Here is a 70,319-nt window from a genome sequence, read left to right as displayed (position 1 = left end):
CCTTTAATCCCAGCATTTAGGGAGGCAGTAGCAGGTGGATCGCTGTGAGTTCGAGGCCAGCCTCGTCTACAAAGTGAGTCCAGGACAGCCAAGGCTACACAGAGAAATCCTATCTTGAAAAAAAAAAAAATTTTTTTTTACATTTTTAATAAAAAATATTAAGAATCTCAGGGCAGCAGACTTCACCCCTCTGAGCCACAGTATGTAGCCTAAGCTGCCCTGTGGGACTGTGAAGTAAACCAAGAGACTCCACTGGTGAGAAAATGTACCTCTTTCAATGGCTACCCTCTTGCGTTCACCTTTTGTGATTTGGGACCTTTAACCAGTTGGCCTCTGAGGAGGGAGGAATATACAAATAAAGAAGATACAAATAAGCCGGGTGTGGTGACGCATGCCTGTAATCCTAGTACTTGGGAGGCAGAGGCAGGTGGATTGCTGTGAGTTCAAGGCCAACCTGGTGTACAAAGTGAGTCCAGGACAGCCAAGGCCATACAGAGAAACCTTGTCTCGAAAAACCAAAAAGAAGAAGAAGAAAAAGAAGAAGAAGAAAATAAAGTCGAGTCTGGAGGGAAAAAATAAAGAATCCATTGACAGCAGAGGAAGGATGATCCAAAACTGAGGAATTTTATGCAGAAATTAGAATAATTAATAGACTCTTAACCTGAATCATAAGGGGGACAAATACGCATAGAACAATGACATATAGAATATGTAGGAAACACCCAGGCAGAAGATGGTTTGGTGGCTGTTCTACAGAGGACCCAGGTTCAAACCCTAGTACCCCCATGGTAGCTCACAACCATCTATAACTCCAGTTCCAGGGGATTCAACGCCCTTTTCTGGCCTTCTTGGCAATGTAGTCATGTGGTGCTCAGATAAACAGGTAAAACACTTGTACACATAGGAAAAAACTAAAAAGAAGAAAAGCATAAATCTCGCCATGGCATGTGCTGACTTAGTTCCTCATAGGACTTCAGTTGATCCCAACATTGATTTTTGCCACATCTCTGATGTTTTTCCATCACCATAGCTTTTCTCTGTCTAGCAATTCGATGATATAACAAATTAAGGTTTCTCATTTGGTAAAATTGTACGTTAAAGAACTATGAATAATTAAAACAAGGTAATTTAGCGGGGCATGGTGGAGTACACCTTCAGTTCCAGCACTTGGGAGGCAGAGGCAGGTGGATCCATGTAAGCTCGAGGCCAGCCTGGTCTACAAAATGAGGCCAGAACAGGCAGGGCTACACAGAGAAACCCTGTCTTGAAAAAAAGAAAACAAGGTAATTTGCTAAATCACGGATAGTTAGAGGGGCAGCACCAGATGCACTGGTCAGGGAGACTTCTCCAAAGAAGTAGCTTTTGAGCTCAGACCTAGTGACAAAAGGAATAAGACCGTTTGAACGTTTTTAAAAATTTATGTGTGTAAGTGTATGTGTGCTAAAGTCACCACACACCTAGGGACTGACCTCAGGTCACTGGGCTTTCTAGTAAGTTCCTTCACCTGCTGAGCCACTTCAGCAGCCCTATTTTTGTGTGAAGATATCTCCAGGTAGTTGGAAAGGCAGAAATGCCTGGGTACTTGTGCCATGGTAGGCATGTAGAGGCCAGAGGGCTCCTTGGAGAAGTCGGTTCTCTCCTTCTGACACATGGGATCGGAGAATAAAACTCTGGTTGTGGGTGTGGTGCCTTTGCCTGCTGAACTTTGAGGTTGCAAACTGGGCATAGTAACACAGCATTTGACAAATTCAACTGGGAAGATCTCACGTCCCAAGGCAGCCTGTGTGAGCCTTCTCTTCAAACACAATGTCCGTGTTCATTTTCTTGTCATCTTCCTAATTTTCAGAATAATAGCAGTGCCCTGTCATTGAGTGTGGCCTTTGTCTTCACACAGCAGCATTTTGTTAGAAGGCAAACTAAATGGTCACTTATCTATCTCATTGCCCTTCCTGGCCCCTCTCTGCTTTTCTGCACTTTACTCATTCTTTCCAGCGGAAAGGTCATTTTTCTTAAGAAGGTAAATAATGCTCCTTTTCTTTTGTCTCTCTTAATATTGGGTAAACACAATTTAAGCCGGGAGCTCTGTCCTTATCTCTGGGAGCCCCAGTAAGGCAAGGCCTGCGGCTACTTTAGAATGTGGCTTCTATCATTAGTGTTGACCTGTTAGTCTTTGGGGAGATAGGTGGGGCAAAAGTCACCACCTGCTCCTGATGGCACAGAGGTCGAGCATGAGAGACCCTGAGGAATGCTGTGCAGGCATGTTCTCCACCGTGGGAATGGGTCAGTCTTTTCCTGGGGCTGGTGTGTTTCTTTGTATTAACTGCAGATGTCAGGATCAAAGAGTCACCAAGAGACAAGAAAATAGCTGTGCTCCCAGCATACCTGGGAGAGCCAGGTCCTGCTGGAGATTAAAGGGTGAAGGGGAGATAGAAATTCTTTACAGTGGTATTCAGAAAACTAGGTAGGGCTTTTCAAATGCTTTCAATTTTCCAAATTCCAACTGTGTTCCTACCCAAAATCTAGTGGGGAGAAAAGAGTCTCACCCCAGCATCTTTAACCATATAGGCAGAGAGAAAGCTTCCAAAAATTTGGAAATTTCAAGTATGTGTTTAGAAGAATAAGTGAGGAGCTGGAGAGATGGCTCAGGCCTTAAGAGCACTGGCTGGGGCTGGAAAGATGGCTCAGAGGTTAAGAGCACTGACTGCTCTTCCAGAGGTCCTGAGTTCGATTCCCAGGAACCACATGGTGGCTCACAACCATCTATAATGTGATTTGATGCCCTCTTCTGGCATGCTGGCAGAGCAATGTATACATAATAATAAATAAATAAATCTTAAAAAAAAAGATAAAAGGGAAAGAAACACTGGCTGTTCTAGTGGACCCAGGTTCAATTCCCAGCAACCACATGGCAGCTCACAACTTTCTGTAACACTACTTCCAGTGGGTCTGACACCCTCACATATTTTTTAAAAAAAATATTTAAAAAAAAGTGCCAGCCAGGTGTGGTGCGCAGGCCTTTAATCCCAGCACTTGGGAGGCAGAGGCAGGTGGATCACTGTGAGTTTGAGGAGCCGCCACTGTCTGGCAATGTATAGAATATGAAGTGAAACAATGAAGTTGGGGTTCAGGGTGTTGGGGTCAAGGGAAGCAATGGGGAGACAGAGAAAAAACATGGAGGCTGGGCACACTGAATATGCACAAGACCTTGGGTTCCATACACACACACACACACATACACACACAGGGGTGGGGGGGGCAGGGACGGCTCCCCTTTTTAAAAAAAATTCAGGTGAGATTTTACTATGTTGTCCTGGCCTGGAACGAGCTATGTAGACCAAGCTAGCCTCTAACTCACAGAGATCCACCTGCATCTAACTTCTGAGGACTGTGATTAAAGGTGTGTGCCCCGCAGAAGACATTTTAATGAGCAAAGCACAGCGATGAAGTGACACGGTTAACAGAAGAGTGTTACGTGGCTGCTCTGAGGAAGAGGAGAAATGGACCTGAGTGTGTTACTAGATTAAGCAACACTCCACTCCAACTAGAGTTGGGGATGAGGGTGGCTCAGGGGACAGAGCCATGAAAAAGAGAATGTGACAGATGTCCGGATGTAGAACGTGGACATGGGGGGAGGGGAACCAAGAAAGAGAACCAGCCTCGAGGGATCTGAGACTCAGACCCTGAAGAGAAAAGAATGGAGTCTGAGTGCTTGCCCGGCATGCATGAAGCCTGGCTTCATCCCCAGGATCGCCAAAAAGAACTGACATTGACAGAGAGTGTATGTCCTGTCACTCTTGTTATCCCACCACTCAGAGGCCGAGGCAGGCAAACCACTGTGGATTCAAGGCTGGCCTGGTCTATAGAGAGAGTTCCAGAGTGATACCCTGTCGTAGGACACAAGGGTGTGCCTAAGGGAAATAAATGTTCTTAGCCTTCCATTGTTTTAGGGAGGTTTCCTTGTGTGTGTGTGTGTGTGTGTGTGTGTGTGTGTGTAAAGGCCAGAGGCTAGAAAGGGGAAGTGGAAGCTGATACAGAAATGAAGGCGAGCATCTCCAACCGCCCACCCACTGCACTTTCCTTGGAAATAGGCAGCGCTCGGGAGGGAGATTTGGACAGAGACACACTTGGTAGGAACTGACAGAAAACGGTGGGATCCAGCTCTTCTTCGGCTGACTGTGTCCCCCGCACACTCTGAGTGCAGCCGGCTGTCATCTCAGTGGCTCTGCTCCGTTCTCACTATGGGCAAAGTCTTTACCCAGTTGTTTAAGTTAATTTGTTGTAACACCTTGTCACTGTAAGCGGTTCTCCCGAGGTTTTACCTCGCATCCATATCCCAGCCCATTTCTGCCATAGTCTTTTACTCCCTGTTCTCTTTCCCATTTGGCTTCTGTCACTGTTTTCCTCCACCAGCTGGTTTACTGTGACGACACTATCCCCATGGCAACTCCTCTCTCGGGAGTGGGCTAGAATAAATGGACAGAGAGAAGCTGGGCTGGTGACGGTCATTTGGATCGAGTCCCGGAACAGAATTAAAACCAAGTCTGTTGATTATAGCCAAACTACATAAAACCCAGGGGACACAAATACATGCCCTACTCAAAACCCATGCAGCCAACCATGTTTCCTTCTTTTCAATTTCTAGGGATTTTGTTCTTTTTCTGTTCTTAGCATCTACTGATTGTATGTGTAAGCATGTGTGCATGTGTGTACCCCTGTGGTTTGAATGTGAAGGCTGAGGAGTTGTTCTTCCACTGTGTGTGCCACTGGATGCTGCACTGGCATCTTCAGGCTCGGCAGCAAGTACATTGACCTGTTGAACCATTTCTGCTATACCTTAAAGTGCATGATTATATCTTAAGGGTTTTTAGTGGGGTTTTGTTTGTTTGTTTGTTTGTTTTTTAGAGACAGTGTTTCTCTGTGTAGCCTTGGCTGTCTTGGACCAGGCTGGCCTGAAACTCACATCCATCCACCTGCCTCTGCCTCCTGGGTGCTGGGATTAAAGGCTTGCGCCACGAGGCCCATCCTATTTTAAAATTTTTAAGATTTTCCTTTTGCTTTATTTTCCCTCTAATAGTTTTAGGCACCATAATTTAAGCCGTACATGAAGTACATTTGTTTCTTCTTGCTGTTGGTTTTTGTTTTGTTTTGTTTTTTCAAGATGGCATTTCTCTGTGTAGCCTTGGCTGTCCTGAACTCGCTTAGTAGACCAGGCTGGCCTCGAACTCACAAGGATCTGCCTGCCTCTGCCTCCCTGAGTGCTGGGATTAAAGGCACGTGCCACCATGCCCAGTCTGCCTAGAGATCTTATCTTTGTGCCCCCCAACCCCCCAGGCCCCCCCCCACTCACAGGCAGGGTTTCTCTGTGTAGCCCAGGCTGTTCTGGAACCCGGTAGCACAGTTTAGTCCTAGAACTCAACGATCCACCTGCCTCCACTGGGATTAATGGCATAACCACTGTGCCCAGCTTCTGCTGAGAGGGATTTATAAAGTTTTGCAAGGACTGCGTTTCTGTAAGGGAAAATGGCCAAGTTATTTGTCCTCAGACTTGAGCTGTTTTCCCAATGCCTTTCACCCGGCCTGGTGAGATTGTCACAAATCACCAAATTCCATTGAATTTGATTATTTAATTCTGGAAACCTGGTACTTACATTTACATTTCTAATAGGCTCCCAAGCGAGGCTAGTCCCTAGAGTGGGATTTGAGTAGCAGTAGTAGGCTAGTTGACAATGGATCTCTGAGTGCTGTCCTTACTGACGAAGGCATAAATGTGTAGGTAACAGCTCTAGCTGTCCTGGAACTCGCTCTGTAGACCAGGCTGGCCTCCAACTCACAGTCATCCACTTGTCTCTGCCACCCAAGTGCTGGGCAATTTTTTTTTTTTTTTTTACTTTAATATCTTTTTTGTTGGGAATGAAGGAGTACAAATGGGCCAAAACCAGCTAAATCTTCCTGTTTGTTGTTGTTTGTTCTTGTTTTTCGAGATAGGGTTTCTCTGTGTAGCTTTGGCTGTCCTGGACTCTTTGTAGACCAAGCTGGCCTTGAAGTCACAGGGATCCACCTGCCTCAGCCTCCCAGAGTGCTGAGATTGCAGGTGTGCACCACCATGCCCAGCTTATTTTGTTTTGTTTTAAGACAAAAATTTGACCTAGTAACTAGGCTGTCCTCAAACACGTCCATGGTCCTCAGCCTTTTTATAGGCAAGTCTTGCACCCCCTTGGTCTCTGTCCCTGTGTGGAGTGACCAACCATCCAGTTTTGCCCAGTGTGTTTCAGCATTAAAATAGCATAGCCCTGGGCAAAGCAGGTTCCATGGCCTGGCCATTGACAACAGGCTGGTGAGACAGAATAGATCATGGGCTGGGCACACCTTTAATCCCAGGACTCAGGAGACAGAGGGAGACGAATCTCTGTGAGTTCGAGGTCAGCCTTGTCTACAAAGCAGTCTAGGACAGGCAAAGGTACAAGAAAAACCAGTTAGGTCCTGCTGCAGGGTGTGGCTGGCGTGGCCTGCCATCTACCTAGGGCGGGCTTCCCTTCCCCCAGAGACTCACTATGTTCAGACATTTTGGTTTCACTGGCCTTTTTGCCCCTCCCCCATTGCAGAAATAAATAATAAAGATCGTGGTGTATCACTAAGAGAATTGACAAACTTAGGCATGTGCTTGAGTAGGGCACTAGGATCTATAAGGTCTAAGACACTGAATATAAAATTCAAAGACACAGATTCAATGAAAGACTTTCTAGCACTTAGTAGTGTGAACACGCATATTTGAGACTGGATCATGGGTGCATGGGCCCATAATCAGCAGGTTAGAGCTTGGACTGCTGCTGAGGCAGGGGGTTTTGAGACTAAGCATAGGAAGTTACAGACTCTATGAGCTACAAAACAAGACCTTATCTAAAATATAAACAAAGAAACAAAAGAGGGAGAGAGGGAGGGAGGAAGGAGAGAGGGAACTGGCACAGGAACCTGGGGGGTAGGGGTGGGCGTTTGGAATGTTCCAGAATTCAGCTCTTGACCTTAGCAGTGGGTCTGCAGGGAACCGCCCGAGAAGGTCATCCATCCGTGCGCTGGGAGCTTGAAGTGAGTGCATTGTCACTTGCATTATTGCCCGTGGGTTTCAGTAATCACCAGCAAAGTATTTGTCCTGAAATTTTTCACTCCAACAGACCCAACGCTATTCAAGACTTTCGCTTTGCGGCTGGCTGTCTCAGGAGGCACTCTACATGTCTCTCGTTCTGAGGGTGATGGGCTAGCTCCACCTCTTGAGCAATGAGGTCAGTAAGAGGAAGTGGAAACCCTTTGTCACAGGTTCAGGAAAAGGGCCAGCTTTGCAATAAAATTGCAACAAGGCTGGTGCGCTGTTTTTCTTCTCTCTCAATCTTACTGTAAAACTATGGCTGCCCGGATACTCATGCGAAACTTAACACAGACTAGGCTGGCCTTGAACCCTTAGCAATGGTGTACCTCTGCTTCCCAGGAGCTGAGAGGCATATACCCCGCTATGCCCTTCCCATGGGTCATCGCTGTGTCCTTCTCTTGGGCTGTTTTTCCCTGCACACACGCTCCGACACACAGCACATCCTTTGAGTTAGGGCAGATCTATTATTCTCACTAGCCTAATTCTCACTTTCCCATCTTTCATTAAGCTCAATGGGCCGAGCTGACATTTTATGAGTCTGTTGCAGGAATTCACATCCTGTCCTCCCTGTCCAAAGGCAATCCTTCTATGGCTTTACAGCCACACCATCAGACTTAGAGTCCCCGGTTTTTGAAACAGGATCTGTAACGTTCCCACCGTTTTCACCCTCATCTCTTCCCTCTGAGGCCTGCGGGAAAAACGCTTCGTTCCCACCTGGCTTTTCCCTCAGCTGCAATTGAGTCTTAAGTGTTTCTTTTCTCTGCAGCTTTCCTCAGGAAGAAAAAAAAAAAAAAAAAAAAAAAGAGAGAGAGAGAGAGAGAGAGAAAGAAAACAATTACCACTTAGGAAGGATTAGTCAGTGGACCTAGTGTCTAAGGAGCTGAAAAGGGTGTAGGGGGAGGGGAGCATCTACTGTGCCGAGATAGAAAACAAGTCTTGGTCTTATTTCAAATGATTTGTACCTGGTTCACCTTTTTGTTTTAACCATGTTTGGCTCGTAAGAAATAACTTAGAATTTGCTAATATCTCGGCGGGGGGGGGGGGGGGGAAGGGGAGGATGGAGAAAAAGTGCCACAGGAAGACAGATTTTTAAACCTGTTTGTTTTTCTTCCCCCCCCCCCCGCTCCAATTTTTCAATAAATACCTCTAGCTGCTCTGTAATTCACGACATAGACCAACCTGACCTATAACTCACAGAGATTGTCCTGCCTCTGTCTCCGGGGTGTTGAAATTAAATGCTTGCATCACTACGCCCAGCTACCTGATACTAATTTTAAACGGAAATGGATTAATGTACGGTTTGTCCAAAACAGGGACCGATGCCTAGTTTTTCTGCGCTATTTCTGTAACAGGTGTAAAATTTTATAGAAATGATGAAACAAAAAACCAGGAAATAGGGTGTGATAAAGCTGTCAGAGCCCTGTGAAATCTTTCCTGGTAGGCAAGTCCCGCGTCCCAACCCCCCACTCAACCCCCGTCCCTCACCCTCCGCACCAGGGCATCAGCACCCCACCTCCACCCTCAGCAGTTTGAGAACTCTGAGGAAATTTTAATTCTTTGGTCCATTGTTTTAGGACGCTGATAGCGGAGGGGAGGAGCTCGTGTCTCCCCCGGATTATCTCTTCCTGCTGGGTTCATTACAAAAGCCTAGCATCGCTCCAATGCCACCGAACAATGACCCGGTAACTGCAGCTAGCACCAGGCTTTAGGAGAGCATTCGGGGGAGCAAATCTGCACGTTGGTGCGAAGGAATGGGGGTGAGGAGTGGGAGAATGGGGGCTGAGGATACCGGCATCAAAAATAAGTCCTCTACCCCAACACTAGAAATGAGCGGATACTATTGCACATACTGAATATGTAAAGCTGACTGGGGGGGGGAGGCGGGGGAGCAGGCCGCGTGGAAACGTGAGCGCTGTGGTGTGCACACACTGATGGACAGGTGGGGAGACCGCCCTGCCCGCAGCTGATAATGAGCAGGTGGGGAATTCGCCACCGCCCTAGAGGCAGACCCTGGAGTAACCTTTTGTGGCTCCCCAGAGATTCCTCGGATTCCTGACAACTGCACTTTCTCAGCCCCAACCGGTGGGCTCTGGTCGACCCGGCTCCGCGGAGCCGACGTGTGTGCTGGCACGGCGCCCGGCAGCCCCGGCGGTCCCTGAGTCACCTGGACCTGCCTCCCTGGCTAGCTGACTCACGCGCGCATCATGCGTTGTTTTGCTTCTGCCCTTGGTCCCCACCTTCAAGCATTTTTGATTAAATTTTCCGAGGGTGGGGAGCGAGTAGGAGTTGGGAGTAGAGCGAGGGGGGTAAAAAAAAAAAAAGACAGAACCGCAGAAATGGACCGGGAAAGGCGAAAAGCGAATTCAGAAGTAAAAAGCCGGGGTGGGGTGCAGACCATCAAGAAGAGTGAGAAGCTGCAGAGGCGTGTGAGCATGCGCAGAGCGTCAGGTTCCCCTCCTGCACCATCTGCAGTGGGCAAGGCAGCCAGGAAAAGCTGTTTCCTGCAAATCGTTGGCATTGCGTGCCACTCGCTATACAGGCGTGCGTTGGGGGTCGAAATAATCTGAAGAAAGTAAAACAGGGGCTCCCCGGCGCCGCCTTCGCCGTCTAACCACGAACCATAAATGCAATACTCTATTGCGTTTGCCTTTCTTCTACTGTGCCTTAAACCAGGGGAGCATGAGCTCCGCCTGCGTGTATTTAGCCCTTAGTACCATTTTCGGACTTTGGGCAGAAAGGTTCAGCATAACACCAGCCGTAGGACATAATCTGACATGTTGTAAATTGGCATTAGAAAATCTGAGCATGTTATACCTTAAACACATCTGGGCTGGGATGTAGCTCAGTCGGTAGAATACAAGAGGCTCTGCGTTTAGTTCCCAGCACCACATCCAACCCGGAGGAGTGGCACACACCTGTAACCCCAGCGCTTGGAAAGTGAAGGCAGGAGGATCAGGATGTAACCAGCGTTGGCTGCATGAGACCTTATCAACAGAAACAACAAGAAAAAAGGGCCTGGCCGTGGTAACACACATGCCTTTAATCCCAGCACTAGGGGGGGGGGGCAGAGGCAGACGGATCCTTGTGAGTTCGAGGCCAGCCTGGTCTACAAAGCGAGTTTAGGACAGCCAAGGCTACCCAGAGAAACCCTGTCTTGAAAACAGGTTACTAATGTAATTTCCCTAGGTCTTTATCGATTCGCTAAAGGTGCATGTCTCGTTTACATCACTGAACTTTCATGAAGGCTGGTGGTGATAACCTAGGGGTTCAGTTTTTACCAGCCTGAAAGGGGATTATTACCCATTAGAAAATGAGGAACTCCAGCACTTGGAGGGCTGAGGCAGGTGGATCTCTGTGAGTTCAAGACCAGTCTGGTCTACAAAGGCCAGGACAGCCAGGACTGTTACACAGAGAAACCCTGTCTTGAAAAGGACAACCCCACCCACCTCTCCTTCCGCCACTCTCTTCCTTTTTCTCTTGTTCTGCTCTCTCACTCTCTCCCTGTCTTCCTATCTCTACATCTCTCTTCCCCTCTGGCTATCTCTATCTCTCTGCCTCTCACTTCCCTGCTCTCCCATGCTCATAGAATAAAACGTCCCCATATCATATCTGTTTTTTTTTTTTAATATAAGGTCTGTCTGTGTAGCCTTGGCTGTCCTGGACTCTCTTTGTAGACCAGGCTGGCCTCCAACACACAGTGATCGCCTGCCTCTGCCTCCCCGAGTGCTGGGATTAAAGGTGTGTGCCACCATGCCCTGCAACTTTTGCTTTTCTTAACAGGAACTTGCCAGGCTTGGTGTCACAAGTCTTTAATCCCAGCCCTTGGGAGGTAGAGGCAGGCGGATCACTGGGAGTTTGAGGCAGAGTTAGTCTGGGACAGCTAAGGCTACACAGAGAGACCCTGTCTCGAACACCCCTCCCCCCAAAAAATCAAAAAACAAAACAGGAAGTTCTCAAAGAGTTTCACACCCAGATGCATAATTCTTTGCCTCAACCCTCTGCCACCACAGGCAGTGCCACCTTCCTTCCTCTGACCCTGGGCTTTGGCCCTATCCTCTCACTACGTTAAGACTCCTTTTTCTTTGACTCATCTACTGTCAAACTTGGGAGTTGGGAACTTTCACTGCAAAGGGTCAGATTGTGTGTAAGCGTTGTAGGCTTTCTGGACCACAGTGCCCTAAGAGCCCTCTTGCCGTACCCACCTCACTTTCTGCCATTTCCATCTTTCCTCTCCTGGGAGGGAGGCTCTTCAAATAGCCTGGAAATGAGACCCTTTTCGAGCCACAGGAAGGAGAGCTCCCTTCCTAGAATCCTGCATCAGCTGTTTATCTCCAGCCTCCAGCTTCCTTGCACCCCGTGGGAGGGGGAGAGGGACAAGAAAGGGTAATGGCCAGTGAATGTGATCAAACTACATTCTATACCTAGATGAAACGTCATGGTAAAACCTGCACAAACAGTAACTGCCACTAATAATCTATACTTAGCACACACCTGTAATCTCAGCACTCAGGAGGCAGAGGCAGGTGAATCTCTATGAGTTCGAAGTCTACAGAGCAGAGTTCCAGGACAGCCAAGGTTATATAGTGAAACCCTGTCCCAAAAAACATAATAATAATATAGACTTAAAACAATTAAGCTGGGCAGTGGTGACACACGCCTTTTAATCCCAGCACTCAGGAGGCAGAGGCAGGCAAACCTCTGTGAGTTCAAGGCCAGCCTGGTCTACAAAGCGAGTCCAGGACAGCCAAGGCTACACAGAGAAACCCTGTCTCGAGAAACAAAAACAACAAAAACCCAACAATTATTACTTATGTATTTAATAAATAACACACATGCACACATGAGCACGCGCACACATACACTAGAATGCCATGCTAAAGGTGGGATGAGCTGCAGTCAATGCCCATGCCTCACATGGTAGAAGAGGACACACTCCTGAAATTTGTCCTCTGACCTCCATACGCAGGCTGTGACATGGGGTGGGTGGGAAGTTCTTTCTCTTAAAATAAAACAAAATTTTAGAGCTGGGCGTGGTGGCACACACTTTTAATCCAAGCACTCGGGTGACAGAGGCAGAGGCAGTCATATCTCTGTGGACTATATATCTGTAAAAGTAATTTTAATTCTCCTGGCTCAATTGTTGTCTCAGAGGATTTGTCTGTCTGGTACCCTAGACCTAGTCCTGGAAGCTTCTACCCTCCCTGAAATCTAACCTAGGCCTAGAGCGTTTTCAGCCTCTGAGACTTACTGCTTAATAAGCTCACCCTTACTTGTTCTTTCTGAGCTCTGGGCTGGCTGGTTCAACTCAGCTTCTCTGGCTCAAACTTTTCTCCCAGCTGATTTACTTAGTCTGGCTCTTCTCCTTGCCTGGCATTGCTCTGCTTGGCCTCAGACTAACTCAGCAATCTGCTTGAATCTTCTGGCTTCTTCTCATTTTCTGGCTCAATCCATCTTCACCTAAGTTCTCTCTCTGCAACGCACCTCTCTATTTGCTGTCCCGGTAAAACCTGCCTCCTCTCTCTGTAAAACTACCTGTTAAGCAGCTTCCCTTTCCTCTCTCTTCTTAGGAGGCTTCAGTGTATCCTATTTTGTCAAATCTTCTCTGATTCGTCACCTTTTCTTTTTCTAATAATTTTTATTTAGTTTTATTTTATGTGCATTGGCATGTAGGTGTGAGATGCCTTGGACCTAGAGTTACAGACAGTTGTGAGCTGCCATGTGGGTGCTGAGAATTGAACCCAGGTCCCTTGGAAGAGCAGACAGTGCTCTTAACCATTGAGCCATCTCTCCAGCCCATTGTCCCCTTTTCTACCACTCAGGCATCATTTTCAAACATGGGTGCTTCCTTTTACAAACTAACTTTGCCTTTGTTTGGGATTAAAGGCATGTATCACCATGCCTGAGGCTAAGCTTTTCTTTACCTGAAACTTCCTCTTTACCAGGCTGGTCTTGAACTCAGATCTGTTTGTTTCTGTCTCCCGTGTTATATATAAAAATTAAGGCAGTAAGGTATAAGGTGATAAGATATAAGAAGGTACCAGGCAGCAGATATTATGTTGTAGAGCTTATTAAATGATCATGGAGGGAAAAGGAAAAGGAGGAGGAGTACCCCAGAGAGAAAAGAAGAGGAAGAGAAAGTAAGAGGGTAGAACAGGTAGATAGGGGGGCGGCAGGGAGACAAAAAGAGAGAAAGGGGGAGGGAGGGAGGGAGGGAGGAAGGAAGGAAGAGGGAGGGAGAGGTGGAGGGGGGAAGGGGGTAAAGGGGGAGAGGGGGAGAGAGAAAGAGGGAGAGAGAGAACATGGAGGGTCTGTCCTTTTATATGGTCCTGGGCAGGGTCACGCGATGACATCACAAGTAGGCAGACCGAAGCAGAATGCTGACTTCCTGGATTAAAGGCATACTTGTATCCCAGCTGGATTACACAGACCTAGAAGATCTTTGGATGTGATCTCTTGCCAGAACAGCTGTGTTCTGAATTAACATTCTTCTACAAATATATTTATTGATATAATTATATATACACATATATACATATATGCATATATGCACACACACATATATACCCCTGGGCTAGTGAGCAGGAACCCCCCCCCACACACACACACACATACCATGGCCTCTTGCTTCTGCCTCCTGCCTGGACCCTCCTGTGTTTGAGTTCCTGCCTTGATTTCCTTCAGTGATGAACAGTGTATTGTTGTTATTGTTGTTTTGGTTTGGTTTTTGGTTTTTCGAGAAAAGGTTTCTCTATGTAGCCTTGGCTGTCCTGGACTCACTCTTAGACCAGGCTGGCGTTGAACTCACAGAGATCCTCCTGCCTCTGCCTCCCGAGTGTGCCACTACGCCTGGCCCCAAGTTGCCTTTGGTTGTAGTGTTTTATCACAACAATAGTAACCCTAACTAAGACCCTCATCTCCCTCTTGCTGTCGTCTGTTAGTAAATAGTATTACCCAGCAGTCAGGGAGGCAGAGGCAGGGGGATCACCGTGAGTTTGAGGACAGCCAGAACTTTATGTTGAGACCCTTGTCTCAACTAAACAGTAACAACAAAGAAAATGGGTCATTCTTCTCCAGCTAGGAATTACCACGGATTTAAAAGTCATCCAAGATATAAAGAGACTGAGGCACAATTGTAGTTCAAAGCCTGTCTGGGCAACACAGTGAGATTCCAGTGTCAAAAATAAAAGACAAAAAGAAGTCTGGGAGTTTGGCATGGTTGTCATCACAGCATTCAGGAGGCTGAGACAGGAGGATTATGATGTTGTCATGAGTTTGGGGCTAGCTTTGGCTACCTAGTGAGTTCAAGGTCACTCTGACCTACAGGAGACCTTGTCTTTAAAAAAAGGTTGGGCAGGGTGTACTAGTCCTTTACCCATGTGCCTTAGAACCTAGTACCTGGGAGGCAGAATCAGGTGGATCTTTGTGAGTTCCAGGCCACCCAGGGCTGCATAGTGAGACCTTGTCTCTCACACACACAAATACAAAAGAAAAAAGATCTTAGGAGACATGGTGCCGTGGGAGAAGGTTTCCCAACTGCGTGCAAGACCTGGGTTCAAGCCCTTTACTAGGGAGGGAAATCTGCCTGAAAACTAATTTAAACCGTGGTTGTAGGCAAAGGGAACATTTAAAGGATTATGGGAACAGGCCATCCAAGTCAGGGACTGATTACTCCACACATTTCTTTTCACACACATTTCTAAAATCGCTTCACAGTCATTTGACATAAAGCATTCGATAAATACTCAGGATCTTTTTACACCCGTGAAATTTGGCAGATTTTTGGCAGATTTGTGTCAAAAACCGGCAGAGAAACAGGATGAAGGAAACCAGGACAACCCGGAGAGGATGGTTGCAAGGCTTGGCAACTTAACAAGAAAACAAATTCCTTAGGAGGGCAGACAGGAAGAGAGGATGGAGCTAGTCACTCTGAGATTCAGGGGACCAGCTGAACGGTCCTCATCACACGTCTGCAGCCCCCCCCCCCCCAAAAAAAGAGCCATAAGCAGGCAGCAGGCGGGGCTTAACCTGATGGAAAGACAAGGAGAGAAGAGATACTTTGGTTTCTGAGCCCGCCTCATCCAAATATTTCTGTGGCTGGCTGGTTCCACTGGAGGCAATAGCTTGGGTACCTTGTGAGAAAGATGTGTCATTTGTAACACAGATTTTATGGCACTTGTAAATGGAGTATATTTAGCAGGAATGACATCAAAGCCGGTCCTATTACAGTGGCTGCCGTCCTGTGTGGCACACAATCCATAAACACTTGTGGAGGGTTTTCTCTTTGGTTCATGTGGTTTTGTTTGTTTGTTAAACCAGCTTGTTTGAGAATTTAGAGAGATCCACCTCCCTCTGCCGAGATTAAAGGCACGTAACCACCACACCCATTTCAAAGTTATTAAAACCAGGCGTGGTGGTGCACGCCTTTAATCCCAGCACTTGGGAGGCAGAGACAGGTGTATCACTGTGAGTTTGAGGCCAGCCTGGTCTACAAAGTAAGTCCAGGGCGGGAAGCAGAGGCAGGCGGATCGTTGTGAGTTCGAGGCCAGCCTGGTCGACAAAGGGAGTACAGGACAGCCAAGGCTAACATGGAAAAACCCTGTCTCGAAAAAACAAAAACAAAAACAAAACAAACTTGTTCAGGCACACAGGTTTTGATGAGAAAACCAAAGTGGTTTTGCTTAAGAGAATCTTGCCTCTGCTGTTGAGTGGCTAAAGGAGACTGCTACAGGCAGCACTCACTGGGACGATTAAAACTCTCAGTCCCTCCAGCCTGCGCTGTCCCTACGTTGTGTACTACTGCTATTACTTCTTCTTCTTCTTCTTCTTTGTATTTATTACTTATTAACTTATTTATTCATTTATTTTTTAATGTACATCTGGTGTTTGGCCTACATGTATGTCTGTGTGAGTGATCTGATCCACTGGAACTTGAGTTACAGACAGTTGTGAGCTGCCATGTGAGTTCTGAGAATTGAACCCGGGTCCTCTGGAAGAGCTGCCACTGAGCCAACTCTCCAGCCCCTATTTTTGTTTGTTTTATTTTGTTTTATTTTTGGTGGTGGTGGTGGAGGGGGTTGGTTTTGTTTTTTTTGAGGAAGGGTTTCTCTGTGTAGCCTTGGCTATCCTAGACTTTGTAGACTAGGCTGGCCTCCAACTCACAGTGATCCACTTGTCTCTGCCTCCTCAGTGCTGAGATAAAAGTGTGTGCCACCACGCCCAGCTCTTTTTTTTTTTTTTACACATTTATATTATTACACATATATACAATAAACTACAACAAAAAGAACCATGAAACAACCAGGAATTATATAAATGTTACATTCTTAGTGTTTTGGCTATTTGTATTTGGCAACCTTGAAGAAAACATCTTTCCTATCTTGGTGCATCTAAATTCTGAATGTAAATCAGTGTCTATCACATCACAACTACTTTTAACGGCTCAGCCATCTCTCTAGCCTGTTGTGTATCAGAGAAGATACTCTCTCTCAGTGCCTTAAATAAAATCCAATGCTTTGAACATGCTAGGCACTCTGACATTTGTGGACCCTATGAACTCTGTCTGGAATACTCTTGTCAAAAGTGGCCATGGACAATACATACATGAATGAAATTTGAGTATTGTGGTACAAGCCTTTAATCCTAGTACTCAGGAAGCAGATGCAGAGGCAGATGGATCTCTGTCAGTTTGAGACCAGCCTGCTCTACATAAAGAGACCCTGTCTTAATTTTTTGTTTGTTTGTTTGTTTTGAGACAAGGGTTTCTTTGAGTAGCCTGGGCTGTCCTGGAACTAGCTCTGTAGACCAGGCTTACCTGGAACTTACAGAAATCCACCTGCCTCTGCCCCCCTGAGTGCTGGAATTAAAGGTGTGTGCCACCATCACCCACAAATGTCAGTTGCTTTTTAAATTTTAGAAATATAAAAATAATATATACAGGCTGGGCATGGTGGCACATGCCTTTAATCCCAACACCTGGGAGGCAGAAGCAGGTGGATCTCCGTGACATGGAGAGCAGTCAGGGCTATTACATAGAGAAATCCTGTCTCTAGCAACCAAATAAAATAAAATAATATATACATATGTAGCCGCCCGGCATAAATTTTTATTTGTAGAAGTAGTTGGTATAATGAATGAAGCAGTATATGTAGTCCAGAGTGTGCTCAAATTCCAAAGGTGCCAACGTAGGAATAGATGTGCACCACCAACCAGCAGGACAGAACGGTTCCTCTGAGTTTCCCCATAGCAGGAAGGGATTGGATGGAGCATCTGGTTTGCTCAGGGCTTCTTCTTTGAGATTTCAGCAAAAGCAGACAATGACTTCTGCTTCTCTACTGAGGCTCCTGTGGACTCAGGGAGAGGGCCTTCCCTCAGTTCCCACAAACTCTCACCAATCCTTCTGGCTATGCTGTGCCTTCATTTGAGACTGCGACCCTCTCCCCTCTGAGAATATTCCCAAGTACAACATTTCATTTCCTTTCTGGCAGATCCTAGAACTCCTAAACAGGACCTCGGGGCATCGAGTGGTTCGTCTTCCTCTCTGAGAAGTTAGACTCTGCCAGGTTGTAAGGGCCACCAAAGTTAGGGAAGAGTCTTGCTCCAGAACACAGCTCTTTGCTTATGACACATCTCATTGAAAAGTGACCACAGACTGGCATGTGGTTATGTTATTTGAAAGGGGGATGTGAGTCAGCGTGAGTTATGATGTTGTTGCTTTCCTGTAGCCAAGGCAGGCAGGGATGCCCTAGTGATAACGCCACCTAACAGCTAAAGAGAGAACCAAAGGCGTTTATGTGGAGCCAGTAGTGCAGAGTGCGCTCGTAGAACTCATAGGCTCCTCTTACGTCATTCAAGTAATAGTCTGTGGTCCTTACTGGCATTTGTGCAGCAGTTTGCAGACAAAACACAGTCAAGGGGCCTGGTGGTGAGCACCTTTAATCCAGGCAGAACTCTGTGAGTTCTAGGCTACCCTGTTCTTCAGAGTTCCAAACCAGCCAGAGCTTCAGAGTGAGACCTCATTTTCAAAAATAAAAAAGGGGGTGGAGGGTGTGTGTTGGGGTGGGGTGGAGAGGCAATGAAAAGATGGATCAGGAGGTAAGATCACCAGCTGCTCTTTCAGAGGGCTGTTCTGAGTCCCAGCACCCAAGTGGCAACTCAAAACTCCCTGTAACATCAAGGCATTGGACACTCTCTTCTGGCCTCCTGGGAACCAGGCATACATAGTGCAGGCAACACTCACCCACAGAAAAACAAACAAAAACATGGCCGGGGCATATCCCAGTTGGTAGAGTACATGAGGAAGCCTTGAGCTTGATTCCTAGTATAAACCCAATACGTTCCTGGGAGTTGGAGATGGAAGGTAAGAAGTTCAAAGTCAACCTTGATTACATAGGGATAGAGGCCAGCCTGGCCAGAGAGCTTGTCTCAAGTAAAAATATTAATTAACCAATTACACACAAAAACATGTTCACAAATGCTCATAGCAATTCACTTATAATTTCTTGGAGGCAACCAAGGTGTCCTAAGGAGGCAAATGAGTAAACTGAGGTACACTGATATACTGTGATACACTTCAGCCATAAGATGAACTGAATGCTTGATCCAGCAGCTTATACAAAGATTAGTTTAGGCCCTGATCTGCAACAAGGCAGAAATTCACAGTCTTTTCAGTGTCTGGTTCCAAGAAGCAAAAGAAAGAGACAGGGGATCAGCTGGGCTGTGGTGGGACACACCTTTAATCCCAGCACTTGGGAGGCAGAGGCAGGCAGATCTCTTGTGAGTTCGAGCCCAGGCTGGTCTACAGAGCAAGTTCCAGGATAGCCAGGGCTACCCAGAGAAACCCTGTCTTGAAAATCCAAAAAAGAAAAAAAAGCCGGGCGTGGTGGTACACACCTTTAATCCCAGCACTCCAGAGGCAGGCGGATCGCTGTGAGTTCGAGGCCAGCCTGGTCTACAAAGTGAGTCCAGGATGGCCAAGGCTACACAGAGAAACCCTGTCTCGAAAAACCAAAAACAAAAAAAAAAAACCCTGTCTCAGAAAAACAAAAATAAACAAACAAACAAAAGAGACAGGGGTTAAGGGGTTAGAGAGAGGGAAAATGGGGAGATGGCTCTGTGACTAAAGCACTTGCAGTACAAAAGTGAAGACCTGAGTTCAAAATCCTAGGTTCTATTAAAAAACCAGATGCAGCTGGGCTGTGGTGGCTCATGCCTTTAATCCCAGCACTGGGGAGGCAGAGGCAGGTGGATCTCTTTGAGTTTGAGGCCAGCCTGGTCTACAGAGTGAGTTCAGGGCAGCCAAGGCTACACAGAGAAACCCTGTCTCGGAAAACAAAACAAAACCAGATGCATAGGGTGTAGGACGTGTGTAATCAGTGTTCCTATGGTGAGAAGGGGGTAGAGACAGAAGAAATCTTGGAAGCTTTTGGGCCAGCTGGGCCATACTCAATAGAAAACAACAACAGTGGAGGTTGCCCATATGTGCTGTGGCAAATGTTGGACACACACACTGCACACAGGCATACTGGGGCTGGAAAGTTTGCGGGTTACTAAGCCACAAAAAGATAAGAAGGAAACTTAAACAGAATATCCAGTGTTCTAAAGCTGCCACCTGAGTGCAACTACACGCCATGCTGCAGAGGGAAATACAGGAAGACCGTGAAAAGGAAGAGGCTGCCAGGGATAAAGGAGGACAGGGCACGGGCAGCATTTTAGTGCAGAGAAAGTGTTTTGTGTGACACTGTAGCGGCAAGTGTGAAAGCCTACAGAACGTACAGCAGCTAGAATGAACCCTAATATAAACTGTGGGCTTTAGTTAATAAGTTGTCAATAGGGGCTGGAGAGATGGCTCAGCGGTTAAGAACACTGGCTGCTCTTCCAGAGGACCTGGGTTCAGTTCCCGGCACCCACATGACACCCTATACCTGTCTGTAGCTCCACTTCCGGTGACACCCTCACATGGACATATATGCAGGCAAAGCACCAATGCACATAAATAATTTAAAAGAGGCCGGGCGTGCTGGCGCACACCTTTAATCCCAGCACTTGGGAGGCAGAGGCAGGTGGATCGCTGTGAGTTCGAGGCCAGCCTGGTCTACAAAGTGAGTCTAGGACAGCCAAAGCTATCACAGAGAAACCTTATCTTGAAAAACCAAACAAATAAAATAAAATAAAGTAATTAATTAATTAAAAGAAAAACCAATGTCAGTATTAGCTTATCAGTTGTATCCAAAGTGCTACATCAATGTATGTTGTTGAAAACAAATGGAGTGGGACCGGAGAGATGGCTGCTCTTTCCAAGGACCTAAGTTATGTTTCCAGAACCCACATGGCAGCTCACAACCATCCTTAACCCCAGTCCCAGAGGATGTCATGCCCTTTTCTAGTCTCTGACTAGCACCAGACGCACATGCAGTATAGACAACAATGCTTTTGTAAGAAGTAAAAAGTAAAATGTAAAAAGTACAATTCTATTGTAAGCATACATATTTACCTTTAAAGAAAAAAGCAAATGTGCACACTAATGAGATGGATGAGTTTTTAGATTTACGTGAATTACGTGGCTGACTTTTTTGTTTTGTTTTGTTTGGTTTGGTTTTCTTTTTGGTTTTTGAAGACAGGGTTTCTCTGTAGCCTTGGCTGTCCTGGTCTAGCTTTGTAGATCAGGCTAGCCTTGAACTCATAGAGCTGCCTGCCTTTGTGTTCCATTGCTGGGATCAAAGGCGTGTACTATCACCGCGCAGCTTATTTTTTATTTATTTATTTATTTATTTATTTATTTATTTATTTATTTTTCCAAGACAGGGTTTCTCTGTGTAGCCTTGGCTGTCCTGGACTAACTTTGTAGACCTGGTTGGCTACAGAGAGACCCTGTTTCAAAAAACCAAAAAATAAAACATTCTACCTCAACCCAACTCAAAGATTTGACTTGATATGCACTAAGAAATGAAGGCAGGAAAGCCTTTGTTTGGTGTAATTAAACCATTATGACACCAGGAAACTTTGTGTGTGGAGTAAAAACACCACACTTGGTATCACAGCCGTCTCAAAGCTGAGATGTTTCAGGTGGCATCTGTTGACACTGAATGTTGCAATGACAATGCACAGGGCAAAGCAGGCATGTTGTGAAAAGCCTGGGCTACAGAAGCCCCTGTCTGGGAAAACAAACAATCACAGGGAAGCCTCGATGTAGTGGTGGAGCGTGCTCAGCAAGGCCTCAGGTCCATTACACCGTGGATTTGATTTTGAATTAATTTTTGATCGTTGAATATTTAGAAACCTTTTATGATTGCCAAAATTTTCACAACACCCACACTCACTTATGTAACACCATGCTGAATTGTGACCTATAGTTTTTGAAGCTGGGCCCAGGCTGCGTAGTGGTCTGTACCTACGATCCCAACACTGGGAGGCCTACGAAGGAGCATCATAGTGAGGTTGGAGGCCAGTGTGGGATACAGGGTAAGACCCTGTCTCACTGTATATACATGGTAACTACTCTATGCTGCTAAGCACAGCATACGACTGTGCCTCGGGTCCAGAGACATCAGAGCCATGCTCCTGTGGCTGAAGCCTGTGAAAGCTTAGGTCAAAATGAAACTCTCTCCTTTGCAGGATGATTATCTTAGGCTGTTTGTCAGTGGCACTAAGTTGACTCATGAAACAAATTGATCACTTTAAGTTCAACCGTCTTAAGTGTGTTTATGCTGTTATAAAACAGATCTCTAAAAGCTTTTTTTTTTTTAATGGGTGTGGTTTTCAAGACAGGGTTTCTCTGTGTAGTCCTGGCTGTTCTGGAACACACTCTGTAGCAAGCAACCTTGAACTCACAGAGATCCACCCACCTCTGCCTCTGCTTCCAGAGTACAGGGACTAAAGGCCTGTGCCACCATGGCCAGCAGTTTATGAGTGTTTGGCTCACATGTGTGTATGTGCAGGCTGTGCATGCCTGGTGCTCTGGAAGCCAGATGAAAGTGTCAGAGAACCCTGGAACCCCTGGAGTTACAGACAGTTGTGAGCTGCCATGGTCTTCTGTAAGAGCTTAACTGCTGAGCCATACTCTGGCACCATCCCCTAACTTCCTTCTTCTTCTTCTTCTTCTTCTTCTTCTTCTTCTTCTTCTTCTTCTTCTTCTTCTTCTTCTTCTTCTTTTTATGAGACAGTCTTTTGTACCCCAAACTTGTACTACGTAGCTCAGGCTGTCTTCAAATTCCTGCATCCATCTCACCAGGGCTGGGAATATTGGTGTTGGTTAACATGCATACTTTGAACTTAGGTTTTTGTTTTGTTTTTATTTTTCCAGACAGAGTTTCTCTGTGTAGCCTTGGCTGTCCTACACTCACTTTGTAGACCAGGCTGGCCTCAAACTCACAGCAATCCACCTGCCTCTGCCTCCCGAGTACTGGGCTTAAAGGCGTGTGCCACCACTGCTCAGCTACATTCTGGATTTTTAACCATTTATTAGATCTATGACTTACAAATATTTTCTTCCATTTTGTAAACTTACTCTGCTGATTTTGTCTGTGTCTTTGAGTTTGCTGTAGGCCTGTTTACTTTTTTATTTAGTTGCCTGTGCTTTTGATGGTAGAGACAAGAAATTAATGTTCTTTTAAAGTAAAGGGTCCAGATAAGGCTGGGGGGTAGGTTGGTGGTAGATGATTTGACCTCTATGAGGACTTGTGTTCAATCCCAGGCACCCTCAAAGAAAGAAGCAACAAACCAAAAGGAAGTCAGCCTTTTCTGCAGATGCTTTGCCTCCCAGGGCAGTGGCTGTGTCCTCTTGGTGCTCTGTGGTGGTTGGGGTCCTGCTGGACAGCACTGGCCCACTGCACCTGGCAAGACAGCATTGCCCCGTGGACCTGTAAGCCAGCCAGGGCCTGTGGTAAGGCTGATTGCACAACGCTTTCGGGGTCATTATTCTCTTTCACTAAAGGATACTGCCTGTCTGTGGGCGTTATTGTCCTATTCTGTAGAATTCCAGACACTTGATGTTAATCCTGAGATACCCGAGAAAGACCAGGTCTACAATTTTCAGCAGAATTTAAAGTAAGCTTTAATTAAACACTGGCCAGGAAGATGGACTCTGGCCAGGTTTACTCCCAGGCTCCTGGGGGAATGGCTACCAATCATGCTTCACAGAGGATTAAGAAGACAAAACCAGCCAGGCAGTGGTGGCGCACGCCTTTGATCCCAGCACTTGGGAGGCAGAGGCAGGTGGATCGCTGTGAGTTTGAGGACAGCCTGGTCTACAAAGTGTGTCTAGGACAGCCAGGACTACAAGAGAAACCATGTCTCACAAAAACAAAACAAAACAAAAAGAAGACAAAAGCAGCTGGGCGTGGTGGCGCACGCCTTTGATCCCAGCACTCGGAAGGCAGAGGCAGGTGGATCACTGTGAGTTCAAGGCCAGCTTGGTCTACAAAGTGAGTCCAGGGCAGCCAAGGCTACACAGAGAAACCCTGTCTCGAGAAAAAAAAAAATCCTCCTGACCTCAAGCCACCACCAGCCCGTTCCCCTCCAAGTCCTGAGATTACAAGTGTCTGCTAACACACTTAGTAATTATTTTAACAGAATGACTGACAAGGGAAAAACTGCCAGTTTCAAGAAGAGTCATAAGAGAATATGATGACCCAAGAAAGAATCGACCAAAAAGAGAATGAAGCTTCCCAAGCACTTGGAGGATTCCTATCCCCGACCCCAAGGCATGGCCCAATGTAAAGGGTGAGCCACCTGCAAGGTGGATACAGCCACCAGCTGCTGGACCCAGGCACTCTGTGCTGATGCTACTGTCCTGGGGGGGCGGGGCTCTGAGGGACCAAATGCACTGCCCAGTTGTCAAGCTCGTCCTGGAATATTAAAGTGTCTTGTTCATATAATTAGTGAAAATAAAACATAGCCAAAGGGAAAAAGGAAAGAAAGAGCTGGGCATGGTGGAGCATGCCTGTAATCCTAGCACTCGGGAGGCAGAGGTCTACAAAGTGAGTCCAGGACAGCCAGGGTTGTTACACAGAAACTCTGTCTCAAAAACCCAATAAAAACAAAACGCAAACAACAAGAACAAAAATTATCTGTAATCTATTTGGGTTGTTTTTTTTTTTTTTTTTCTGAGACAGGGTTTCTCTGTGGAGCCTTGGCCATCCTGGACTCACTTTGTAGACCAGCCTGGCCTCGAACTCACAGCAATCCGCCTGCCTCTGCCTCCCGAGTGCTGGGATTAAAGGCGTGCGCCACCATGCCTGGCTATTTGGGTATTTTTGTATCAGGCCTTCAGACTCCAATGCACCTCAGCTGCAACACTTAATTTACAGATATCAAAATGAAATATGCGTTTTCTTTTCATTTCTATTTTTCCCCCAATGGTGGGTACTGAACACAGGTCCTTGCACATATATACTAAGCAAGTACTCTATTACTAAGCCGTATTCCCAGCCTGAAGTGCCCTTTTAAAATAAAACAGCCCTGCCTGGTGGTGGTGGCACATACCTTTAATCCCAACACCCGGGACATAGAGGCAGGTGGATCTCTGTAAGTTCGAGGCCAGCCTGGTCTACAAAGGGAGTCCAGGTCAGCCAAGACTACACAGAGAAACTCTGTCTCGAAAAACCAACCAAACAAAACAAAACAAAAAAACAGCCTGGCGTGGCTTGAACCCAGTGCTCTGAGTTTGAAACACCACACACTTTGGCATGGCATGAGTGCGCCACCTTATAGGTAAATAAGTAAATGTGAATGTAATGATAATAGTAACAACTGTGCTACAAAAATGTTTTACATTACTGGAGACCTTTTTTTCCCCTCCAAGGCAGAGTCTCCCTACATAACCTTGGCTAGCCTGGAACTCACAGCTCTTCTTCCTTGCTGCTAGGATTAAATGTGGGCACCACTCTGCCCAACCACTTCTTCTCTCTATGCTGCTTTGTTTCTCCAGCCACAGGGCTTCAGGGTTTTTGTTTGTTTGTTTGCTTGGTTGGTTTGGTTTTTTGTTTGTTTGTTTGTTTTGTTCTCAAGACAGGGTTTCTCTGTGTAGCCTTGGCTGTCCTGGACTCACTTTGTAGACATGGCTGACCTCGAACTCAAATCACTCCGTCTGCTTCTGCCTCTGGAGTGCTGGGATTAAAGGTGTGCACCATCATGCCTGGCACTGCTTCAGTTTTTAAAGAATGAACTTAGATTAAAATTAAAGGAATTTAGGAAGTCACTCAGTTGCAAACTTTTGATGACCATGTCAGAGGCTGGTCCATTGGACAGATCAGATCTTGACTCACTGGCATGTGTGTAAGGTGGTGTCTCTAGAATGTAGAATACTATACTCAAAGAAAAACATCCTTTCAGACTTCCTGAGTAACAGGGACTGCAGGTGTGTGCCTGCACACAGGGCTAGAATAGCCCCATGTTTGTGCTGAAATGTCACCTCCTCTAGGAAGCCTATTTCTCCATCTGTTCCCTTCCTTGTCTCCCTAGTGCACACTTTCAAAGCAGGGGACTTGGGGCCTTTTATCTGTCCTCAGGCGCTTTACACAGTACTAGGCATATGTGGATGCACCGCAGACAAAATGAACAAACAAGTTTATATAGCAGCAACTCAAGAAACTCTGCTCAAGCATTTGGCTTGGCAAAGTGATGTGGCCATGCTTCTGGGTCATGTAAATAGGGCAAGGCTGGCTGAGAAGGGAATTAAGTGTGCCACCCCGTGCCAAAGTATGCAGCCTTTTCTTTAATTCTACATGTCTGTAGTCCTAGCAACAAATACCTAAAGATGCTGTTGGAAGTCTCTAGCCCCAAATTCATCACACGAACAATTAACACCTTGTTTTCAAGACAGGGTTTCTCTGTGTAGCCTTGGCTGTCCTGGACTTGCTTTGTAGACCAGGTTGGCCTCCAACTCTCAGAGATCTGCTTGCCTCTGCCTCCCAAGTGCTGGGATTAAAGGTGTGCACCACCACCTGTCAATAATTTTTACCTTGGCTAAATATTAATGAGACTTTTGAAGGCTAAGACTGGTAGAGCTCTATCTAGGATATATGAGGTTCCCAGCTTAATCTCCAGTGCTGCAAAGAGAAAAAGAGACGGGAGTGAAACAGAGAGAAAATTTGGGATATATCAGATAAACTAACTATTACATAATAAAAATTAACTGTCTGTCTTGGGCTTCTGTTTAACGTTGCTGGAATGTTTTAACCTGTCGCCCACTTATCTCTAGTCAAAGGTGCTTTGAGCCCAGGGATTACTGAGGTATCAGTGGGGATCTTGGAAGAGATAGGTGTGATTTGAATTTTAACTTAGGGTCAGCACTACTTTGGAATTTGGTCCTGGAGACTTTGGGACAGGAAAGATCTGCAGTTGTGATGAGAACCGGAGAGAAGTGGAATTGGCGCTTCAGGACCAGAGGCAGCGGTGGATGCTTTAAACAGGGTGGAAACAGGGCAAGCAGCATTGCTTAGATTTTTCCTTTCTTCACCCCAGGGCTGCTGCTGCTCCTCCCCTCCACCCCCACCCCACTTTTTTTTTTCTCTCTCTCTCTTTTTTTCTTTTTTAACAGTGTTTTCAGATTCAAAGTGAATTATCGGGACACCTCACCTGGTAGAGAGAAATTAAAATGGGGCAGATAAAACCATGCAAGTTGTTATTTGTGAGGAGTGGTACAAAGGCAAAGCGTAGTAGAATCTGGGCAGTCATTAAAGCAGTCCCGGCTTGTGTTTCCCCAGCCCCTTCCTGTGCAGAGTTTAATATCTTGAGTGCTCTTTTGTAGGATTCTTTGTCCTTCTGCTTAAGTTTTCTCACTAGCAAACCTCAACACAAGCCAGCAGGAGGCCAGATTGAGGCTCTCACTCTGCAGGTGTCAGCATGTGGAACTGATATCCCAGGCTATTGTCCCCACTGCTGCCTTTTCTACACACCTACGCTGCTCTTAGCTCCCAACTGGGTACGGTTTTTAAAAAACCCTCTTCATACCTTCCTCCTCTTTGACATACAGCAAAGACAGAGGTGCTCACAAGCACTCTAGGGATATCTTAGGATAGCCTGCTAGTTCTTCTCAGCCCCAAGGCCCTCAGGGTTGGCCACCTTCCTGGGATCAGTAGTTTTCAGTCTATTATCATCTACTCCCAAAGTGCACCTAGGACCCCAGGCAACTGGTCACGTGCATCCCCACAGGGCACTGAGGACCAGGCAACCGGTCACCGCTCGCTCGAGGTGGGGGCTGCGGTAGCAGGAAGCTTTGAAGCTTGAGCATTCGACGAGCTGCTGGTTCAAACAGCATTTGTTGCCATTTGTTCAGCACAGTTCAGATTCTTGGGATTCAGCAGAATTCCAGCCACAATCTATAAAATACATATGCTGCTGCAAGTAGAACCTTTTCTGTCGTTGCTCAGTGGACCAGCTCTTCCAGGGCTAATCTTTGGTATTGGAGCATCTGTCTTTCCCACATCACTAGCCCACTTCCACCTCTGGAGTGCCTTTAACAAAAGAAAAAAAAAATAACCTTTATTTTTTTAATGCATCGTAGGTGTTTTGCCTGCTTGTATGTGTGTGCACCATATGTGTGCAGCACCTGGAAGGCCAGAAGGCATCGGATGCCCTAGCACTGGAATTACAGATGGTTGTGAGCCAATACCAGGCCAACTTAAGGAAAAAAAAAAAAGACAAAAATAAAAGTAGTTTTCTTGTACTGAATTTTGCCAAAGAAAACAGGTCTCTCTCCCTTTCACATTGCTTTTTTCCTTCTCTTCTCTCTTCCCTCCTTTCTTGGTTGGTTGGTTGGTTGGTTGTTTCAAGGCAGAGCTTCTCTGTGTAGCTTTGGCTGTCCTGCAGAAGGATCAGGTTCGCTTCAGTACAACCTATTATTCTGAATTCTCAGAAGCAAATCAAAGCTTGCTTGCTTATTTATTTATTTAGGTTTTTCGAGACAAGGTTTCTCTGTGTAGCCTTGGCTGTCCTGGACTTCCTTTGTAGACCAGGCTGGCCTCGAACTCATAGAGATCTGCCTGCCTCTGTGTCGAAGTGCTGGGATTAAAGGCGTGCGCCACCACCACCCGGCTCTTATTATTTTTTGAGACACGGTCTCTTTACATAGCCTGGAAAACCCTATCTTGAAAAACCAACCAACCAAACCAAACCAAACCATCCAACCAACAACCAACCAACCAACCAAAAACCAAAAGAGGACAACTTTGTGGAGCTGGTTTTCTCCTGGCACCATGCTGGTCCTGAAGATAGAACTCGGGTGGCCGGGCATCGTAGCAAGTACCTTCACCTGCCCTGCCGGGAAATCTTGACAACTTCATTTTTTTTTTTTTTTTTTTTTTGACACAGGGTCTCTCTGTGTAGCCTTGGCTGTCCTGGACTCACTTTGTAGACCAGGCTGGCCTTGAACTCACAGCGATCCACCTGCCTCTGCCTCCAGAGTGCTGGAATTAAAGGCATGTGCCACCACACCTGGTGACAACCTTCATTATTTCTAATGTGGCTACCAGAAAATGTAGTACCGCACAAGTGGCTTGGATTTTACTTCTGCTGCCTGGCACGGGCCTTTGGGCACTGTTATTCCTTTGGCTGCTAAATTCAGTTGCTGTGGTAGTTCCGTGGGCCTTCCAACTTGGTGCTAATTGGAAAGGAAAATGAAGAGGGGAGGAGATGCAATCCCAGGGAAGGGACAGGAAGGAGGACGCAAGTACAATGTCAGGGAAGGTTTTCTTGGATGTCGCGGTTCACTCAAGCTCAGTTTCCTCAGTACGGATCAGATAGAGGAAAGCCCCTCTTTAAGGAGAGAAGGACCAGGCTTGCTTCCCATTCAGCTCCTCAGTCTGGATTTCTGGTCATAAAGCTATCAAGTGAAGATGTCTTTCCTTCCTTGTGTCTACACCAAGGCACCCTCACTCACCAGCTCCTTCAGAGGAGGGGTCGCTTCTCCTGAAAGTCAGAGCAGCCACTCGGCACGCGCCACTTGCTAACTTGCTAACTCACCTGAAATGCCTCCCGCCAGCGGTCACTGACCTCTCTGAGTTCTCGTTCCAGATCTGGTTCTCATGCTTGTCATTCAAGAAATGCACCATTTGCCGGGCGTGGTGGCGCACGCCTTTAATCCCACTCGGGAGGCAGAGGCAGGAGGATCGCTGTGAGTTCGAGGCCAGCCTGGTCTACAAAGCGAGTCCTGAACAGCCAAAGGCTACACAGAGAAACCCTGTCTCGAAACCCTACCCCCCCCCCCCAAAATAAGAAAAAAAGTACAATCCCCAGCTAATAGTATTTTAGCAAACGTTTCCTATGTGAGAATCAGTTATCCTTGCCCATTGATTGACTGATCTGGGGAGGGGGGGCTTTAACCTAGAGCCCAGGCTGGTGCTCTACCACTGATTCCCCCGTCCTCTTAACCGCCCCCGGCCCCCCCTAAAGTATGCACTCAGCAAATATCTGGTCATTTGATTTGGTATTGTGCTTCTAGATGCTGTAAACCTCAGAACAAAGGTGAGAGTGGCAGAATTCACAAGGGGTGGATGGTGTATGCTGTGGTAAGGAATTGGGGCTGTGTGCCTCCTCACTTGAGCCTTTCCTTCCGGCAGCCCTGGAACGTTGGTCAGGCTCCAAAGACACCGAGGCTGTCTTCAAACCTGGACGGTTATTGTTGCTTTGGTTTTTGCTAGTTTTCCTGCGGCAGGCTTCCTTCCCTTCTCTTCCCTTCCCTTCAATATTACCCACCTAGCCTTATAATGAAAACGCAGCTGACAGACGCAGGGCGATATCAGGCCTCCGCTGCCCACTCCCTGGGATGGCTTTCAGATGAGAGCAACACCCACTCAACTCTGCCTTAGATAGAATTTCCGCTCTCTAGTCTTGATTCCACCCGAGCGCCTTCAAATTTGCCCGCCCTCCAAACTTTTTTTAGTGTTTCTTTTCTGTGAAACAAAAGGGTGTCGGCTCTTGAAAAAGGGAAGGAATTTGGAAGAGCTTAAAAAAAAAAAAAAAAAAAAAAAGCAAGGGGAGGACGTGGGTGGGTGGGTGTTGCGGGAGGGGGTTGATTGCCTGCAGAAGCGAGGGGGCTGGGGCGGGGAAGATCAGATAAAGAGGTCAAGAGATTGTTGGGGGTCATAGGTTAAGCTTTGGATGTGGGGCGGGGGGTGGGGGCTTGCAGGCTCCACCCCTTGCAGAGATTATAAATAGGTAGGCTGGGCTTCTGGCTGTGACGTTCCAGTGATGGTCTTCCATCCTTGAGAGCTGCCGCCGAGGACATTGGCCAGATACCGCTGGAACTGCCTTAAGACTTGAGAACTAGGTTAGGAACTCTAGGGACCATGAAGGTAAGAGGTGGTTGTTTGCCTTTGCTTGTTTGGGGTCCTCACAAAGGCGGGTCTTAGTGCCGACTGCCATGCTCCGGTTTCTCCTAAGTCACTGAGCCCTCCGGAGCGAGGCCTTTTCCTATCGGTTGCAGCATTTGATGCTAGTGTTACCGTTCAGAGTATCTCATACCTGATGAGGATCCTCCCGGACACTTTCCTGTCATGTGAAAGTCACCCAAGTAGCTCTTAGCTTCTCGCGTGTGCTTGATGTAGCTGTGATGAGAGCAAAGAGGGTAGGGGCTCGGCCGTGGGGATGATGCGTGGGTCTCGGAGCCAGCGGGAAGGTAGGGAAAATCATTAGACCTTGGGAGGACCTGGGGTTGGCTTGGGTTTGCACTTCAGCATCCAGCCATCCGTCGGATACTGTGGAGGGGGAAATCCAGTTTCTCTCACAGTGTGGGAGGAGTCTGTATTACTGTGGGCGAAGGACGCAGTATTTGTGAGGGAAAGGACATCTTCACAAAGATTAATTAATTTGAAAATAAAGTAAGTTAGGAGACTGTGGGAAAGGTTGTCTAGAAGAGGAGATGGGGGAAAGAGGCTTTTATTACGGGAAAAGATGTAAGGAAAAGCCGGGAAAGGACAGCACTTAGCCACAGGGAGGCTGCAGGGAAGGTCCGCTCGCTGGTTAGAAGCTCCCAGACTGCCGCCAGGAGTGACCCTACAGAGAAGGAGTTAAGGACAGTTGAAGAGGTTGAGGTGGTGGGCCAAAGAGGTTGTCCTCAGACTCAAGCTTGAGTTGTCCCTCACCACTTGAGTGATTGCCCAGTAAAGTGAGATGTCTGGCTGATTCCCTTCTGCTAAAAATGGCTCCTAATACTGTGTTCACACGAGCAGACACTCTGTCCAGCACGGTGGAGAATAGTATGGTATTTAGCGAACAGGAAGACTCTCAAGAGGGTCCAGGATGTCGCTGGTAGGTTGCATAGTCTAGAGATAAGAGAAAAAAAATCTGGGCATAGCGGCTCACACCTATGATCTTACAAGAGCAGGGGGATTGGGTTACAGAATGTGAAACCTTGTCTCAAAGAAAAGCTGTAAAGGGGGTGAGAAAAGATGACCTGAAAGTAAGTGGAGCTTTTGGGGGTGGAGAGAAAGCAGCAATTTATTTATTTATTTTAAATTATTATTATTATTTTGGTTTTTCAAGACAGGGTATCTCGGCCAGGCATAGTGGTGCCTTAAATTCCAGCACTCGGGAGGTGAGAGGCAGGTGGATCGCTGTGAGTTTGAGGCCAGCCTGGTCTAACAAAGGGAGTCTAGGACAGCCAAGACTACACAGAGAAACCCTGTCGGGACGTCGGGGGGAGAAAGACAGGTTTCTCTGTGTAACAGCTCCAGCTGCCCTAGAACTCTCTCTGTGGACCAGGCTGGCCTGGAACTCACAGAGATCCTCCTGCCTCTGCCTCCGAAGTGCTAGGATTAAAGGCGTGTGCCATCACCACCCAGCTTGAAAGCAGCAATTTATACTATTAGCTTGTTTAGGGTTTCGTTGTTGCTTTAAGCATCCCAGTGGCCAGGCTGTCCTAGCTGCTCCTGTTCTGGCCTCTGAAGTCTGGGGGACGGGTAGGTCCACACCTTGAGTGTGGTTCTGTAGTACAGTCAATTCTTAGGAAGTTTAAAGCTGTATGTTTTGGGGAGTGTGGGACTTGTTATGTTTTGTTGTTGTTTGTTTTTTTAGTTTTTCAAGACAGGGTCTCTGTGTTAGCTTTGGTTGTCCTGGACTCGCTTTGTAGACCAGGCTGCCTCGAACTCACAGCGATCTGCCTGCCTCTGCCTCCTGAGTACTGGGATTAAAGGCATGCGCCACCATGCCCGGCTTGGAATTTTGGGTTCTTTTAAAAAACACAGAAATAGGGCAGGGCAGGGTGGCACATGCATTTAATCCCAGCACTTGGGAGGCAAAGACAGGCAGATTGCTGTGAGTTTGAGGCCAGCCTGGTCTACAAAAGGAGCCCAGGAGAGCCAAAGCTACAGGCTACACAGGAGAAACCTTGTCTCCAAAAAAAAAAAAAAAAAATTGATTCATAAACCCGAGTGTGGTGGTGCACACCTTTAATCCCATCGCTTGGGAGGCAGAGGCAGGAGGATTGCTGAGTTCCAGGACAGCCTGGTCTACAAAGCAAATCCAGGACAGCCAGGACCGTTATGTAGAGAAACCCGGTCTCAAAGAAACCAGAAGAAAAAAAAAAAAAAAGAACTTAACTCATTCCTCTTAAGGTCTTTCTCCCCAAATGAGCCTGAAACCCTAGGTTCTAGGAAGCAAAGGCAAAAGAATTGCCTCAGGAAGCACATGAACCAGACATCGTCACTCGTCAAAGTTTGTAAGCGGTTTCCCCTTGTCTTTTCTCCAGTTGACTCCGTCTCTGGTGTTCGCCATCGCCATTGCCACGGTGGGCTCTTTCCAGTTTGGCTACAACACCGGTGTCATCAATGCACCTGAGGCGGTGAGTGTCAAGCTCCTAAGGGAAAGGGAATAGCAACTTTTGTTTTGTTTTAAGTAGAATTGCAAATTTAAGATGCCTGGTTAAGATAGAGGAGGACTAGTACATGGGCTCTTTGTGCCTCATGCTCTGGCCTCTTGCCCTCTCACCAAGTAGTGATCCATTTTCCATATTCCTCAAGGGTTGCTAAGAATGTGGGAAGCTGTGACTGGGTGCGGTAGCCCATTGAACATCCGTGCTGCCACCTACTGGCCGCATAGGGCGACGCCCTAGCACTGCCCTTTTCCAAGCAAGTGCCTTTCCTCCCGCGTATTCCTCCTGTCCTCTGAGGGAGGAGCCTCCCTGGTATTTGTCTGCTATTCTCATCCAGACTGAACGGTCTGTGCATTTTACCATGCAGATCATAAAGGATTTTCTCAACTACACTTTGGAAGAACGCTTCGAAGACTTGCCAAGTGAGGTGCTGCTGACAACCCTCTGGTCCTTGTGTGTGGCCATCTTCTCTGTCGGTGGCATGGTTGGCTCCTTCTCTGTAGGACTCTTTGCCGACCGCTTTGGCAGGTACTGATCAGACAATAAGCAACGACTAGGCCTGTACTGATTATGCTAAAGACAGCAAAAGCGCTTTGGGTGAGGGCGATGATGCGCATGCCTGAGACCATTTATTTGCCTTATACTTAAGGAAAGCTAGTCCACCTGGCCTGAAATGTGGCCACTGTCCTGTGACCCCCAGCTGGCTCTCCTAGAGATCTGCTGTATGAGTGCTTGGCCTCTGACCTTCCCAGTTTAGTTCCGAGGCTAGTTTAATTTTTCTGTCGTGGAGTCAGCTACTGAGTTTCCTTAAAAGTTCCTTAAGGTCAAAGGTTGCTTCTCCCCACCCCACCCCAAGGCAGGGTCACTGACTAACTGTGTAGACCAGACTGGCTTCCTGGGTGCCTTGTGGAAAATGTGGACAATGGCTAAATAACTGAGTTTTCCCCAAAAAGAGAAAATTGAATAAAATAATAAAATGTATTGAGGATTTTGGAAATGACTGATCCAGGAGCTATTAATAAACTAGATACTGAGCCAGGCTTGGTGGCACACGCCTTTAATCCCAGCACTTGGGAGGCAGAGGCCAGCCTGGTCTACAAAGTGAGTCCAGTACAACCAGAAACCCTGTTTGAAAAACCAGAAAACCAATAAAAATAAACTAGATAGTGTAACAGCTGCATGTAGTGGCACAAGCACAGTTACAGTACTCAAGGAGACTCAGGCAGGGATCTCATGGCTTGAAGTCAGCCTGTCATCCACTTGGCAGAAGGAAAGAACTTAATTCCACGAGTTGACTTTGACCTCCACAAACACTAAGGCACATGCTCCCTGTGGCACACACCTTGCTATATGCATTCACCAAAATTATCTTTAAATTTAAAAAAATTAGCTATTTTAGCTATGCAAGTTAAATTTAAGAGAATTCTGAAGCCAACATACTATTGGTTGTTTGGCTGCCATTTTTGTGTTCTTTGCTTTTTGAGACAGGGTTTCTCTGTGTAGCCAACTCGCTGACCCAACTCAATACTTTTTTGGTTTTTCAAGACAAGGTTTCTCTGTAGCTTTGGCTGTCCCTGGCTCACTTTGTAGACCAGGCTGGCCTCAAACTCACAGAGATCCACCTGCCTTGCCTCCCAAGTGCTGAGATTAAAGGCGCGTGCCACCACGCCTGGCTCAAGACTTTGATTAATTTTTTTCTCTTAATCATATTTGTTTTTTGGGTTTTTGTTTTTGTTTTTTGGTTTTTCGAGACAAAGTCTCTCTGTGTTAGCCTTGGCTGTCCTGGACTCGCTTTGTAGATCAGGCTGGCCTCGAACTCAGCGATCTGCCTGGGATTACAGGCATGCACCACCACGCCCGGCTCTTAATCATATTTGTGAACATTGGCTGTACACTTAAGACCTCCTAAGGGGCCTTTTAGGAATCCCAGCGGTGTTGTCCTACAAGCCAATTAAGTGGGCTGGCCTCTGGAGATGGGAACCATATATCAGAATTTCTTAGATCTGAGTTCCAGGCTAACCAGGGCTGCATAGTGGGAGCCTGTCTCAAAAAGCCAGATTCCCAAGGCCCCTCAGCTGCTGAGGGGTTTCAGGATTTTGTTTTGTTTTGTTTTGAGACAGGGCTTCTCTGTGTAACAGTCCTGGCTGTCCTGAAACTCTTTGTAAACCAGGCTGGCCTCAAACTCATAACAATCAACCTACCTCTGCCTCCCTCCCGAGTGAGTGCAGGGTCAGTCTTTTGCGTCTCTCAGCTGTGACTTTGACACAAGCTCAGCACATAAAGCATTAGTCACACCAGTTTTCAGCACTAATTAGGCAAACCTTAACTATTGGACACAGAGAACAGGTACAGGCTACCTTTTGAGTATTATTTTCAGGGAAATTCTAAACATCCTACCATCAGGGGCTATAGAGATGGCTCATAGGTTCAGAGCAGTGCCTGCTCTTCCAGAGGTCATGAGTTCAATTCCTAGCACCCACATGGTGGCTTATGACCATCTATAATAGCTGGTGCCCTCTTGTGGCATGCAGGCACACACATGCAGATATAGTTCTGTATACTTAATAGATAGTGAGCCCCCCCCCCCCCCCCCCCCCCCCCCCCCGAGACAGAGTTTCTCTGTGTAGCCTTGCCCATCCTGGACTCACTTTGTAGACCAGGCTGGCCTCGAACTCACAGCGATCCGCCTGCCTCTGCCTCCCGAGTGCTGGGATTAAAGGCGTGCGCCACCACGCCCGGCTCAAGTAAGTCTTTTTTTAAAAAGTAAAAAAAAAAAATCCTAGCTAGGCAGTGGTGCCTCACGCCTTTAATCCCAGCACTCTGGAGGCAGAGGTAGGTGGATTGAGATGAGTTTGAGGGCAGCCTTGTCTACAAAGAGAGTCCAGAACAGCGAAAGCTACAAAATGAAATCCTGTCTCAAAAACAAAAAAACAAAAAAACAAACAAACAAACAAAAAAAACCAACAAAAACAAAATAAAAGAAGCCCTGGGGTGTAGCTTCATGGTAAGGTGGTTCCCTCAAAGATACAAGCTCACAGTAATAAAAGGGAGGGGTTTTAATCTGCAGAAGAGTGAGAAAAGGAGAGACTTAGAGCCTCTTATGTTGCTGACCACACTGTCTTTAACCTTACAGGCGCAACTCAATGCTTATAGTCAACCTACTGTCCATCAGTGGCGGCTGCCTCATGGCCTTTTCCAAGATGGCCGAGTCTGTTGAAATGTTGATCATCGGCCGCCTGATCATTGGCCTCTTCTGTGGACTAAGCACAGGCTTTGTACCTATATACATTGGAGAGGTGTCTCCCACTGCCCTGCGGGGTGCGTTTGGCACGCTAAACCAGCTGGGCATCGTGATCGGGATTCTGGTGGCTCAGGTACCCTATAGTTTTACATATTTAATGAATGCCAGCTCATGAATGAGCTGTCATAATATGTGAAGCACCCTGTATGTGGCATGTGCTCAATTATGTATTTATATGTTTCAGATACTATTATTATAGTTCACAGGGTAGCTAATGATGCAGGCAGGGCCCACAAAGGAAGAGAAACACTTTTGTTTTCTCTTTTCTATGTATGGTAAAAGGATAAGTGATTTGTTTTTTCTTTTTCCTTTTCTTTCTTTCTTTTTTTTTTTTTTTTTTTGGTTTTTTCCGAGACAGGGTTTCTCCGTGTAGCCTTGGCTGTCCTGGACTCACTTTGAACAGGCTGGTGTTGAATTTACAGTGATCCACCTGCCTCTGCCTCCCGAGTGCTGGGATTAAAGGTGTGCACCATCACGCCTGGCTGATTTGTTTTTTTCTTAATAGTGAATTTACGGCATAGAAATGTGATTGAGGTTGAACATTCTCATTGTCTGGCTTCTAGATCTTTGGTTTGAAATTTATCCTGGGCACTGAAGAGCTGTGGCCTGCGCTGCTGGGTTTGACCGTTGTTCCGGCTATCCTACAAAGTATTGCCCTTTTATTTTGCCCTGAAAGTCCGAGATTCTTGCTCATCAACAAGCAGAAGGAAAATGAGGCGAGGGAGAGTGAGTGCTCCTCATATGTTACCCCAGGAATATGGTTTGGGGGTGGCTAAGGGCGAGGGCATTGGTATAGCTCTCATCTCCTTCCTGACTGGACTCTTGCTGATCTGTGCAGATGCGTGTCTGCGATATCTGGGATCTAAGGACATGAAAAAACGGGGCAGACTGCAGTCTAATGCTATAGCCAACCTTACTCTAATGTCAGTGCACCTCTATACATGAATAAGACAAAGAAAGCAATGATCCAATGAAGGCTGTTCAAGTCCAGAAAAACATTTAAATAAGCGCCAGTAAGCATACATACTAAATCTTAACAGAGCAGTCCTTTCCCAGCACTTTCTCAGGACAGCAATTTAAACACAATTGGGTGGCACGTACCATAGCTTATATGTGGGAAAGCACAAAAGCAAAGCAGAAAGCCACATCCAGCTCAGGGCACACTGGCCAGATTGGGTTCTATAGCTATGTTCCGACACTCAGCAAGAATGGACATGTCTACAAACTGAATGCAAATGTTTGTCACAGAGGGCACAACATCACGTCCAAGAACAATCCAGGGAACAAAATGCACCTGAGGTAAAAGGCCCTCTGCCTTTTGTCCTGGCGCCTCTCCCACAGTTCCCCAAGGCATGTTCACCCTGGGTCAGTCTTTTGGTGGTGCTCTGACACTGACGACTGAGTCAGAACCTAAGAATGAAGAGGCAAGACAAGCAAAAATGGATGTTGTAGGTACATTCATCTTATATCTTCTTTCTTTTCTTTTCTTTTTTTTCCCATCTGCCTGAGAGCTGGGATTAAAGGTGTGCACCACCAAGCCCAGCTCCTTATGTGCTGTCTTAACTTCTGAGTGACAGGAAACAATTTGGTGGCAGGGCTAGGAGACACACAATATCTTTCCTCTTTTTTTTTTTTTTTTTTTTTTTTTTTGAGACAGGGTTTCTCTGTGTAACAGTACTGGTTGTCCTGGGCCTCACTCTGTAGACCAGGCTAGCCTCCAACTCACAGAGATCCGGCTGCCTCTGCATTCCAATTGCTGGGATTAAAGGCACATGCAATATCCACCCAGCAATATCTGTATACTTTTTGCCTATTTCCCCCCAGTCCTCCAGCAGTTGTGGGGCATGCAGGATGTAGACCAAGAAATCCAGGAGATGAAAGATGAGAGCGCCAGGATGGCACAGGAGAAGCAGATCACCGTGCTGGAGCTCTTCAGGTCGCCTAACTACTTCCAGCCCCTTCTCATCTCGATTGTCCTCCAGCTGTCTCAGCAGCTCTCTGGGATCAATGCTGTGAGTATCCTCCTGAGGTCACTTCATCTCGCGGCAGGTCGGCATGTGTCTGTCGGATGTATAGTTACTATAGATGCTGGAATAAGAGGGTCACAAGTGGCCAGGAATCGGAGGGCAGCTACAGCAGAAGTAATAGTAAGAGCAGCAATACTAACATCCTACTGCAAGAAAAAAAAAAATCTGCATCATATGTGGCGGTATACATCTGTGACCGGAAGATCAGTCACCCAGATTTGAGGCCAGCCTGATCTTACCTGTTGAGTTCCGAGTTAGCCAGGGTTCCATGAGACCTCAGAGAGCTGTAGCTAAGTTAGCCATGTGCTTTCCTTAGCACCATGTAAACCTGGTGTGCTGGTGGTCGCTCATGGCTGCAATCCCTGCACTCAGGAGGCAGAGGCAGCAAGATTAGGATTTCAAGACCATCCTCAAATAGATACTGAGTTGAAGACAAGCCTGGGCTACATGAGACCCTGTCTCCAAGAAAAGGAGGGAAAAAAAGGAAAGAAGGAAAGAAAGAAAACCGAATCTAAGAAGTAGTTTGAAAAGCTTCCTTTGGGACTTCTTACCTGCCCCCCACCCAAGGAATTCTAATGGACCCCACACAGATTTCCTTATTTGATAATGATAGTACAGTCATCTATTATTAGAGTTAAAAAATAATTTGCTCAGCCTGGGCAGTGGTGACGCACGCCTTTAATTCTGGCACTCGGGAGGTAGAGGATCTCTGAGTTTGAGGCCAGCCTGGTCTACAGAGCGAGTCCAGGACAGCCAGGGATACATAGAGAAATCCTGTCTCAAAAAATACAAAACAAAAACTAATAATAATAATAAAATGCTCAAGTCTGTGGCGAGAGCATCACAAAGGATGGAGGCGCAAAGTGCATCAGTGCCCTTGTTCCACTTCCGGAAATGCACCGCTGTACTAGGATGACCCCCAGCTTCCTCAGCAAGCAGAGTTCAGCCTTGGTACCCTCTGACCCAACCTGCAGGGTGGGATTGGTCTGAACCTCTTAGGAATGTGGCCTGCACCTATTTGTTAAAAAGTAAAGCCACCCAAGTTCCAGGACAGCCAAGGCTACACAGAAACCCTGTCTCAAAAGACAAAAACAATAAAGGAAATCTAATGTATGGCAGCCTTAGAAATTTATCTTACCCAGCCGGTCAGTGGTGGTGCACGCCTTTAATCCCAGCACTCGGGAGGCAGAGGCAGGCGGATCGCTGTGAGTTCCAGGCCAGCCTGGTCTACAAAGGGAGTCCAGGACAGCCAATGCTACACAGAGAAACCATGTCTGGGGAAAAAAAGAAAAGAAAAATAAAAATTAGCAAAGAAGACATAAGAATGTGAGTGGGGAGCCGGGCATGGTGGCGCATGCCTTTAATCCCAGCACGCGGGAGGCAGAGGCGGGCGGATCGCTGTGAGTTCGAGGCCAGCCTGGTCTACAAAGTGAGTCCAGGATGGCCAAGGCTACACAGAGAAACCTTGTCTCGAAAAACCAAAAAAAAAAAAAAAAAAAAAAAATGTGAATGGGGGCTGGAGAGATGGCTAAGAGCACCGCCTGCTCTTCCAGAGGTCATGAGTTCAATTCTCAGCAACCACATGGCGGCTCACAACCATCTATAATGTGATCTGATGCCCTTTTCTGGCCTGCAGGTACACATGCAGGCAGAATGCTGTATATATAAAAAAAGGGTGTGAATGGGATAGGTGGACCTGGTAACACATCTGTAACCTCAGTACTGGAGAAACAGAGGCTATTGAGTGGGATGGTCGCGCACCTTATCCTACCCTCCACTCCCCCCCAAAAAAAGGGGGGATGCGCACAGAAAGGAAACAGTAGCTGAGGTGGAGCACGGGGAGGTAGAGGTGCTGAGGAGGTAATGCACTGGCTAGGGTCCCCAGCGTTCCTGGGGTGGAATTGGTGATGCAGCTTTTGTTTTCTCCTAGGTGTTCTATTATTCAACAGGCATCTTCAAAGATGCAGGTGTCCAGGAGCCAATCTATGCTACGATTGGAGCAGGGGTGGTTAACACTATCTTCACTGTGGTTTCTGTAAGTTGCCTACTTTGAATGAGGGTTGGAGTGGGTGAGACGAGAGTGCGTCCTGCAAGGGGTCGAACATGGACTGCCTATATTTCAGACTTCACATTTGGTTAATCCTTTTCTTTTTGTTTTAATTCCCCTGGGGAAAAGAATAGTGAGTGATGGGTGTAAGTAGTCTTCACTCGCCCAGCACACCTGGCCTGGATGGGAAAGAGGAAATGTGGGAAGGACTAGATGGCGCTGTAGATGTGGATAAGGCAGTAGAAGGCTGAACGCAGCCTGTTCGTGACGTCAGAAATGTCTTGCCTTGTAGCTGTTCCTGGTGGAGCGGGCTGGGCGGAGAACCCTGCAGATGACAGGCCTGGGCGGCATGGCTGTGTGTTCCATCTTCATGACCGTCTCCTTGTTACTGAAGGTGAGTGCTCTCGGAGTGGGGGAGGGGACGGGGTGTTGAGCTTCCAGGTCATTGATAAAAGTGCACCTTCAGGGATAGGTAAATGGGTATCCTTGCGTGCGTGAATTATGGCTTGTAAGATGCATTGTCTAATTTAATTCTTAGGTAAACCAAGGAAGTAAGCAAGGATGGCCTTGAATTCTACTCTTCCAGTTACTTTGCACCTGTGGGTCCAGGACACTGGAGTTGGGTCCTCAGGCTTGGTGGCAAGCACCTTTACCTGCTGAGCCATCTGGAGGGCCTTCCTAATTTAATCCTTAACAGGAGTCTTGAAGGCCAGAAATTGGTAGCAGTACACACCTATAATCTCAATTTTAGCAAAGGCATGGGGTTTTGTTGTTGTTGTTTTGGTTTTTTTTTTTTTTTTAAGATTTTATTATGTATACAGCATTCTACCTGCTTTTGTGCCTGCCTGCCAGAAGAAGGCATCAGATCCTCATGTTGGTTATGAGCCAGCATGTGGTTGCTTGGACTTGAATTGAATTTAGGACATCTGAAGGGCAGACAGTGCTCTTAACCTCTGAGTCATCTCTCCAGCCCAGATTTCTACATGTTTAAAATCAGCCAAGGGGGCTGGAGAGATGGCTCAGAGGTTAAGAGCACTGGCTTTTTTCCCTAACGTTCTAAGTTCAATTCCCAGCAACCACATGGTAGCTCACAACCATCTATAATGAGATTTGGTGCCCTCTTCTGGCCGGCAGGTAGGTGTACATGCAGGCACAACACTGTATACAAAATGAATAAATCTTAAAAAATGAAATAAAACCAGCCAGGGCTACTTAGTGAGAGACCCTATCTCAAAATACTGCAAACCTTTTAATCTCAGCAGTCAGGAGGTAGAAGCAGGCAGAGCTCTTGAGTTCGAGGTGAGCCTGGTCTACTGAGTTCTACGACAGCTAGAACTACATGGAGAAGTTCTGTCTGGAAAAACAAAACAAAGACGATAACAGAAATCACCTTTAGGTAGTTCCATTTTATAGATGTTCAAATGGTCTTGGTACAAAATGAGGGGTGAGATCACATAACTCGAATTCAGAAGCACTGGGCTTTTTTGACTCCCAAGTTGAGGGAGGGACTGCTTGATAAAATTGCTCAAAAGTGGGTGGACCCTTTGCCATGTTGCCTCTTACTCAGACTTTGCTTTCTTTCTCTTACAGGATAAGTATGAATCCATGAGCCTTGTTTGTATTGTGGCTATCTTGGTCTATGTGGCCTTCTTTGAGATTGGACCGGGCCCCATTCCCTGGTTTATCGTGGCTGAACTCTTTAGCCAGGGCCCCCGCCCAGCTGCCATGGCCGTGGCTGGCTGTTGTAACTGGACCTCCAACTTCATGATTGGCATGCTCTTCCCCTCGGCTGCAGTAAGTAAAGCCGAAATCAAGACATGGTCCATCACAAAGCAGCCTACTGATGCTAACACACTTGTGTGCCTTAGTGGGAGCTCCAGGAAAGAGTTTTTCCCTCTTCATCTTCAGGGACGCAGGAGAGGGGAAGGGCAAGTCAGGCACGGTGGGTCACCCCTGCAATCCCAGCACTTGGGAAGCTGTGGCAGAAGAGTTGGCATGAAGTTGAGGCCAGCCTGGGCCACAATGAGACCCTGTCTCAAAACAACAAAAAGTTAAGAGACGCAAGGTTGTTTCTGCCTAGGAATAGGAGGAGAGTACCAAGTACCCAGACTTCCCAGGCCAATGATAAAACCATCATTTCAGTAAGTCTGATAACTGAGTGCTCCTACATGCCAGGTAGTCATTAAGATGACGATGTTAAGGAGCCAGGCAGCTTCTGTTAGAAAATGACCTGGAGCCGGGCGTGGTGGTGCACGCCTGTAATCCCAACACTCGGGAGGCAGGGGCTGGCGGATCTCTGTGAGTTCAAGGCCAGCCTGGTCTACAGAGTGAGTCCAGGACAGCCAAGGCTAACACAGAGAAACCCTGTCTCAAAAAAAAAAAAAAAAAAGCCAAGAAATAGACATATCATAAGCACCTTGCCATTCGGTTTCAATATGGAGGAGTTGCAGCTTAAGGCTAGTCAGAGATAAACATGGGAGGTTTCCCTTGCCTTCCTAACCATTTAAATTGGTACATTTGTCTGAGTCAACTGCCTATAAGCATCCTTCTCTCTCCCCCCATCCTCTAGGCCTACACGGGAGCCTACGTTTTTCTCTTCTTTGCTGTCTTCCTTGTTTTGTTCCTTCTCTTTACCTACTTCAAAGTTCCTGAGACCAAAGGCAGGACTTTCGAGGACATCACCCGGGCCTTCGAGGGGCAGGCTGTAAAAAATGCTATGGAGCTGCAGTCCGCCAAGGAGACCCACGGCAATGCCTGATGCAGCCAGACCTCCTTCACCTCCCTCCAACATGGAAAGCAACCTCCTCTGAATTGGGGAGACCTCATCAGGATGAACCCAGGATTGCTTCTGAACCGCTGCTAGTTGATCCTTTCTCACCCCACACACTCCATGAACACTCAGCTGCACCCAATGCTGGGGTCAGTCGGATGTTTAAGTCTTTCATTTTCTTGGATAGTTCTCTTGTAGTCAGTCGGGAAAGAGTGAGTCAGGAAGGGGTGACTGCAGCTCCCCTTGGGGGTCCAGCGAGCACCCCCTCCCCACAGTCAGCTTGCCAGGAACCAGATCTTCAGACCCAGTGTGGAGGGCTATGGGGATTAAACAAGCGAGCCCTCCTCACTCCATACAGCTCTGCACAGCAAAGTAACTTGAGTTTTATTTATTTTACCTTCAGGTTTTATTGCATAAATATTTATTATTATTTTTTAAGTGTAATTTTACCAAATAATGAAAGAGCAAGGAAATTGAGGTTGGAGGGAAGTGTTTAAAGAGAAGTTCTGGAGGAAAGAAGGTCCGAGCAGGAGGGTGACAAAGTGCAACAGGAGGGAGAACAAAAGTTTGTGGTGGCAGGCGGGGCCACCTCCATTCTAGATGGGGACTCTTCCTGTGTTCTTTCTCAGGAGAGCGAGTGCCTGTATGAATAGGCTCATGGCTTTCTGTGGGCCTTTTCTTTTAAGATTATATAGTTTTTATGTAGTGTTACTTGAAATCTAGGCTTGTTACTAAAGTGGGCTTTGTAGTTAGTGGTGTTGGTGGCCTTTTGTTTTGCATGGGGTCCAGAATTAAGGAGGGCTTGCAGAAAGTCCCTCTCTACTCCCTGGACCAACAACTCCTTCCTGTCTGTCCTGCTGAACTCACCTTTTTCTTCCCCTCTGGTACCCCGACTACCTGGCTGGTGGAGTGAGCCATACAGATGAGAGACCTAACTAAATACAGTAGTTCTTGATAGGCATTTACGATTTTTTTCAATTTTGACTTGTTAAGAGACTTTTTCTGTGTTGACTTGTTTTATTTTGGTTTAAAGGGATTCACAGCTAACTTTGACTTTGTTACCTCAGCTTTTTTCCTGAATGATTATTAATTACCTGGTTTGGGTATGTTGTTGCTCTGGGGTCACCCCATGCTAGTTCTGTCTGTTACAGTCTCAGGCTATTCCTGTTTCCATGATCCTGGGATACTGTGCTAAGTGCCCAAGGGGCCTTGACTCTGCTACACACAGTAGGGACGGTGTGAGTGTGGCCCATGCTTGAGACTGTGAATGTACGTGCACTGTCACTTTTCTCTGGATGTTACGTACCTGTCCCCTTTGTTCCTGTAGCTTCTTTTTTTTTTAATGACATCTACCGAAATGCATCCCCTCACACATAAGCAGCACTGCCTGCCTCCGCTGGGTGGAGGTGGCACCCAGGGTTAGGTTCCACTCATCTGGCCCCCCCTGTTCTTGCTGGAGAAGGGTGCTTCCTTGAGGTTGAAGGTGAAAAGCTCAGCCTCACTCCAGCTGGGACAGTGCAAAAGTGTGAGGTCAGAGCTGTGGCCCGCAAAGACCTAGTTGTGGGAGAGGAAGGCTTTCTTTCCAAGGGATTAGGAAATACCAGGGCATTTTAGTATGTTGGGAGCGGTGGCAGGATTTGCTCTGGCCACAAGTCACAGATAATACCTCCACACCATCTCCTCATTCTCCACTTCCATAAATGGAGACTACTGGGTGACCCTCGTCCCTTTTGCATAGGTCACTGGACCCCATGGACCTTCCTTGGTGCTTACACATTTCAGACCCATTAGGCAAACCTTTGCTTAGTACAGTATTTCGTACTCAGTCTCAGTACTTGTTCCCCACTCCCCGTGGTCATTGAGACTTTGGGTAAAAACTCACATGGCTATGAAGAGGGGCTTTGCCAGGGAGGGCGACCCCTCTAACTTACCTCTTCTGTTCCTCAGTGAGTTGGCAGTAACGCTGGGTGGAGTTTTTCCATTTGTCAGTGGCCAGGTTGTGAATATATTCATATATTCTTTCTATTACTGTTACTTAGTTTCTGTTTTGAAATAAAAATTCTGAATGTATATGTCATGTCACAAGCTTATTTTTCTCCTTTTGGTTCTTTCTCATGAGGCTTTAAAGCCCTTTAAATCATGGCGGTGGAGCTAGGAATAAAGCTCAGTGGGTAGAGTGCTGTCCAGACAGCACATGGCCCTGCATTCACCCTCCAGCACCTCACAAATGAGCCAGGAAAAAACATGAGGGTGAGCCTCCCCTAGACAGCAAGTTGAGGCCCACCACAAACCATGGGTAGAACAGCATTACTGCTGAGGATGGTGGCACATCCCTTCAATCCCACCCAGCACTGGGAGGCAGAAGCAGGCTGATCTCCAAGTTCGAGGTCAGCCTGGTCTACAAAGTGTGTCCAGGTCAGCCAGAGCTACACAGAGAAACCCTGTCTTGAAAAACCAAAAGAACAGTATTGCTTCCTATATGGGCTAGCTAAAAAGGCTTTTCGGTGTTGTTCTTGGCTCTCCCATTTTCCTCTCATGTTTCTCGGAAGCCCATTCCAGGATTTTACAGAGATCAGTGTGACCATCACTCTCTTGGAGATGCTAAGGCAGCTAGCTCCCAGTCAGCCTGCAGTGTACTGTACTCCCTTCCAGAGCAGAGTTGCTTTGTTTTGCACTCTGCACATAAAAGAATAAAGACATCTTTGAAAATGTTTAAGAAGCTGCCCAGCCAGCCGGGCGTGGTGGCGCACGCCTTTAATCCCAGCACTCGGGAGGCAGAGGCAGGCGTATCGCTGTGAGTTCGAGGCCTGGTCTACAAAGTGAGTCTAGGATGGCCAAGGCTACACAGAAACCCTGTCTTGAAAAACAAACAAACAAAAAAGAAGCTGCCCAGCACACGGGAAGCAGAGGCAGGCAGATCACTGTGACTTTTGAGGCCAACCTGGTCTACAAAGCGAGTCCAGGACAGCCAAGGCTATACAGAGAAACCCTGTCTCGAAAAACCAGGAAAAAAAAAAAACAAAACAAAACCATAAAGTGCACATAAAACAAGCATTAAGTCTGCTGGACATGGTGGGGGCATGGGAGAGGCAGAGGCAGCCAAATCTCTTTGAGTTCAATGCCAGTCTAGTCTGTAGAGTTGGTTTGATTTTCCGTTTTGTTTACAGCTTTTGTTCCTATAACACACACCAAATGGCCCTGTTCCCATGCCACACTTCATGTGCTTGTGCTGGCTGTGGGCTACAAGTACTTGATTGGGTAGCTGGGTCTGGCCTCGAGTCCCTCAGCATAAGGATTAAAGGGGTGCACCGCTGTGTCCAGTGAGCTTTCTCTGTTTGTTGGGACACACTGGTCTGGAAGTCACTATGTAGACCAAGCTGGGCTCCTGGAACCTGGCAATCCTGCTTCTACCGTCGAAGTGCTGGAATTCCAGGGCAGATGACTACACAGAGAAAATCTATCTCTAAAAACCCAAAAAGAACAAGTTCTCTTGGGCTGGAGAGATGGCTCAGAGGCTAAGAGCACTGGCTGCTCTTCCAAAGGTCCTGAGTTCAATTCCCAGCAACCACATGGTAGCTCACAACCATTTATAACGAGATCTGGTGCCGTGCCGTCTGCTGGCGTGCAGGCATACACCCTGGAAGAATACTGTATCATAATAAACAAACAAACAAACAAACAAAAAAACAAGTTCTCTGCTTTCACAGTCAGAGCCAGAAGCACAAAGCTGAGTAGGAGCATTAAATGATTTTGATCCGAGGACTGATTAAAAAACAACCATTCAGATCAAAGGTTTGAATGAAGGCAGAGGCAGGCAGATCTCTGTGAATTTGAGATGAGCCTGGTCTACAAAAGTGAGTCCAGGATCACCCAAGACTGTTACATAGAGAAACCTTGTCTCAGCGGGGTGTGGTGGCGCACACCTTTAATCCCAGCACTCAGAGGCAGAGGTAGGCGGATCGCTGTGAGTTTGAGGCCAGCCTGGCCTACAAAGTGAGTCCAGGACAGCCAAGATAGCATAGAGAAACCCTGTCTCAGGGGAGGGGGGTGGTGGGGGATAAAAAAAAAAAAAAAAAAAAAAAAGAAAGAGAGAAACCTTGTCTCAGGAAAAAAAATAAGATGAGGTTGTTGTGTTTGAAGAGTTATCATGATTACATTTATTTATTTTAGCGGTTCTCTTTTTTGGTTTTTCGAGACAGGGTTTCTCTGTATATCCTTGGCTGTGCCAGACTCACTTTGTAGACCAGGCTGGCCTCAAACTCACAGCAATTCACCTGCCTCTGCCTCTTGAGTGCTGGGATTACAGGCGTGCACCACCACGCCCAGTTTAGGGTTTTTCGAGACAGGTCTTTTTTCTTTGTAGCCTTGGCTGTCCTGGATTCACTTTGTAGACCAGGCTGGCCTCAGACTCATAGAGATCTGCCTGCCTCTGCCACCTGAGTGCTGGGATTAAAGGCGTGTGTTATTTCATTACATTACTTTTTTTTTTTTTTTTTTTTGGTTTTTCGAGACAGGGTTTCTCTGTGTAGCCTTGGCCATCCTGGACTCACTTTGTAGACCAGGCTGGCCTCAAACTCACAGCGATCCGCCTGCCTCTGCCTCCCGAGTACTGGGATTAAAGGCATGCACCACCACGCCCGGCTCACATTACATTTATTACATTGAGGAGGAATGGAGAGGTGGCATTGCCTGTATGTGGGGGTCAGAGGGTGATTCTGTGGGGGTCAGAGGGTGATTCTGTGGCGCCTTTTCTTTCTTTCCACTCACTATGTGTATATAAGAGATCGAACTCATGTGAACAAGCTAGGCTTGTGGGCAGGCACCTCTACCCAAAGAGATAGCTTGCAGGCCCAGTCTTTGAGTGTTGGTGTTGAGGCAGGGTCTCACCACACAGCCTGGTTAATTTGAAACTCACCCTTGCTCTGCCTCCTTTGCCCTGGGCCTACAGATGCTGCGATGACGCCTGCCCAAAGATGAAAGGTTTTGTGGTACTTCTCACCTTAAAGCAACAACAAAAGCTGTAGCATATTACAGAAAATCAAGAGACAACCACTTTTTTTTTTTTTGTTTTGTTTTTGTTTTGTTTTTCGAGACAGGGTTTCTCTGTGTAGCCTTGGCCATCCTGGACTCACTTTGTAGACCAGGCTGGCCTCGAATTCACAGCAATCCACCTGCCTCTGCCTCCCGAGTGCTGGGATTAAAGGCGTGCACCACCATGCCCGGCCCACATTTTTTTTTTTGAGACAGGGTTTCTCCGTGTAGCCTTGGCTGTCTTGAATTCACTTTGTAGACCAGGCTGGCCTGGAACTCACAGAGATCTCCCTGAGTCCTGGGATTACAGGTGTGCGCCACCATGCCCAGCTAAGACACCCACTCTTCTACTCTGGTGCTATCTCCCCTCCCCCCATCTCTCCTTTTTAGTGATAGAAATAGAGGTGCTTTATTAGGAAAATGGAAGTGGCTCGTGAGCTTTGAAGACAGACACTCAAAAGCTGTGTCTTTACTAACATTTTTGGGGTGGGTAAATTTTCTATATTTTGATTAGCAATTATGTGTTAGTGTGAATATATGTAAATGTTTATGGGTGCCTAAGTAAGCCAGAAGCAGGGCGTCCCCTGGACCTGGGGTTATGGGGTGATGTGAAACCACCTGCCCTGGGTGCTGGGAACTGAGCTCAGATTTCTGGAAGAGCAGGAAGTGCTTCTAACTGCTGAGCCATCTCTCCAGCCCCTAAATAATTTATTTTTTAATTTACTGTGTGCTATAAGTCACCTTAAGAGCTTGAAAAGGTCATCAGAATATTAGGAAAGGTGTGACTCTACTCTAAGAATTTTCCTCTGGACTTTCCTTCCCTTTTTCCCCTTCCCATAGGCACAAGTTGACATGACAAGAGACAAAGTGAGGCCAGCCTGTCTTTCCACACTTCTCTTTCCTTACAGACTCCCGCTTACGTCTTAGTGTAAACCTTGAGTCTCCCTTGATTTTTCCAGCTTTTATTATCCTTTCCAACCCAGCTCATGGCCAAGTTAATTAAAGCAAGCTGCTTGTATTTGCGCGCATGGGTGGCCAGTTCAGTTCCTGGCACACCTCTAAATAAAGCTTGCTTTAATCCGACAATCCTGGAATGCTCCCCGCCGTTCCCCCCCCCCCCCCCCCCAGATCTAACACAAGCACCCTGCATTGAATTTTCCTGGGAATTCTTGGGTATTGAATAGTACAGACTCCAAGTTCAGAAGCACAGGCCTGCTCCTTCCGTGAATTCCAAGTGCTTGCTTCTTAAGGTGAAAGGAAAAGGCTCATTCTGCTTTGAATAAGGCCAGTCCTCAGATATCCCAGCGATGTAGGGGAGAAAACAGATCCCGGTGGGTGAACTACAAAGAGAAGGTCAATAGCTGCCAGACAGAGGAGGGAAGAGGGGCCCAAGCAGGAGAAAAAGAGAATTTGTTAAATAAAGAAAGCTTGGCACTCAGGAATCAGTTGACTAAGGCATTTGAATAGGTCCCTTGGTGAGAGGTCGCAGCAACAAAGCCCGGGAAAGCTGCAGCTGGGGAGGCCTCTCAAACTATCCCCACCCCTGGGTGGTTGGTGTAATCTCTTCAACCCTGAAAAGGGTCAAATCAAAGATAATCAGGAGTCTCACACCGGAGGACAGAGGGTGTTGTTCAGTGGTAGAGCACTTACTTAGGTCCTAAGAGGCCCTGGGTTTGATCCCCACAACCACACACCCACATTTTAGAATCCCAGGGACTCAATTAAACCCGTACGACTTGTGTAAGGGTGGCCAGGGTTGGTAGGGGCGGCAGCGACCCATCTCTGACATACCGGCCATCTCCACTGACGGGGACAAGGACGGAAGACGGAGGATGAGAGGCCTAGACGGGATTAGTCTGGCCTTTGCAATGTGCACTTCCTTTGTGTCCATGAGTCCTCTGTGGCACAATAATTCCAACTGCCAGAGCAGCCCTCTCCTTAGCCGAGGAGCAGCTATAGAACCTACGTTGAGCGGTCATGAGTTACTGATGTGGCTGACAGGTAAAACTGTTTGAGGCAGTTACTAGGTGTCGCTCGCTTCCACGTTTTTTCTGTGTTATGCTTTAGCTAAATCTAATAAAACTGGCCAATGACTAGGTCATCTATAATTAATTAATGCATTAGGAGTTATGCTATCTTCATTTCCTTCTTATCCCACAGTGAAATAGAATGTTTACACACAACTACACTAGATGAAGTTACCTTTTGTCTTTTCAATAAATTTAGATCTTTCGCAGCTGTTCTCCCACCCCACTCCCAACTCACCCTTAAACCACAAACTTACTTCTGAAACTCTCCCCCCACCCCCCATCCCTTCAGTCTCAGAATCCAGGAAGAACACTAGATGGGGGTGGGGGTGGGTGAAGCTCAGGGAGGAGCCTCAGCTTAGATTCAGGAAGGCCCAGGATAATCCCCAGCGTGACACAAAAACAAGGTGTTGAGACCATGGTTCCTGTGGTTCTCACAGAAGCACTATGGGTGCCGTCGGACGCGCCGCCGCCCCACCCCACCCCCGCGCCCATTACCAATTCCTATTTCATAGGAATAAAAGCCAGCCTCATGGCTCATTGGTAAGTTTTTGTTCTTCAGAGAACTAGAGTTTGATTGGCAGCAGCCGGATCCGGTGGCTCACAACCACCTGTTTCTTTTGTTTGTTTGTTTGTTTGTTTGTTTGTTTGAGACAGAGTTTCTCTTGTAGTCCTGGCTGTCCAAGACTGGCTTTGTACACCAGGCTGGCCTCGAACTCACAGAGATCAGCCTGCCTTTGCCTCCCCAGGACTTGGATTAAAGGCGTGCGCCACCACGCCCGGCTTCACCACCACCTTTTACCTCATCTTCAGGGGAAGTGATGCTTCTGGCCTCCTTGGGGCACATACCCTTGTTTGAAAAAGCTATTCCTGTCGGGCGTGGTGGCGCATGCCTTTATGCCAGCACTCGGGAGGCAGAGGCAGGCGGATCGCTGTGAGTTCGAGCCCAGCCTGGTCTACAAAGCGAGTCCAGGACAGCCAAGGCTACACAGAAGAAACCCTGCCTCAAAAAACCAGAAGCCGTTCCAGTTTAGCACTTTCTGCGGAGGTAAACGCCACACAAGAGCAATCAACCACAGGAGGTTTTAATAATCGGTACTGGGCAAATTGCCAACAGCTAACCTGTCATGGTTTCCCCAGCTGTTGCTCTTTTACAGCGGCACACGGAGCAGAACACAGTTCACAGGGGTTGGTTATCCCTTTCCAACACGTGGGTCCCAGGGACTGAATGAAGGTTGGCAGCAAGGCCATTCCCATATTGGGCCATCTCAGCAGCACTATTTATTTTGTGACAGGGCCTCGCTCTGTAGCCTTGGCTGCTCCTGCACTCCATTGTATCCACTCAAGAGCACCATGCCACATGCCAGGGTTTCCGCTCAGATTGGCCTTGAACTCTTTTTTTTGTTTTGGTTTTTTTTTTTTTTTTTTTTCAAGACAGGGTTTCTCTGTGATAGCTTTGGCTGTCCTGGACTCACTTTGTAGACCAGGCTGGCCTTGAACTCACAGCGATCCGCCTGCCTCCCGAGTGCCGGGATTAAAGGCGTGCCCCACCACGCCCTGCTTGGCCTTGAACTCTTGATTCTCTCATCCTGGCCTCAAGTGTTGGTAACATTGTTAAGGCCAAGCTGGGCTATGAGACCCGGCCTCACATACCAGAAAAAAAATAATGTATATTGACCCCACTAGGTGAAAGCAAGACAAGAGAGGAAAGCACTAAAGGTAAAATTAGTGTTTTATTTTACTTAAACTAGTCAAACTGGAATTGGTTTATCATGGTACAAACATAAACATTTCTTAAAATTAATTTATTTTTATCTTATGTGCCTTGGTGTTTGCCTGCACGCCATGTCTGTATGAGGGTGTCAGATCTTGGAGTTACAGACAGTTGTGAGTTGCCATGTGGGTGCTGGGAATTGAACCCAGCTTCTTTGGAAGAATAGTCAGTGCTCTTAACCTCTGAGCCATCTCTCCAGGCCCTTTGGTTTTTTGTTTTTGTTTTTTTTTATTTTTCGAGACAGGGTCTCTCTGTGTAGCCTTGGCTATCCTGGACTCACTTTGTAGACCAGGCTGGCCTCGAACTCACAGTGATCCGCCTGCCTCTGCCTCCCAAGTGCTGGGATTAAAGGCATGCGCCACCACGCCCGGCTTGTTTTTGGTTTTTCGAGACAGGGTCTCTCTGTGTTGGCTGTCCTGGACTCCCTTTGTAGACCAGGCTGGCCTCGAACTCACAGCGATCCATCCGCCTGCCTCTGCCTCCCGAGTGCTGAGACCACAGGTATGAGCCACCACACCTAGTGAGTCTTTATAAGTTTTACACTTTTAGATTCTGTTTCCCAAAGATAAAAGATAGCCAAACATACGGGATCTATAGCTAGTACCACCATGTCTATCTCTGTAGCAGGACAAGTTATTCAAACCTCCTTAATTAGATTCCAGCTAAACCCCACTACTTAAATCACACGTACACCATGTATAACAAGACCCAAGCCTCTAAGGAAAAGACAAGCTGAACCTGGGGTAGGTAAGGATGTCAGTATGTGGGGGAGGAGAGGGTATAGTGTGCCTTGTCTGCAAAGCCCCTAGTTAAATCACATCTACAGCACAGCACCAAAGAAAAAGACAGTTACACAGCTAAGACACATGCACCAATACAGGGCTGCAAGTAGAGCTCAGTGGTTGAGTCGGTGCCCAGTATGTTCAAAGTCCTAGGTTTGCTCTTTTGGCACCAAAAGAATAAAAATAAAAACAATAAGCCAGACTGTGATGGTGCAAGCCTTTAATCCCAGCACTCGGGAGGCAGAGGCAGGCGGATCACTGTGCATTCGAGGCCAGCCTGGTCTACAAAGCGAGTCCAGGACTGCCAGGGCTACAGAGAAACCCTGTCTCAAAAACAAACAAATAAACACAAAAAACAAAACGAAAAAAAGAAAGAAAAAACAAAAAGTAATGGTAAGAAAAAATGAAAACTTTTGGAAAAAGGAAGGAATCCAGCCACTGCCCTGACTTTAAGCTGAACTGTGCACACCTTACACTTCACCGGGTGAATTCACAGAGCAGTTCAGGAATAACTCCATGGCTTGTGGGTTGCTAAAACATGCATGGCTTTCTCTAGGGGCTTCCAAATTAGCCTCCAAATCATTGGCAAAGAAGTTTTGCTGCTGCAACTGCATGCAAGGCTGCAGGGAGTCCTCCCCGAAGCTATGGAACGGAGTGGTCCAAGTTGGGCCGTCCCAGGCTTGAGTATACCAGGTCTGAGTGGGCCAAGCCTGATTGCTCCAAGTTGGGTTGGTCCAGGTCTGGTTGTTGCCAGCCGAGTTGGTCCAAGTCTGGCTGCCCCACACTGGACGGCTTCCAGATGTGCTGACCAGAGAGCTCTGGGGATAGCTAGGATAGAGCCAGGGATGCTCCACTGACGATGCTGAGCTCTTCTGAAAGAGGTGATTAACTCAATGAGTAAAAAAAGGAAAGCTAAGGTCGTAAGCTGCAGAAATAGGAAAAGATCCCTAGTACTGCTGAGACAGAGACAGGCAGATCTCTGACTGCCAGGGCTGCATAGGGAGATCACAAGAAAAGAGTCCATGAGGGGAGAGGGAGGATGGGACGGGGGACAGGAGTGATGGACCACAGATGGACATAACAGGATGGGACTGAAAAGCAAAGACACTGCTTCAGAGCCACCGACAGCTCTTACAGGAAATTTGGGCTCCACTCCCTACACACATGGCCACACACAGGTGGTGCAGACACACATAAAATAAGATAGATGAGGGCTGAAGAGGTGGCTCAAGAGGTTAAGAGCACTGGCTGCTCTTCCAAAAGCCCTGAGTTCAATTCCCAGCAACCACATGGTGCCTCACAACCATCTATAAAGATATCTGGTGCCCTCTTCTGGCATGCAAGTACATGCAATGTAGGCAAAACCACTGTATACCTAAATAAATAAATCTTAAAAAATAATAATAAAAAAAAATAAGCTGGGTGTGGTGGCGCACTCGGGAAGCAGAGGCAGGTGGATTGCTGTAAGTTCGAGGCCAGCCTGGTCTACAAAGTGAGTCCAGGACAGCCAAGGCTACAGAGAAACCCTGTCTCCAAAAAAATAAATAAATAAAATAATAAAATAAAATAAATAAATAAATAAATAGAATAAGTAAGCTAGAATAGCTGGAAGCAGGGCACAGCGGCACGCACCTTTAATCCCAGCACCCCGGGGGCAGAGGCAGATGGGTCTCTGAGTTCGAGGCCAGCCTGGTCTACAAAGTGAGTATAGGTGTCAGAGAAACCCTGTCTCAAAAAAGCCTTGAAAAAAAAAAGATGGAAAGGGAAGGAAAACATGTCAAGTGTCCTGTTGTTACCTGAGCCACACTGTTGCCAGTCTTCAGCCACTGGTTTTTCTGCCACCGTTTACACTTCATTCTTTGGTTTTGGAACCAGGTCTTAACCTGCAGGAAGTGATAGGGCTTTTTAAAAAATTAAGACATACAGACAGGAGTACAGACGGCTCGTCTAGAGGACCCAGGTTCAATTCCCAGCACCTACATGGTGGCCTACAACCATCTGTAACTCCAGTCCCAGGGGACCTGATGCCCTCTTCTGGACCCCTTGGAACACTGCAAACACATGATACTGAGACATACATGCAGGCAAAAAAGCCATACACATAAAAATAAAGACACACAGACGTCTTATTTATTTTATGTCTGTGTGGTCTATCTGCATGTACACCTGCAGGCCAGAAGAGGGCATTAGAAGGTATAGATGGTTGTGAGCCACCATGTGGTTGCTGGGAATTGAACTCAGGACCTCTGGAAGAGCAGATGGTGCTCTTAACAACTGAGCCATCTCTCCAGTCCCCTGGTGGGGGTTGGGGGTAAATACACATACACACACACTTTTTTTTTTTTGGTTTTTCAAGACAGGGTTTCTCTGTGTAGCCCTGGCTGTCTTGGACTTACTTGTAGAGGAGGCTGGCCTCAGAACTCACAGTGATCCGCCTGCCTTGGCCTCCTGAGTGCTGGGGTTAAAGGTGTGCGCCACCACCAGCTTGAAAAATACTTTTTATTCATTATTTCAAACTGTTTTCTTTTGGGGGGGAGGAGAGGTGGTTAAAAATAGTACTAGGGATCTATCCCAGGGCCTTGCATATGCTACTGACAGATGAGGTACATAGGAACCCTATTTTTTTCTTTTTCTTTTTGTTTTTCGAGACAGGGTCTCTCTGTGTTAGCCTTACCTGTCCTGGACTTGCTGTGTAGACCAGGCTGGCCTTGAACTCACTGCCTTGGCCTCCTGAGCACTGGGATTATAGGCATGCGCCCCAGAACTCGGCAGTGTTCAATCAATAATTTTACTATTAAAGATAGACAGCTGGAGCTGGGCGTGGTGGCGCACGCCTTTAATCCCAGCACTTGGGAGGCAGAGGCAGGCGGATCGCTGTGAGTTTGAGGCCAGCCTGGTCTACAAAGTGAGTCCAGGATGGCCAAGGCTACACAGAGAAACCCTGTCTCGGGAAAAAAAAAAAAGATAGACAGCTGGAGCCAGGTATGGTAGCTCATAACTTTAATCCCAGCAATTTGGAGGCCCAGGAAGACAAATCTCTGAGCTCTATGTCAGCCTGGTCTGCAGAATGAGTTCCAAGACAGCCAGGTCTACCCAGTAAAACCCTTTCTCGAAAAAAGCAAAAAGCCGGGGAGAGGGCTCATTTGTTGCTCTTCTAGAGGAGTTGTGTTCAATTCTCAGCACCCACATGGCAGCTCAAAATTGTCTGTAACTCTAATTCCAGATCTGACACTCTAACAGACAAACATACAGGCAACACCAAACGAAAGAAAATGAAAAATAAATTAAAGAAGAAAAGGCCAGACAATGGTGCACATCGGGACTTCTTAAGTTTGGGAACACCCTAGTCTACAGAGACCAGTCAGGACTACACAGAACATGACTAGGGTATATCTGTGTGTGTGTGTGTGTATGTGTGTGTTGGGGGTGCCGGGGGGGGGGGGCGCGTTGAAGTACGTAAGTTGATGGAACAAAGTGGGCAATACGTGAAACATAATTACATGATCTTTTAAAAATTGGTTTTTTGAGACAGGGCTTCTCTGTGTGACCTTGGTTATCCTGGACTCGCTTTGTAGACCAGGCTGGCCTCGAACTCACAGCGATCCGCCTGCCTCTGCCTCTCGACTGCTGTATTAGATGATTTTAACATGAGAACTGATAGACCTTAGAGTAGAGAAGCACCCAGATTCCTCCACTCATCGGCAAATCAGCTTCAGTTTTTTTTGTTTGTTTGTTTTTGTTTTTCGAGACAGGGTCTCTCTGTGTAGCCCTGGCTGTCCTGGACTCGCTTAGTAGACCAGGCTGGCCTCGAACTCACAGCGACCCACCCGCCTCTGTCTCCCGAGTGCTGGGATTAAAGGGGTGCGCCACCACCACCCGGCGCTTCATCTTGTTTTATTACAGTTAGCAATAAATAAACCAACCTACCTGCTTGTAGCTAAGGTTCAGGAGGGCAGAGAGCTCCTGCATCTGCTGCAGGCTCAGGTACCGCTGCCTCTGAAACCTGTCCCTGAGCGCGCACAGCTGCTCCTGAGAGAACACAGTCCTCATCTTCTGTTGCTTCGCGTGGAGCTTGCACTCTCCCTTTTTCTCAGGGCCCTCTTCAGACTGAGGACCACAGAACTTCAGTTTGGGACTGGTAGAAGAATCGGGGCTGTCTTGAAGAGGTAGGTCCACAGAGGAAGGCCGAGGAGAGGCTGATAGGAAATCAACAAGGTGACTTGTTAAGAAATTAAACATTGTCCAGCCTGGCATGGTGGCGCACGCCTTTAATCCCAGCACTCGGGAGGCAGAGGCAGGCGGATCTGAGTTCTGAGGCCAGCCTGGTCTACAAAGTCAGTCCAGGACAGCCAAAGTTACAACAGAGAAACCCCTTCTGGGGGAGGGAGGAAAGGGGGGAAGACCAAAAAAAAAAGGCGTATTACAAAATGGTCCTGTGGTCTTTTCTGCTGGTACAAGATCATCAGTTAGAGGGTCTTTTAAATTACCAGTACTAGGGTAAAATTCCAACTAACCACATTTGTTTCTATCACCCCTGATTTTTTCTTTCTTTCTTTCTTCTCTCTAAAGACAGTCTCCCAATCCTCCTGCCTCAGTGCGGCATTTAGGAGTCTGCCACAATGCCAGACATTTTGTTGTTCTTCTGAGGAGCTATGGGTTGAACCCAGAGGCTCAGGTTAGAGACCAGGGAGCTCGGTCCTATCATTTTCTGGACTCAGCAGCGGGAAGACACCTCCTCCTGCTCTGGCGGTGTTCACGATACTCAACACCCACTAGTCCTGCAACTTCTAAACGGAAGAGATTGCCGTATCCTGGCACTAGAGGCATGCACTAAAAACAAACACATGTCCACATTTCTTTGCAAAGGCTATCCCCACCTGCTCGGTCCCAAGCCAGCACTCCCCGCCTCTAAGTCAGAAATCAAAACCACCAAATCAAAAATTAAGATGGCAGACGTTAACCCTGAAATAACGCCCTGAAATAAACCAGCAAACACAACAGTCATCGGCCTGAGTGTGTGGCCGTGCTGGAGCCTGTGTGCAATATACACACACCCCTGAGCAGCGTACGCGATTTAGCAGTCGCTTGGTTCGATTGTGATTTGTCCCAAAATGTAAGTAGATTTAAAGCCACTTAACACGTTATCGCCACTTGCCAGGCTGAGTACCGGGCTGAGTACCGCGCAGACGAAGTGAGCTTCAGGCCTGGCTCCAGCAGCTAGTGATAAGCAACTATCTTTACTGTGCACTAAGAAAACACTTGTTGCCAGCCATGGTGGTGCACACCTTCAATGCCAGCACTCAGGAGGCAGAGGCAGGTGGATCGCTGTGAGTTCGAGGCCAGCCTGGTCTACAAAGCATGTCCAGGACAGGCAAGGCTACACAGGGAAACCCTGTCTCGAAAACCAAACCAAACCAAAAGAAAGAAAGAAAACACTTGTTTAGTAAGCATGCTCAGCTCACAAACCCAGAATGCTAAGTGACTCCGACATTGCCACACATTGAGAAGGAGCCGTTTGGGTAGACTGTAAACTAAATGTATAACCGCACCAAAAATGGGGTGCTCACCCAGGCTGGGATGTTAGGTCCCCCAGCTACTGAGAAGACCTCTCACCCCACTGGTTGCTCAAACACTTTGTTGAGAGCATCACCTCACTTAATTCCTGTAAAGTGTTTCCAAAGAACCCAAAACAACAACAGCAGCTTCAGATAGCCAGATGCCGCTGTGTTCCCGGTCTCTACCTCAGCTGGAGACTAGAAGAGCAATGTGTCACCAGAAAAACTCTAACGTCGGGAATGCAGAGGCTTGATGGCACTACTTATGTTAATGAACTGTCCGACGAGAGGCAGTAACCCTTCACCCCGCTTTCCTAACAAAATTGGTTCTACCGGGGATTGAATTTCTTACCGGTCTCTGTGCGGAGCTTCTCAGCAGCAGACATTTGTACGTAAGAATAATTTTCCACAGGCCCATGAGCTGCAGGCATTGGCGAAGAGTCCCCGGAATCCGACGCTTCCTCAGAACAAGGTAGACTGTGGGGACCAGGGGGATCCACACTCATGTCAGTGCGAAGGTGAGGGGAGGTAAAAAGTGACTTAAAATAAAAGTTTTTAACAACAACAAAAAGGTTAAGACTTTAAAACTCAGTGTCTAAGAGAAAAGACTTCAGAAACAAAAAAATATTCAAAGTCCAGGTGCAAAATTACCAAGAGACTGGAAGGAAGCAAGCCTCAGTCTTCCCTCAAAAGACCAAGACACCAAGTCAGTCTAGCTGAAGGCCAGAAAACACAAGGCGCTAGATTTAAAAGCCTCTGGCTCCCCCCACTCCCCGCCCTTAAAGCCCCTTACCCCCACCCAGACCTATCCTGTGGCCCTGCCTCCCGCCCCCAGCACCTACGCCCCACCAGCCCTGTGAATTCAAATCCTACCTGCCAGGCCCACCAAGGACATTGTAATGCAAAGGAAGCTGTAAAGTGACCCAGACGGAAGGAGAGACGGAAAAGGTTGGGGCCCTTCTGACCTAGAGACAAAAAATAAAATAAAAATAAAAAGTTGGTTTCATACTTGAGGCTTTACCATGCTGCACCGTTAAATCATGGCTGCACCCCTAAACCATGGACATCTCAGGTAGAGCGGTTTTCTCTACCATTCTTCCTACAGACATAATAAAATACTCAGAGCTTGTTGGCAACGTCTTTGGTTAAACATGATGCTCCGTTTCAGCGCTCACTTTAGTTCTTTCTTGGTTTTCATTTTGGGGAGGATAGGAAAGTCTTTCCTTTTTTTTTTTTTTTTTTTGGTTTTTTGAGAGAGGGTTTCTCTGTGTAGCTTGGGCTATCCTGAACTCAGTTTGTAGACCAGGCTGGCCTCGAACTCACAGCGATCCGCCTGCCTCTGCCTCTCGAGTGATGGGATTAAAGGTGTGCTGGACCACGCCTGCCTTGCCATTTATTTCAAATGGACACTACTAGACATAACTTAATGTGGCTGGTTGACTTCTGTCCTCACCCAACCATTGGGAAGTGGAAGGCAATATCTTGCCCAAACCCTGTTTCTCTCCTGGTGTTCAGATTCTCTGTTTTATCGCCATCCTCTGACAACTTTTTTTTTTTTTTTAAGATTTTACTTATTTTCATGTGCACTGGTGTTACACATGTTAGTGTAAGGGTGCCAGATTCACTGGAACTGGCATTTGTGAGACTTGTGAGCTTCTGGGAATTGAACCCAGGTCCTTTGAAAAAGCAGCCAGAGTTCTTAACTGCTGAGGAATCTCTCCAGCCCATCTCTTCCTTCCTTCCTTCCTTCCTTCCTTTCTTTTCTGGTTTTTTAAGACAGGGTTTTTCTTGTAGTATTGGCTGTCCAGAACTCAGTTTGTAGACCAGACCAATCTGGAACTCACAGAGATCCACCTGCCTCTCCCGCCTGAATGCTGAGACTAAAGGCGTTCACCACCACGCCCAGTAAAGTGTTCTACTTTTTCTTGTTTGTTTCTTTTTTGGTGTTTTTTATTTTCTAGACAGTTTTTCCCTGTGTTACCTTGGCTGTCCTGGACTCACTTTGTACACCAGGCTAGCCTTGAACTCAGAGAGCCCCTGTCTCTGCCTCCCTGAGTACTGAGATTACAGGCATGTGCCTGTTTTGTTTCCAGCCCATCTTTTTTTTTTTTAAAGACAGGGTCTCTCTGTGATAGCCTTGGCTGTCCTGGACTCGCTTTGTAGACCGGGCTGGCCTCGAACTCACAGTGATCCTCCTGCCTCTGCCTCCCCAGTGCTGAGATTAAAGGCTTGCACCACCATACCTGGCCCTCTAGCCCATCTTTTAAGCCCTCCTCTGACAGCTTTTAGAGGTGAGGAAATTTTTTAAAAGAAACAATACTTTTAGAATTGGGTTCCAGTGTCCGTTTTCAGAGATATTTTTATATATAAATTATATCTTTATATATTAATTTTTTAATGACTTAAAACATAAGATGCAGGCAATAGATATTAGATGGAGACGGTTATTAAATGAGCACGGGGAGAGAAGGAAAAAGGAAAGGAGAACCCCAGAAAGAGACAGAGAGGTAGATAGGGAGAGAGAGGAAGAAAGAGAGAAGAGGTGAGGTAGGTCTGTCCTTTTATATACTGTGGAGGGCCATGCTCCTGTGGCAGGTAGGCAATGACATCACAGGTAGGCAGACTGAAGCAGAAGCCTAACAAATATATTATATAGAACACATCATGCATAACTTGTAATATAATATGTAATAGTATAAATATATAATATAAATATATCTTAAGCAGGGCATGGTAGTGCACACGTTCGTTTTTGGTTTTTTCATTTCTTCTTTTTTTTTTTTTTTTGGTTTTTCGAGACAAGATTCCTCTGTGTAGCCCTGGCTGTCCTGAACTCACTTTGTAGACCAGAGTGGCCTCGAACTCACAGCGATCTGCCTGCCTCTGCCTCCCAAGCGCTGGGCTTAAAGGCGTGCGCCACCACGCCAGGCTCTTCCTTAATTTAAAAAAACAAAAAACAAAAACCAGAGTCTTGATGTATTTCTGTCTGGCCTGTCACTAACTCACTATACAAACCAATGTGGTCTTGAGCTTCCAGGGATCCGTGTACCTCTGTGTGCCTTCCAAGTACAGGGATCAAAAATGGGCACTGTCACTCTGGTGTGGAATTGTTTTTCTTCAATTGTATTTGTTATTATCTATGTTGTGTGTGTGTGTGTGTGTGTGTGTGTGTGTGTGTGTGTGTGTGTGTGTGTGTGTGAGAGAGAGAGAGACAGAGAGAGAGACAGAGAGAGAGAGAGAGAGGTGTGAGGTTCCATGATGTGCCTGAGAGTCAAAGGACAATGTTTGGAACTTGGTCCTCTTTCCTCTGTAAGTTTTTGTTTTTGTTTGGGGTTTTTTTTGTTTTTTGTTTTTGTTTTTGTTTTTTTTTTTGAGACAGAGTTTCTCTGTGTAGCCTTGTCTGTCCTGGACTTGATTTGTAGACCAGGCTGGCCTACCTCTGCCTCCTGAGTGCCAGCATTAAAGGCATGTGCCACTATGCCCAGCTTCCTCTGTAGGTTTAAACCTCAGGCTTAAAGAACATGTACCTGCTGAGCACTCTGCCAGTCACACCTCAGGGGAATGCTAGGAGGTGAAAGCCAGCCTGCTTTGCATAGTGAGACTGTGCCTAAATAACCAGAAACAACAAGCCAGACGTGGTGGCTCACTCCTCTAATCCCAGCACTCCAAGAGGCAGAGGCAGTCTGATTGCTGTGAGTTTGAGGCCAGCCTGGTCTTCAAGTCGAGTCCAGGTCAGCCAGGGCTACACAGAGAAACCCTGTCTGGAAACAAACAAACAAAATCAACAAAAAACAAACAAATTTGAGCCTAAAATACTGGACTCCATCACTAACATATTTAAGGACAATAGAGAGTCTGTGGCAGCTCCTCTTCCCTTCCCTATTCCTAAACCCAACACTCAAGGAATCTGAGGTTGCATCCTCTTGCTCAGTCTCACCCGGGAAAACTTAGTAAATCCCAGCTCAGGTTTATAAATAACCCCTGATTCTTTCTTTCTCTTTTTTTTGGGGGGGGGGGGAGGGGGACACAACTATGTAGCCCAGGAACCAGCCTATGAGGTCCTCCACCCACAGCTGCTGGGTCTGCTCCCGCAAGAATGGACAGAGGGACTCCTATTTATAATGCAAACAAAGATGTCACTAGGTAGCCATAGGTGTGTCCCAAGGAAGACAAAATTTGGGTAAACACGTCTTTGTCTTCTCTAACCTTTCTGGAGGGGAACTGTAAGAGAGGGCCGGGGAGGAGTCCAAAGAATTGAGTGTTTCAAGCTCAAAGCTGCCTCTCACTTCAACTTAGAAACAAACTGTGAATCCTCTAAAAGGGGAAACATTTGACCCCTGTCTCTGGGTCCATGGGTCAAGGCCACCAAATCCTTGAGTTTACCCCAAGCTTGGCAAAGGCTGGTACCGCAAGCACACCTCTTTGCCAAAGGGATCTTTGCCTGAGGGCCTGCAATGGGTACCTCCTCAAGCTCCATTCTTGCCCTGCCCCTCTGTGTCTAGGGTGAGAGTCTCTGGAATGAAGGATACAACAGAAAAGGAGGTTTGCAGCAGGCTTGCTACATTCCTTCCACAGGGGACCAATTTGAATAGGCTGTGTGGGTGGGGGAGGGGTGTGCTAAGTGGGCCCAATAGTGTGGTAAATCATATCAAAACAGAAGTAAAAGATGAACGTAGTCTTGCATCCCTAGTGCTGAAAAAGTAGAGTGTGCAGTGTCTGGAAAACAGGCGCAGAGGAGGAAGGGAACCTGAGGCCTTGGAGTCCTCCAGGCTATATCTATCTGTCTATCTATCTGTCTATCTATCTATCTATCTATCCACCCATCCATCTATTACCTGCCTATCTATATCTATCATCTATCCATCCATCTATTTATTTTCTGCCTATCCATCCATCCACCCATCCATCCATCTCTCTCCATCTTTTATCTGCTCATCTATCCTCCCTGGCATCAGACTCTGAGCTCAGTGGTGGCAATCTCACTTTTGCCTGTTTGTCTGGTGTATCTCTACAGAACAGGCTCTTGACATCACCAGCATCTCACTCTGTGTTAGAGAGAGAAGCAGTGAGCTCCTGCTACTATCCTCCGCCCCCTCCTCCCCCTACCACCCCCCCCAACCCACCAGCTTCTCCTCCTCACAGATGGCGGGGACCAGGAATCTGTATTTCAGAAATCTTTCTTTTTTTTTTTTTTTTTACCTTTATTTTTAATATTTATTTATTATTTATTATGTATATAGGGCTCTGCTTGCAAGTACCAGAAGAAGGCATCAAATCTCATTACAGATGGTTGTGAGCCACCATGTGGTTGCTGGGAATTGAACTCAGGACCTCTGGAAGAGCAATCAGTGCTCTTAACCTCTGAGCCATCTCTCCAGCCCCCCAGAAATCTTTCTTAAAGCAGGATGTGGTGGCTCAGATTTTTTTTTTTTTTAATGGCTCAGATTTTTAATCTTAGCCCTTGAAAGAGAATCTCCAGTCTCAACAAAACAAGTTTTCCTTGGTAGACTCCCAGCTAGCATGAGGAGGCCCTGCATTCAAGCCACATGCTGAACACACACACACACACACACACACACACACACACACACACACACTCACAGAGGAGCCTATCTTTACATTTTTCTATTGTTTGACTACTGTTTTTTCAAATTTTTTATTAATTTATTCATATTACATCTAAATTGTTAGCCCATCCCTTGTATCCTCCCATTCCTCCCTCCCTCCTGCTTTCCCCCTATTCCCCTCCCCTATGACTGTGACTGACAGGGACGTCCTCCCCCTGTATATGCTCATAGGATATCAAGTCTCTTCTTGGTAGCCTGCTATCCTTCCTCTGAGTGCCACCAGGCTAACCCCATCCCCATCCAGGGGACGTGGTCAAATATGGGGCACCAGAGTTCGTGTGAAAGTCAGTCCCCCCTCTCCACGCAACTGTGGAGAATGTCCTGTCCATTGGCTAGATCTGGGTAGGAGTTCGAAGTTTACTGCACGCATTGTCCTTGGCTGGTGCCATAGTTTGAGCAGGACCCCTGGGCCCAGATCCGCCCATCATAATGTTCTTCTTGTAGGTTTCTAGGACCTTCTGGATCCTTCCATTTCCCCATTCTCCCACGCTTCTCTCACCTAATAACCCAATTAACAAATGGGGCTCAGAACTAAACAGAGAATTCTCAACAGAGGAGTATCAAATGGCTGAGAAACACTTAAAGAAATGCTCAAGAAATGTTCAAGAAAGAAAAGAAACAGTCCTCAGCTGGGCATGGTGGCACACGCCTTTTTAATCCCAGCACTTGGGAGGCAGAGGCAGGTGGATCGCTGTGAGTTCGAGGCCAGCCTGGTCTACAAAGTGAGTTCAGGATAGCCAGAGCTACACAGAGAAACCCTGTCTCCAAAAAAAAAAAAAAAAGAAAGAAAAGAAAAAGAAAAAGAAAAAAAACAGTCCTGAGTTCAATTCCCAGCAACTACATGGTGGTTCATTAATATCTATAATGCCCTCTTCTGGCATGTATCCATAAAATAAAACTCTCCTGCTTCCCAAGTGCTGGGATTAAAGCCAAATAAATAAATCTTAAGTAAGAGAGAGGCTACATAGCAGTAAAGATCTGCAGTGGAAGTTACTCTGTAGACCAAGGGGACTGGAACTCACAAAGACATGTCTGCTTCTGCCTCCTGAGTACTGGAATGAAATGCATGTCTATCAACTTATATACCTAATATTTATATCTTTTTTAAAAATTAATTAATTTGGGGGCTGGAATGATTGCTCAGAGGTTAAGAGCACCACCTGCTCTTCCAGACCTCCTGAGTTCAATTCCCAGCAACCACGTGGTGGCTCACAATCATCTCTAACGTGATCTGATATCCTCTTTTGCAGATAAAGCACTCATATACAATAAATAAATAAATCTTTTTTAAAATTAATTTATTTACTTCTTTTTGGGTTTTTGAGAAAGGGTTTCTCTGTGTTAGCCTTGGCTGTCCTAGACTCACTTTTGTAGACCAGGCTGGCCTTGAACTCACAGTGATCCGCCTGCCTCTGTCTCCTGAGTGTTGAGATTAAAGGCATTGCCACCATGCCTGGCTCCCGGGTCTTTTTTACTATTTTTAAGTGTGTGTGTGTGTGTGTGTGTGTGTGTGTGTGTGTGTGTGTGTGTGTGTGTGTGTGTGTGTGTGTGTGTCCCTGTGAGGACAGCTGCATGGGATCCCCTGGTTCTGAAGTTGTTTATAGCCATCCTCTGTGGTGCTGGGAACTCTAGTCTTATGCAAAAGCAGTATATAAGCCTTCTCTTTGGTCTCCTTACATTTTATTTATTTATTTATTTTGCTTTTCAAGACAGGGTTTCTCTGTGTATCCCTGGCTGTCCTGGAACTCCCTCTGTAGATCAGGCTAGCCTGGAACATGGAGATTCATCTGCCTCTGCCTCCCGAATGCTGGGATTTAAGTTTACCAAGGAAACTACACTTCCAGACCACTTTCTGTTAGAATTCTGCTTCAGTCTGCCTCCCTGTGATGCCATTGCCTACCTGCCATGGGGGCATGGCCCTGCCCAGTATATAAAAGGACAGACCCACCACCTCATCCCTCCCTCTCTTACTCACTTATTCCCTCTACCCCTCTCTCTCTTCCTTTGTCTCTGTCTCTGTCTTGGGGATACCCGTCCCCCTCTTTCCTTCTCTCCCATGCTCATTTAATAAGCCTCATATAATACCTGCTGCCTGGCATCTTATCATCTCTTATTATCTTATCATCTTACCTAAATTATAAAACTTTATTTATTTATTTATTTATTTTGGTTTTTCAAGACAGGGTTTCTCTGTGTAGCATTGGCTGTCCTGGACTCCCTTTGTAGGCCAGGCTGGCTTCAAACTCACAGGGATCCATCTGCCTCCCAAGTGCTGAGATTAAAGATATGTTGGCCACCACACCAGGCATAAAACTTTTTTTAAATTAAAAAACAAACAAACAAACTTTACACATATATGGGTAGTTTGGTTACATGTATGTCTGCACGCCACTTGTGCGCCTGATACCTTCAGAAGCCAGAAGAGGGCACCGAATCCTGAGACTGAAGGTTTTTGTTCTTTGGTTTTTTTTCGAGACAGGGTTTCTCTGTGTTAGCCTTGGCTGTCCTGGACTCACTTTGTAGACCAGGCTGGCCTCGAACTCACTGTGATTCCCCCTGCCTCTACCTTCTGAGTGCTAGGATTAAAGGTGTGCGCCACCACACCCGGCTGAGCATTTTTATTTTCAAGGCACAGTCTGGGGTTTTGTTATTGTTTTGGTTTTGGTTTTGTTTTTTTTGAGACAGGGTTTCTCTGTGTAGCCTTGGCTTTGTAGACCAGGCTGGCCTCGAACTCACAGAGATCTGCCTGACTCTGCCTCCCGAGTGCTGGGATTAAAGGCTTGCGCCACCACCATGCCTGGCTGTGGTGTAGGTTTATAATCTGAGCTTTTTGATGGCAAAGGCATCAGGTGTTCAAGGTTAACCTCTGCTACACATGGAGTTGGAGGCTAGCCTGGGCTATATATGAGCGCCTGTCTCAAAAACAAAACAAAAATCAGACAAACAACAGCAAGAACCAAAAAAAAAAAAAAAAGGGTATGAGTGTGGGGGTGGGGGGAGAAGAAAGTGAGAGAGAATAGGAAAGAAGATGGAAGTGGCTGTGAAGTGAGACAGCGCATGCTCCCAGTGAAGGACCAGGAGGTGCCATCATAGATTCCTGTGTGTGGGGGTGGGGAGAGCAGACTCACCAAGACTGGAGTGGGTGGGGTAAGGAGAGAGGGAAGGAGGGGTGTGTGTGAGGAAGTAGAGGGGGTGCAGGGGTGTAGTGGGCTGTGGAGCAAAGAACCCAATAAGAAGCATCCGTGTGGAACAATAAGGGCACTTTATTCTAGATGGGGTAGGGAGCGACAGAAAATGTTGAATTTTGTGTGGCTTATTCAGAAGTACAGAGTTTTTATGTCCTTGATCCAGGTGGTTGAGGAGAGAAGGACAAAGGTGACCAGAACAGGTACATGTAGACCCATAGAAAATAGTATTCAAACTGCCCTTGAATCAACTGCTGACCAGAAGCCTAGAGGCCTAGGAGTTCCCAGCAGCAGCACATTAACAGTGACCTTGACGAGAGATGACAGAAGTCAGAAGTCCTAGCACAGCCTTTAAGGATGTCTTAGGCCATGCAGTCAATGAGGAGTGTGCCGTTAAAAAAAAGATTTTATTTGTTATATATATTATATATACATATTTAAAATATATTTACACACACATACACATGAGTGTTTTGTCTGTGTGTATATCTGTGCATACCTGGTGCTAGTTGAAGGTGTTGCGTTCCCAGGGACTAGAGGTAAAGACAGGTTTTAGCTGCCATGTGGGTGCTGAAATTTGAACCTGGGTCCTCTGGAAGAGCAAGCAGCGCTCTTAATTGCGGAGCCATCTCTCCAGCCCTGCAACCTGTGCTTTTAACCACCAAGCCACCTCAGATAGTTTAAAACTACATCTTTACTTGAATACTTGGTGCATTATTGTTGTTTTAGAAAATGTTTATTTATGCTGGGCGTTGGTGGCGCACACCTGTAATCCCAGCACTCAGGAGGCAGAGGCAGGTGGATCGCTGTGAGTTCGAGGCCAGCCTGGTCTACAAAGCAAGTCCAGGACAGTCAAGGCTACACAGAAAAACCTTGTCTCAAAAAACCAAAACAAAAAACAAAAAAACAAAACAAAACAAAAGAAAACAAAAAACCACCAAAAAGAAAAACAAACAAACAACAACAAAAGTATATTTCTATATGTGTGCAGCACGTGTTTGTGTACCTGCCAGCTCTGTGGGTGCCATAAGACACTATCTTGGCTGGAGTTACAGGGGGTTGTGAACTGCTCTATGTGTGTGGTGGGAACTGAGCTCCCATCCTCTACGAGTGCATCAAGTGCCCTTAACTGTTGACCCATCTCTCCAGCCCCTTATTTATTGTGAAATAGGAAAGTTTACCTGGGCTTGGTGGCTCATCGCTGTGATCTCTGTACTTGGGATTTGAAAGCAGAATTATTCTGAGTTCAAAAACCAGCCTAGGATATTTATTGAATTCTAGCTTATACACACACACACACACACACACACACACACACACACACACATACACACGGTGGGAAGAGCAGGGCCTAGGAATGTAGTTCAGTTGATAAAGGGATTGCTTGGCATGCAGGTCCCCAGAAGAGCAGCTCAGAAGTATACTTGATGCTCTCCAACCTCCCAAATAAAAGAAGAGGAAGAAAGGGAAATGCGGCATATGTCTGTAATCTCAACGATTGGACAAAGTACCAAGGTCAGAAGTTCAACATCCTTATCATTGTGAATTTAAGTCCAACCCAGGCTACCAGAGACCTTGTTTTGTTTTTAAAAGTTGGGGTGTGGTGGCGTGTACCTTCAATCACAGCACTTAGGAGGGAGAAACAGGTGGATCTTTCTGCCTTCCAAACGAGCTTTGTTTCTTTCTTTCTTTTTTCTTTTCTTTCTTTCTTTTTTTTTTTTTTTTTTTTTTTTTTTTTTTTTTTTGACACAGGGTTTCTCTGTGTAGACTTGGCTGTCCGGGACTCACTTTGTAGTCCAGGCTGGCCTCAAACTCACAGTGTGTAAGACTGAGACCTCCAGAGAGATCTCTAGTCTATACCCGGAGTCCCCAGAGAGAAACGGAGTCCGATGTCGATGCAATACACACAGGAATTTTATTGAGTCGATGTGCATCGAGGTCTGACAAGCTCTTTCAAGCTGCCGACCCCCGAAAGCAGGTGCAAGTGCTTTTTACATCTTTTTTTAAAAGCAGAATTTAGCAGGCTAGCTAGGAGGGGTAAGTACATTCCAGGGGTAGTGGAATATTTTTAGATACAGCCGGACCCTCAGCATAGGTTGGCTGGCCTTGAGTCAAGCTGGACCCTCAGCATAGGTTGGCTGACCTTGAGTCAAGCTGGACCCTACAAGGGGGTCAAACAGCTACAGAACACACATAGTGATTTGGTATTGATACCTTGGTTCAATATCAATATTGCTTCCTGGCCCCTCCAATTGATCCACCTGCCTCTGCCTCCCAAGTGCTTGGATTAAAGCCATCAGTCACCACGGCCCAACCTTTTTTTTTTTTTCCTTTCTTTTAATTAATTTATTTATTTTAGTTTTTCAAGACAAGGTTTCTCTGTGATAGCTTTGGCTGTGCTGGACTCACTTTGTAGACCAGGCTGGCCTCGAACTCACAGTGATCCACCTGCCTCTGCCTCCCGAGTGCTGGGATTAAAGGCGTGCGCCACCACGCCCGGCTTTTTTCCTTTCTTCAAGACAGGGTTTCTCTGTGTAGCCTCGGCTGTCTTGGACTTGTTTTGTAGACCAGCCTGGCCTCAAGCTCACAGAGATCCACCTGCCTCTGCCTCCGGGAGTGCTGTGTTTACAGGTGTGTGTCACCACGCCCTGCTCCACACCTCATTCCTTAGCAGTCACTCCCTCTTCCCACCCTGCCTTCTGGGCATCTTCGACTTTAAGTGAATATGGATATTTTCCTCAGTGGGTGTAACTTCCAGGCTTGGGAGGAATACCAAGAAGGCATACCAAGCTTCAGCAAGCTTAAGATAGTTCTGGAATAGTCTGGAGAGAACAGCTCCTTACTTATTCTGTAGGTAGTAGGGCAGTGGTTCTCAACCTTCCTAATGCTGTGGCGCTCAGGTTGTAGTGACCCTCAACCATAACATTCTCCTGTTGCTGCTTCCTAACTGTAATGTTGCTGCTGTAATGAATCCTAAGGTAATTACCTTATATGCAGGATATCTCATTCGTGACCACAAAGGAGTCTTGGCCCACAGCTCAGAACCATTAGAGAAAGACCATAGTTTTTCTTAGAAGCTTAGTCAAATGGAAGTCGGGTCGAGTAGGATCATGGGGGAAAAAAATCTAGTACCCTTGGGCCTAATTAGGTGGGATAGAATAGAATAAAAAGAAGCCAGGCAGTGGCGGCTCACGCCTTCAATCCCCTGATGGCATTGTATTTCAATACACACAGGGGCTGAGGGTCTC

At 46.8% G+C, this 70,319-nt stretch overlaps 2 protein-coding genes across 3 annotated transcripts; one reads left to right on the top strand and one right to left on the bottom strand.

The window, feature by feature from the left end:
- The first annotated feature begins 33,295 nt into the window (after window positions 1–33,295).
- Slc2a3 (solute carrier family 2 member 3) lies at window positions 33,296–43,305 on the top strand. The gene is made up of 8 exons (XM_051155300.1): window positions 33,296–33,473; window positions 36,079–36,319; window positions 36,810–36,972; window positions 38,071–38,258; window positions 40,204–40,308; window positions 40,613–40,714; window positions 41,911–42,114; window positions 42,890–43,305. Exons 1-8 carry the CDS (start codon window positions 33,307–33,309, stop codon window positions 43,076–43,078), a joined length of 1,359 nt encoding a protein of 452 aa, XP_051011257.1. The 5' UTR covers window positions 33,296–33,306; the 3' UTR covers window positions 43,079–43,305.
- A 9,869-nt stretch (window positions 43,306–53,174) lies between these two features.
- On the bottom strand, window positions 53,175–58,765 carry Nanog (Nanog homeobox). 2 transcript variants are annotated; one of them, XM_051155289.1, is made up of 4 exons: window positions 58,612–58,765; window positions 56,632–56,900; window positions 54,501–54,587; window positions 53,175–53,576 (listed from the first exon to the last, which is right to left on the bottom strand). In XM_051155289.1, exons 1-4 carry the CDS (start codon window positions 58,763–58,765, stop codon window positions 53,175–53,177), a joined length of 912 nt encoding a protein of 303 aa, XP_051011246.1. The 2 variants fall into 2 exon arrangements, with proteins under 2 accessions (XP_051011246.1, XP_051011247.1); XM_051155290.1 differs by having other exon boundaries at window positions 53,175–53,573.
- Window positions 58,766–70,319: the final 11,554 nt, after the last annotated feature.

Source organism: Acomys russatus, chromosome 13 (genome assembly GCF_903995435.1).
Source record: "Acomys russatus chromosome 13, mAcoRus1.1, whole genome shotgun sequence".
NCBI lineage: Eukaryota > Metazoa > Chordata > Mammalia > Rodentia > Muridae > Acomys > Acomys russatus.
The sequence above is the reverse complement of the archived record's forward strand: the minus strand, read 5'-3'. Positions and strand labels throughout refer to the sequence as shown.

Excerpts from the sequence above, each read along its gene's own strand:
- Slc2a3 (XM_051155300.1), top strand. The coding sequence starts at position 33,307 with ATGCAGATCATAAAGGATTTTCTCAACTACACTTTGGAAGAACGCTTC. Across the intron at positions 36,320-36,809 it reads TCGGGATTCTGGTGGCTCAG|ATCTTTGGTTTGAAATTTAT; the intron begins GTACCCTATAGT and ends TCTGGCTTCTAG. Across the intron at positions 42,115-42,889 it reads TGCTCTTCCCCTCGGCTGCA|GCCTACACGGGAGCCTACGT; the intron begins GTAAGTAAAGCC and ends CCCATCCTCTAG.
- Nanog (XM_051155289.1), bottom strand. The coding sequence starts at position 58,765 with ATGAGTGTGGATCCCCCTGGTCCCCACAGTCTACCTTGTTCTGAGGAA. Across the intron at positions 54,588-56,631 it reads TGAACCTTAGCTACAAGCAG|GTTAAGACCTGGTTCCAAAA; the intron begins GTAGGTTGGTTT and ends CACTTCCTGCAG. Across the intron at positions 53,577-54,500 it reads CTGGCAACAGTGTGGCTCAG|AAGAGCTCAGCATCGTCAGT; the intron begins GTAACAACAGGA and ends CACCTCTTTCAG.